The sequence below is a fragment of the Azolla caroliniana genome, unplaced genomic scaffold (genome assembly GCF_043228905.1).
Source record: "Azolla caroliniana isolate FFs.n. ecotype wild unplaced genomic scaffold, voAzoCaro1.0.p SCAF_7, whole genome shotgun sequence".
Taxonomy (NCBI): Eukaryota; Viridiplantae; Streptophyta; class Polypodiopsida; order Salviniales; family Salviniaceae; genus Azolla; species Azolla caroliniana.
Genome location: NW_028230442.1, coordinates 16,896,283 through 16,968,371, shown reverse-complemented (window position 1 = coordinate 16,968,371; position 72,089 = coordinate 16,896,283). Strand labels below are relative to the sequence as shown.

Below are 72,089 nucleotides of genomic sequence, written 5' to 3'. Positions count from 1 at the left end.
ATTACCGGGGAAAATATTTCGTTGAAATCCACACCCTTCTTCTGTTGAAACCCTTTTACGACAATTCATGCTTTGTATCTGGGTGGATTTCGGCTATCTCCTGGTTCCAACTTGTATACCCACTTATTTCAGAGTGCATTCTTCCCCTTCGGCAAATTGGTTAGTTCATATGTGTGGTTTTCATGCAAGGAATCCATCTCCTCTTGCATGGCACGTAACCACTCTCGGCTGTGGGTATCTTTCTTAGCTTCTTCGTAGCTTTCAGGCTCCCCCTCATCGGTTATCAGTACGCGTTCTTCATCCGGAAATCTTCGGGGGGCTCTTCGCTCTCTAAGGGGGTATCTTTGGCCTGTGTTTGGTATGGTTAGTTCGTCTTCAACCTCTTTGTCTGAGTCGATTTTGGTTCCTCGTTCGGCCGACTCCCCTTGCTCATTAGTCATTTCTCGATTTTGCTGAGTATTAGATAGATCGATTGGTATGGTGTCGTGAAGATCTATCACTAGGCGCGGATTGTGAGGCAGAACTGCCGGGGGACCGGAAGGATTCGAAGTTTATGCTAGTTTTAGCGAGAAAGTATTTAAGATAGATTGAGAGAGATTGATATGGCAAGAAAGAGATACTTAAATAAAGATTTAACTCTTGATTTTAGATTTGAGAGGGAAGATACATCAACAATAGGGTTAGAAGTCTCTTATTTGATCATCCAAAAATTTTACATTAATTCTTTCATCTTTTTCCTCCCCTCTTTTATAGATGCCCTCATGCATTTGAGGGTACAAGACATGCATAAAATGCATGTTTGCCATTTGGCGCTCATGTATAACATGCGGTGCATGTTAACCATGTCACTCATTTTAGCTCTCATGTATGAGAATTTACATGTAAAGTTACAATGATAAAAATATAATTCCAAGAAAATGTGTTCTGTCGCCGGTTCGGTTTTGGTTGGCCAAAACCTTTGCAAGTAGCTAGGCCACACCCATTCATCCAATAGCTTAGTTCAAGTCACCTTGAACTCTCTATGCTGCACACATAAACACAATGATAATAGCTTTTGCTCTTTCTTATATATGGTGAGATCCTTATTTATCCTGTCTATGTGGGATATCTCACAATTTTATTTTTCTCTTTGTTTGCAAACTTTCTACCAACATAAGTTGACACTTAGATGTCCGTTTCTTATGTAGTAAAGTGTATCCGAAAGCTCTTTAAGACCTCCATCTTTTTGTACTAAGATATTAAACTTACTTAAAATTAGTATCTTCACTATTATTGTTTTATATGAATCACACTCGATTTCGTACGTTTTATGTGATTTTCACACCATTGCCGAAAATCTTCACGACAACGGGTTTGATTTCGATCGAATCGTCATCTACACGATCCAACCGAGCATCGACTCGGCTCGATTCGGTGGTTGGAGAATTTTTCTCATTCTCCCAATCAATCATTGTATTCTCTTCCATGAAGACAATGTCTCGGCTCCTAATCATCTTCTTCTCGGCTAAGTCCCATAGCCGATAACCGAACTCATCATCGCCGTAACCGAGAAATATGCACGGCCGAGATTTCGAGTCTAATTTCCCCCTTTGGTCCTTTGCTAGATGCACAAAAGCAAGACAACAGAACACCCTCAAATGTCGGTACGACATGTCTTTGCTGCTCCACACTCGTTGTGGAATATCACCATCCAGGGTACTGAGGGTGATCGGTTTATCACATATGCTGTTGTTATTAGCGCCTCAACCCAAAACGTTTTCGGTAATTTTGCATGTGCAAGCATGCTTCAAACTCTCTCCATTATGGTCCCATTCATTCTCTTGGCCAACCCATTCAGCTCTGGCATTTTTGGCATGGTATACTCAAGTTGGATTCATTCTTTTCGGCAATATTCTTCGAACGGTTCACGGTACTCTCCGCCATTGTCCGCTCGGACTGCCTTCAACTTACGACCGGTTTCTCTCTTGACCCTCACTTGGAACTCTTTGAAGACGGATAGCACTTGATCCTTCGTCTTTAGCATGAAAGCCCACAACTTCCAACTATAATCGTCTATAAAGGTCACGAAATATTGTGAACCACTATGCGACTTCGTCTCCACGTAGCATACATCCATATGCACGAGTTCCAGGGGTATCTTCTTCCTCATTGGGGGCCTTGTTTGGAAGGATGTTCGATTTTTCTTACCGGCCAAGCAATCCGTGCATTTCTCAAGTTGCACATTCTTCACCTTCGGAATGAGGTTCTCCTCAGCAAGCTTCTGCATCCCCTTTTGGCTCATGTGGCACAACCTCATGTGCCATAGTTCATCGATTGTTTTGGCTGCCACATTCACTTCCCCACGACATAATCGAGCATTCATTACGTACAGTGTGTTGGTTTTCCGTGCTTGAGCCACGATTAGGCTCCCCTTGCAGAACCTCATGACACCATTCCGGATGCTACTCGTGTAGCTTTCATCATCCAGCCGACCGGCTGATATCAGGTTCAATCGAACCTCCGGAATGTGTTGAACATCTCTCAGCACAAGTCTGCAGCCAGTTGAGGTCACCAAACACATGTTTCCAATGCCGACAATTCGACATGCTTCTTCATTTCCCATCTTTACGGATCCGAGATCATTGGCCCTGTACGATGAGAAGCATTTCCGGTCAGGGGTTAGGTGAAATGACGCACCCGAATCGACCACCCATGTTGATTCATCGCCGACAAGGCTCACTTCGTTCTGCTCGCTAATGAGCAGCAACTCCTCCTCACTTGTCGCGATCGCCAAGGTGTTCCTGCTTTTCGATTTTTTTTCGGTTGCACACCATCGGCTCCCCCTTTTCCTTTCAGAAATGTCGGCAATTCTTTTGAAAGTGCACCGGCTTCCTGCAATAGAAGCACGTGGGCCTTCTTCTCAACTTTGACCTCGTCCTCGATTTGTCCCTGTTTTGGGGACTCCGATACCGGCCTCTTCCCCGGTTGTGGTCATCTTCCGTAACCAAGGCCTTCGGATCGGTTCCGGACTCTCGGTCCTTTCAGTGAGCTTCTTCACCTAGCAGGCTTGATTTTACCCTTGCTGGGGACAACTACGTTTCTTCCGGCCCGGCGTTGCCCAACGTGACAACTAACGTCTCCCAACAATCCGGGAGGGAACCAAGTAGGAGCAATGCGAGTACCTAATCCACAAGAGGTACTTCCAACGAGATGGCTTGGTGTATCAATCCCAGGAAGGCATTCATGTGCTCCGCCATACTGGAGCCGTCCTGGTACCGGAGCCTCACTAGCTTCCGGAATACCGAAACTTGATTAACAACATTCTTGTTTTGTAACATGATGCCAATCTTCTCCCAGAGTTCATGAGCCTTGCTGTCTTCATTGAAATTGTTGTACAGGCTCATGTCAATGAAGCACTGGATATATGTCGTCGTCTTCATGTGCATCACATCCCACATTGTGGCGTCAATCTTATTCGGTCTCTTGTCCTTGAACTAAACCGGCAACGAAAGATCTTTAACCACTAGCATATCCCTCATCTTTGACTTCCACACTGAGTAGTTGGATCCGGTGAGCTTGAACATGCCGCCGAACGATTCTTCCATTTCATGTGTTGTTCGCTCTGATACCACTTTGTCGAGAATCGTGACCGGCCACAACCGGTTTATCATTCAGATGTTCGGGTGTAGGGAACATAAAGTAGAATGCACTCAGGCAGAGTACGAAAACAGAAATAACACAAGAGATAGAAACACACGATCTTATCGTGAAAACCCGAAATGGGAAAACCACGGGGGTCCACAAACATTGAGAAACAGAATCACTATGCTAAGAGGAGGAGTACAAATAGAAGCTCTAAGGCAACGACGTCGAGATTTTACTTCGTCAACAGACGACTACATAATTACACACTCTCTCACTCTCACTCGCTTATCGTTACACAGTTATAGAGGCAACAACCTTCTAAGTAGCTTTTTAACATTAACTCATAATCACATTATGATTTCCCTAAGTACTTATACTAGTACACCTTTTGGGTTATTTACAAGTGTAGCCCATAAGGACATATTTAGACTATTTAGAAGTATAGTCTTCTGAGTTGGCTGTCTACACGATTTCGGATTCGGCCTCGACCGAGTTTCTCATCAACTCGGCTATTATCTTCCCATCCAGAGGGACCCGTTTCTTATCTTCCCATCTTCCCATTTAGGGTTTCCACATAAACATCGTGTGTCATCTAGTTGTTAGTTTGTTTTTTCCTTCCATTCGTTGTTTAAGACTCAATTGTGGCCAAGCGCTAATTTTCTGCACAAACTGGTATCAAAGCTAACAAGGGAATGGAAGAATCATTCGGTGGCATGTTCAAGCTCACTGGCTCCAACTACCCAGTTTGGAAGTCGAAGATGAGGGACATGCTCGTGGTAAAAGATCTCTGGCTGCCGGTACAGTTCGGGGACAAGAAACCCGACAAGATCGATGCCACGACATGGGAGGTGATGCACATGAAGACAACGACGTATATTCGGTCCTTCATCAACATGAGCTTGTATAACAACTTTAATTAAGAAAGTAAAGCTCATGTGTTCTGGGAGAAAATCGGCACTATGCTGGAGAGTAAAAACATCGTAAATCGGGTTTTGGTATTCTGGAAGCTAGTGAGACTCCGGTACCAGGACGGATCTAGCATGGCAGAGCACATGAATGCATTTCAAGGGCTCATAAATCAAACAACTTTGTTTGAAGTACCTATGGCCAATGAGGTACTTGCATTGCTCTTGCTCGGTTCCCTCCCAGATAGTTAGGAGACGCTAGTTGTCACTTTGGGGAATGCCAAGTCGGAAGGAAAGCAGTTGTCCCTAGCAAGGGTAAAATCAAGCTTGCTAGATGAAGAACCTTGCCGGAAGGACTGGGAATCTGGAACGGATCTGAAGGCCTTGGTCATGGAAGATGACCAAAACCGGGGAAGAGGCTGGTATCAAAGTCCCCAAAACTGGGACAAATCGGGGACGAGGTCGAAGTCAAGGGGAAGGCCCACTTGCTTTTACTGTGGGAAGCCGGGGCAATTCCATAAGAACTGTCAACATTTCCAGAAAGAGAAAGGGGTCAAAACCACCGATCTGAAGAAGAGTTCGGACCGGAGAGGTCCGGATCGGAAAGGAACGTCGGCGATCACGACAAGTGAAGAAGAACTGATGCTCATTGCTGAGGAGAATGAGTTAAACCTTGTTGGCGACGAGACAACGTGGGTTGTCAATTCCGGAGCATCATTCCATCTAACATCGGACGGAAATGCTTCTCATCCTACACAGCCGGAGATCACGGTTGTGTCCGGATGCAGAATGAAGGGACCTGCCGAATCATCGGCATACGAGATGTGTTGTTGATGATATCAACCGGATGCAAATTGCGACACATTCCGTAGGTTCGGTTGAACCTGATATCAGCCGGTCGGCTAGATGATGAAGGCTACATGGGTAGCATCTTGAACGGAATCATGAAATTCAGAAAAGGAAGCCTGATTGTGGCTCGAGCCTGGATGATTAACACGATGTATCTGATGCATGTCCGGATATGCCGGGAAGAAGTGAATGTAGCATCTGACACTACCAGTGAGCTGTGGCACAAGAGACTGTGTCATATGACCCAGAAGGGGATGAGAAGACCTGCCAAAGACAACCGCATTCCGAAGGTGAAAGACATGGATCTTGAGGAGTGCACCGATTTCTTGGCCGGAAAGCATAACTGAATCTCCTTCCGCTCAAGACCACCGATGAGACGGAATGCACCACTGGAGTTGGATACCCTCTCAGAGAGAGAAGAGCCCTCCGGAGATTTCCGGATGCAAAGCACGTATTGTTGACCAATGAGGGGGAGCCGGAAAGCTTCGAGGAACCTAAGAAAGACACCCACAACCACAAGTGGTTGAGTACCATGCAGGACGAGATGGATTTCCTACATGAGAACCACACATACGAACTGACGGAGTTGCTGAAAGGAAAGAGGGCACTCCTGAACAAGTGGGTGTACAAGCTGAAATCGGGAGACGCTGGAAATCCACCAAGGTACAAAGCCTGGATCATGGTGAAGGGGTTCCAGCAGAAGAAAGGAGTTGATTTCAACGAGATCTTCACCTCGGTAGTAAAGATGACATCCATCCGGACGGTATTGAGCAGAGTGGCAAGCATGGACCTCGAGGTAGAGCAACTGGACGTTAAGACGACATTCCTACATGGCGACCTCGAAGAAGAGATCTACATGCATCAACCAGAAGGATTTGAGAGGAAAGGGAAGGAGCACCTGGTATGCCGGCTAAAGAAGAGCCTATACGGATTGAAGCAAGCCCCCCAGCAATGGTACTGGAAGTTCAACTCCTTCATGACCAACCCAAGGTACCACAAGACACAAGCGGACCACTGCGTGTTTGTGAAGAAATTTGACAGAGGCGACTTCTTGATACTCCTGATTTATGTGGACGACATGTTGATTGTCGGAAGAGACCAAAACAAGATCCGAATACTGAAGAAGGCTCTGAACCGAACCTTCTCAATGAAAGACTTGGGTTTGGCAAAACAGATATTAGGGATGCACATCATCTAGGACTTGCCGAAGAAGTTGTTGTGGTTGTCACAAGAGAAGTACGTGACAAAGGTGCTTCAATGGTTCAACATGTCGGAGAAGACGGATATGATGAAGATACCATATGCCTCCGTCGTCGGGAGCTTGATGTGCGCAATGGTGTGTACCTGGCCGGATGTCATGAAGACATACATCTTGGCTTATCATGACATTCATCTTGGCGAACCAGGAATCGAACCCATAACCTCTTGGTTTACATATTGTACTTTAACCATTGTAATAACATATGTGAGATGTAATCATAATAATTATATGTTTAGTTATTACGAGATATTTAGAACATTCTAGATTATTCTAGAATGTTCTTGAATATTTCATGATTATATTTATTATTATTATTATTCATAAATATCTAAAATATTCTAGAACATTCTAGAATACTCCATAAGGGCCTATAAATAAGAGTCCATACACTCATCACAACTCATTCGGTTCAACACCAGTCTTTAGCCCTTAGCCTACTCCTTGTAATCTTCTTTCTCATAATATAATCGCATTCCCATTTCTTATCTCTCACTTATACTTTTCTCTCTCTCGCACTCTCTCCCTCTTTCACTCTCTTTCTATCACTATCGTTATCTCTACCGCTCTCGCCATCTCTATCGTTATCGTTATCTCTATCGCCATCGCTCTCTCTCTCTGCTTCCTACTCAAGAGTCACGACACCGGATATTGCATATGTTGTCGGAGTAGTTAGTCGGTTCATGAGCAATCCGGGAAGAGAGCACTGGAACGCGGTCAAGTGGATAGTCCTGTATCTGAAGGGCACCTCGAATATGTGCCTCCGGTTTGGCTCGAGATGTGCGTGTCACAAGCGCAGACAAGCACCGGGCCTCTATCCGCTAGTGGTTATGGAGGATTGACGATGGGATTTCCGCGCCTACGGGTCAGTTGAACGGGACCACCAAGGTCTTTGACCGGGGAGAACAAATCGGGTGACTTGTGTTTGTAAGGAATTGGCCATTTAGGCTTATCATCGAGTCGTCCTTTGTTGTCGAAGACGCTCCCGAACCCGACTCAATGGTGCGGTAGATTGACGTGTAGGTAGCTGAAGTAACACACTAATGTGGTTGAGAGTGTGTGAGAGAGAGAAACGAAAATTGAGGAAGTATTTAAGATAGATAGATAGATAGATGTAGACGGATTGAAATTCCAATTCTAGGTTTGAACCCTTCACTTTAATTTAGAGAAACAAGACACATCGCCAATAAGATACCTAGGTTTTCTTATTAAAATATCTTGGTTTAATCCATAGCTTGCTTGATACATAGCTTGTTTGATTCATCGATCGATTCCCACTTATATAGATGCCCCCATGCATATGTGCATGTGAGGGTGTAAGACATGCATACAATGCATGAAATGCATGCGAGGCATGATTGCCATTTGGCGCTCATGCATCACATGTGATGCATGATGACCATGTACCTCATCCAAGCTCTCATGTATGAGCATTCACATGTGAAAAACATAACGATGATTTGAAGAAATAACTTAGCCTAATGATAAGTCAGTTGTCTTCTATCTTGGAGGTGCAAGGTTCAATACTTGCACCCCTTCGCATGCTTGAAAATGCAAATAGGCTTTAGGTGTTCTCATTACATTTATATTTACAACATGCTAATGTATGAGTGTAACCATCACCCCTTTCATTCGTGTGCACATTACACCTTCTCGATTCCACGCGATTTTCACACTGTTGTCGAAAATCTTCACGACATCGGTAAACCCCAACTTAACGGTTTCACGGATTCAGATATGTCGGCTGATGCGGATACCAGTCGAGCTACATTCGGATATATCATGACTTATGCAGGGGGAGCTGTATCATGGCAATCAAGGCTGCAGAAGTCCGTTGCACTATCGAAGTACATGGCAGCTGTGCAAGCCAGCAAGGAGATAATTTGGATGAAGGATTTCATTGGAGAGGTAGGGATCCGGCAGGAGGAATTCCGGCTCTACTACGACAATCAAAGTGCCATCCACCTTGCGAATAATGCGGCCTACCATTCCTGGACGAAGCATATCCAACCAAGGTATCATTGGATCCAGGAGAAAGTAGAAGATCAAGACTTCGTGCAAACGAAGATCCACACGAAGAACGGATCGGATATGCTAACCAAGGTGCTATCAGCTGACAAACTAGACATGTGTCGGAAACGGATCGGATTAAGAGAAATCCCATGCCGGAGTGAAGGGGGAATTTGTTGGGAATTCAGTCCCTCCGGATGGTATTCGGATGACAACCGGAGAAGCCGGATCGGACGAGTTGGATGAAGGAACAAGATCCGAAAGGGTTCCAGATGAGACTCGGAAACCGGATGGATCCGGTGCCAACCGGATCCAAGGACATATGTGTAAATATGTTTCATGGTGAGCCCATCGAGGCTATATTTGTAAATAGCCCAAATGTCATATAAGTATAAATATGACTTAGGGCAATCACTTTAGTGATGATGCTGTAATAGAGTGTTGATAGAGCGTGTACACAAAGAGTGAGAGATAGAGAGAGACACTCCGATCCGACAACGGAGGCGAATATACCTCCTAGCAGTACCTGTCCAAAAAAGGTATTCGACATCAAAAGACTGTTCCTTACACATCCATGTAGAATGGAGTGGTAGAACGGATCAACCGAACAATCCAGGAGAGGGTGATGGCAATGCTCCAACAAGCCGGACTAAAACTGGAGTTCTAGGCTAAAGCATTGCAAATGACAGTATACTTTGTAAATCTATCACCGTCGAAGGTAATCAGGCTCGAAGTGCCACAGGCACTATGGTCAGGCAAACAACCGACCTACAATAGGCTCCATGTATTCGGATGTGAAGCCCGATGGAAGAATCTGAACCTCTTAGTTCGGCACTTAGGAGATCTGGACGAGCTCGAAGGCAGAAAGAGTTCTACCAACTTGGCCTCGACTATGTCAACTACATCGATGCAGGAGAACCAAGCACTTATGAAGAAGCTATGGCTGCAACAGACGTCGAAACATGGCTACAAGCCATGAAATTCGAAATGGACTCGATTCACAAGAATTAGACATGGGAGCTGGTCAAACTACAAATTGGGTTTCAAACAAGAACATGGGGTCGACTACTCCGAGATATTCTCACCAGTAGTCAAGATGACCACCCCCTCCGAGATATTCTCACACAGAAAACCTAGAGCTCGAGCAGATGGTGTCATGAACACATGACCATTATGGCGTCACCCAGACTTGAACCTCGAACCTTGTAATCCATAATTGAAAACCTCAATCATTAAGATAGCTTATTGTCATATCAAAGGATATAAGCTACTTTTTGTATTAGATTGATTATTGTAAAAACTCTAGATCATTCTAGAATGTTCTAGAATGTCCTAGAACATTCTAGGTCTAGAACATTCTAGAACATTATAGAAATCTCTAAGCTATTCTATAGGAACCTATAAATAAGGGCATACATGTATTCTCAAATCAATTCGAATCAACACTAGTCTTTAGCTCTCATTACATATCTTGTATCCATTCTCTTTCTTTCTCTATCTTAATACACTCATTCTTCTATTAGCATTTCGTTCCTTTCTTCTCGTGTTCCCTTATATCCTTCTTCTATCACTCTATCTTTTATTCTTGGTTTTGACAGTTTGATTCAAATTCCCTCACTCACTCTCTCTCTCTCTCTCTCATCCTCCTCTGTAACCATCACGAAACCATGGTTGCCATTAACTCAGAAGAATATCTCACCCTTGTTGCAGAAATGGAGAATATTAAATCCAAGTTCGCATCTCTTGAAGTAGAGAATCAACGTCTACTTGGGGATCTACAAAAGGTTACTATAGAAAAGCGGCAACAACAAGAGGAGTTCACACGACAAGTTCAACAATTAGAGTCGACAATCGTAGTGTTACAACAACAAAGGGTCGAAGGTCAAGGACTTATCAAGGAATCCAAAATCAGCCTCCCAGCTAAATTTGATGGTTCAAGGGCGCATTTCCGAGGTTTCTTGAATCAAGTATGGTTGGTGATTCAAATGCATCCCAAACGTTATCCGGCAGATGCATCACGAGTCGGGTTAGTGGGCACCTTATTGACTGGCATAACGTTCTCGTAGTTTGCTCCATTGCTAGAGACAAATTCTCCTCTACTGAATAATTTTGAGGAATTTATCAAAGAATTTAAGGCTTGTTTCGGAGATACTAATGGGGTGAGAACAATTATCCTCAAGATTCGTACACTACGTCAAGGTGATCAGCTAGGTTCGACATATGTAACCAATTTCCATCTTGTCGCAAGCAATATTCCTTGGGATGAACAAGCCCTAATGGAGTAATTCCATCCAGGCCTTTGTAGTGATGTCAAAGACTTACTTCCTACCTTCCCTAAGGATCCAAGGTCACTTACAAAAGCTATTAGTTGAGCAATACAAGGTGATAATCGCCTTTTTGAGCATCAATGTGAGTGACAACAACAAATAACAAGATCAAGATTCACACCAACTTATGCATCAGTAACGACACAATCATCCCCAAGGCAAACATATAGCCCTGCTCCAACTCCAAGGCAAACACGTAGTCCAGTCCCAATGGATAATCCTACACCCATGGACATCGATATCACTCAACGACGAGGACTGTTGTCGGACGAAGAGAAGCAACGACAGCAAGCAAACTGTCTGTGCTTATATTGCGGAGGTCTAGGACATATAGCCATTCATTGCTCCCATAGGCCGAGACATCTAGTAAATCAAATTCACTATGACAATAAAAATGAGTCCAACAAGATCTCATCGAAATCCACTCCTTTCTTCTGTTGGAAGCCCTTCACCACAATGTGAGCTTTGTATCTCAGTGGATTTCTGGCGTCTCCCGGGTTTAGCTTGTACACCCACTTGTTCCGAAGTGCTCTCTTCCCTTCCAGCAGCTCTGTCAATTCGTATATGTGGTTCTCATGCAAGGAATCCATCTCATCCGGCATGGCACTTAACCACTTGCGGTTGTGGGTGTCTTTCTTTGCTTCTTCGAAGCTTTTTGCCTCCCCTTCGTCGGTCAGTAAAACATGCTCTACATCCGGAAATCTCTGGGGGGGCCTTCTCTCTCTTAGAGGGTATCTTCGTCCTTGGTTTTCTACCACCGGTTCCACCAGCTGTTCTTCATCTAAATCCGATTCGGGGTCTTATCCGGTTCCGGTGTTCGATTCTTCTTCGGTCAGTTAGGTTTCTTTTCAGACTTCGGCCGGTTCTTCGAGTGTGATCCAGCTTCCGGCCGGATGGGTTCTTGTATCTTTCAACCGATCTCTGTCGGTCGACTCGGAGTTCATTGTCTTCTTCTGCAACTCCCAATCGGTAATGGTCTTGTCTTCCATGAAGACTATGTCTCAACTCCGGAAAACCTTCTTGTCGACCAAGTCCCACACTCGATAGCCAAACTCATCATCATTGTACCCAATTAATATGCATGGTCGGGACTTTGGATCCAATTTCTCTCTCTTGTGCTTTGCAACATGCATGTAGGCAAGACAACCAAACACCTTCAAATGCCGGTACCATACTCTTTGTGGTGTGTCTCCATCCAAGGGCGTTGAGGATGATCTATTTATCACATAGGTCACCGTCATCAGCACCTTAGCCCAAAACGTATTGGACAACTTAGCATGTGCCAGCATGCTCCAAACTCTCTCCATCATAACTCGGTTCATCCTTTCGGCCAGTCGTTCAGGTGTCTTCGGTACGGTAAATTCGAGCTGGATTCCTTTTGACCGGTAGTATTCCTTGAACTACCCACGGTACTCTCCACTGTTGTCGGCTCGAACAGCTTTCAGCTTCTAGCCAGTTTCTCTTTCCACTCTTGCATGGAACTTCTTGAAGATAATCAACACATGATCCTTCGTCTTCAGCGGGGAGACCCACATCTTCCAGCTATGGTCATCTATGAACATCACGAAGTACTACGACCCAACATGTGACTTCGCATCCACTTGGCATACATCGGTATGCCCGAGCTTCATTGGTTCTTTCTATCTTGTCGGTGGTCTGGTCCGGAAAGAGGTTCGGTTTTGCTTGCCGGCCAAGCAGTCGGTGTACCTCTCAAGATACACATCTTTCACGTCCAAAATGAGGTTGTCCTCAACAAATTTACGCATCCCTTTCTGGCTCATCTGGCACAACCACTTGTGCCACAGCTCACTAGCAATGTCGGAAGCTATGTTCACTTCCTCCCAGCATATCCAGGCATGCATCAAGTACAAGGTGTTGATCTTCTGGGCTTGGGCGATGATTAGGCTCCCTTTGCTGAACTTCATGACTTCATTCCGGATGCTACTGGTGTAGCCTTCATCATCTAGCCAACCGGTTGATATCAGGTTCATTCGAACCTACTGAACGTGTCAGACATCTTTCAACAACAGTTTGCACCCGGTTGATGTAGTCAAACACACATCTCCTATGCCGACGGTTCAACATGCACCTTCATTTCCCATCCTTACACAGTTGTGATCACCGGCTATGTACTTCTGGTCGGGGGTAAGATGGAATGACACTCTAGAGTCAACCACCCACGCCGTTTCATCGTTGAAAAGATTTAGCTCGCTCTCCTCAGTGATAAAAAACATTTCTTCTTCAGTTGTCACGATTGTTGATGTTCCTTTCTGATCCGAACTCTTCCAGTTCGGACCCTTCTTCGAGTTGGCATTGTCGACTCCCCCTTTCTCCTTCCGGAAGTGTTGGCAATTCTTCTAGAAATGCCCTGACTTCCCACAATAGAAGCCCGTGGGGCTCCCCCTTGATTTTGACCTCGTCCCCAATTTATCCCAGTTCTAGGGACTCCGATTCCGGCCACTTCCTCGTTGTGCGTCGGTTTTGGTAACCAAGGCTTTTGGGTCGAAGATCACTTCCTTGTTTTTTGACAAGCCTCTTCATCCAACAAGCTTGATTTAACCCTTGCTAGGGATAGGTGTTTCCCTTTCGGCCCGGTATTGCCCAAAGTGACAACTAATGTCTCCCAACTATCCGAAAGGGAACTGAGCAGCAACAGCTCGAGTACCTCATCAGCTAGAGGTACTTCCAACTAGGTTGTTTGATTTATAAGCCCCCAGAAGGCATTCATGTGCTCTGCCATGCTGGAGTCGTCTTGATATCTCAGTCCCACTAACTTCTGGAATACTGAGACTCAATTTACGGCATTCTTGTTCTGAAACATGATTCCTATCTTCTCCCAAAGTTCACGAGCCTTACTCTCCTTCATTGATGTTGTTGTACAAGCTCATGTCGATGAAGCATCGAATGTAGGTTGTTGTCTTCATGTGCATTACCTCCCAAGTCAGAGCATCTATCTTGTTTGGTCTTGCATCTCCGAACTATACCGGCAGCCAGAGATCTTTGACCACCAAAATGTCCCTTATCTTCAACTTCCATACTGGGTAGTTGGAGCATGTGAGCTTGAGCATGCCGCCGAATGGATCTTCCATTTTCTATTTAGTCTTGAAACCAATCTTTGATACCAGATTTGAAGAAAATAGCGCCCGGCCACAACCGAACCTCACCACGGAAATGGAAGATTGAATAGAAAATAACAACGCACTTACGTAGTCAACCGAGACGACACCGGATGTTTATGTGGAAAACCTCGAGAGGCAAAACTACGAGAGTTCTCTAGCTCCGAACAGACTCACTATAGAGAGGAAGGGTACAATAGGAGACTTAGAGGCAATGACCTCGAGCTTTATCTTCGCCAACTGGCGGTTACAACAGAAAAATGTTTTTTGTCTCTCTCTCTGCAACGGTCGTGCGCCACGCTGTCGTCGCTGCCGTCTGCGACGTCTGTCGCCGCCTGCTACCGAGCTGCAGTCCCCCCCCATCGTGCTGCTGTCGTCTGTTGCCGCGCTGCCGCCTCTGACGTCCGTCGTTGTCTACTAACGTCCGTCGCCGTCTGCTGCCGTCGGCGTGCTGGACGACCTGCTGCAGTTCATCATCATCCGTTGTAGTCGCCATTGCCGTTGCCGTGCTCTTCTCTTCCTTGTTTCTTGAGGTTGCCGAGTGTCGCGTTTCTTCTCTTGGCGGCGCATCCCTTTTAGCGTGCTCGTCGTGTGCGAAATGCCAATGTGACTACGACATAACACAAACTCGGCTAAGTCTCGAACCCATTTATTTTATCCTTTTTTTCTTTTCTTATTGACACTACAATGTCTAAACGAAAGGAACACAAGGATACACAAGACGAGGCTATAAGTAAGGAGGACTTTTTGGATATGTTTAACCGTTTAACAAAAATAGAGACGGATATGAAAAAATGGGTGAAAGACGCCGAAACCCACAAGAAAAAAGATAGAGAGGAAAAAGACACCCTCAAGGCCGAAATAGAAAAACTTAAAGAGGAAAACACAAACCTCAAACAACAACTTAATGACATCAAGGTATCCCGAGAGGACGGTGAAATATCCTCCATAGAGGATATAAAAGATGAGATCAAAAAAGTTAAAGAGGAGGTTAAAAATAACATAGAGTTAGCAAAAACAGGTTGGGTAGATGTCGTTAAAAGAAACATTAAAAAAGAAATAAAGGATGAAAATATTGTTAATACCACCCTCGAAGAGGAGAAAATGTGTCAGGCCCGACGCCTAAATGTGCGTGTCATTGGGCTCAAGGAAGGTGCATCCCCGGACGAGGATGCACAAACACTCGGGAAAATGTTAGGGTACACAACGACCCTACCTATCACCAAAGCTTGGAGGGCCGGACGCGACACAACTAGGAAGAGAGCCTTAGTTCTTCAATTTAAAGACTTAGACTCTAGAATCACTTTCTTTAAGAAGAGACCAATTCTTCGAGGATTGGGTGGGGACCCTATCTATCTCGATGAAGACCTCACCAAGATGCAAATTGAGCATCGCAAGAGTTGTATGCCAAAGGTTATGCAAGCTCGCAAAGACGGGCATCGCGCCTTTTATCGAGATGGGCGAGTGATCATAAATGATCGCACTACTAATTGACGGCGTGTGGCCCATGTGACAGAAAACACACTTAGGATGACCTTATGGAATTGTAACGGCGCACTCTGGACACACCCCGGCCGCCTAGAGGGGATATTAAAGGAATCAGATATAGTTTGCCTAGTAGAAACACACCAAAGCCCAAATAGGGGACTCCCACGAGTCGAAGGATTTCGTTGGGAGTCGGCTTTTAGACAAACCTCACGTCGATGCACTACCAGGGGATCTGGAGGTGTCGCAATATTGTTTCGGAGGGAGCTACATAATAGGATAGAAATACTGAGCACAGACCCAGAAGCTCGTTTTATGTGGGTGAAAGTCTCCACAAGCAAGGACAAGGCAGTAATTTTCGCCATTTGTTACTTCCCCCCAAAAGGCTCTCGTTATAATCTGGCTGGCGAGGCGAGATTAGTTGATGACGGAGTGCCACATGGGCCTTCCCCATATGAACCTCTATCGGATGACATAATCCGATATTCTTCCCAAGGCGAAGTATTCCTTGTAGGAGACTTTAATGCGAGAACCCAATCCCGACAATGCACAATATTTCAAATGAATAGAAACCTAGAAATGGTAAATGTCGATCCTTCAGACATAGACACCACACGTAGATCAAAGGATCAAGGTGCAGACGCCACGAGCTTTGGCCATCATTTGCTCGAACTCGGTAGTCGGCACCAAATGGTCATATATAATGGTTTAGCCAAGTGGCCAAGTTCGGAAGAGCTCACATGTTTCCCACATGGAGGAGGGGAAAGCACAGTCGATTATCTAATAGGACGCCCTGAAGCTACCCACATGATTAACTCCTTCCGAGTGGCCCCATGTCCTATTGGCGCGGACCATAGTTTCTTATACTTCGAGATAAAATGCGATATCTCTAACGTCACCAACTCTAGTCAACCACGCCATGACATCACAATACATTTCACACATGAGCTCTCTGACATATATGCTTGACATGTTCAAGCCCATCTCTCCTCCCTTGATCCCTCCCTACCTTTAGAGAGCCTTAGTACAAAACTCACACACATCCTTCATTCTGCAGCGGTTAGCAGCTTCCCATACACGAAACACTCCAATCAAGGTAAAGTAGGATCTATGCCACAAAATAGATGGTATGATGAGGATTGTAGGTGCTTACATCGACAACTTACAATATCGCAACTCAGTGGTAGTATTACCTCAGTACAAGCTCGTAAAGAAATGTGCAAGATGACACGTCGTAAGAGACGAGCATGGGAGGCATCCCAATATTGGGAACTCTACCACATGCTCATGAGTAGCGATTGTGCCACTGCATGGAAGAGATTACGGGAACCAAGACCACAAACACCCATCGAAGATCCCGAAACTTGGCACACTTATACAGAGAGACTTTACCACATCCCAAACCAACCACCCATTCCAATGTCTTCCACACCCCGACCTACTATGGGGACACTCTTCACGACCTCTAGGGTCACGAAGGTCATAAAGAAATTACAACATAGGAAGTCCATGGACCACACAGGATTGCGAGCAGAACACATCATATACGCGAGAGAGTGCCTAGCTCCCTTACTAACTCTAATCTTCAATCGTGCCTTTGTAGAGGGTTTTCCATCACAATGGACCATGAACACAGTGGCCCCCATACATAAGGGGGGGGACCCCATGGACCCAAATACTTATAGGACCATTATGATAGGTCATACCCTTGCTAAATTATATGGTGCAGTAATGGAGGCAGAGCTTAGCGAGTATATGGAGACCTTAAATCTTCGTGCACCTGAACAGGCCGGCTTTAGACGAGCCTTCTCCACTATTGACCATATCTTCACACTTAGATGCTTAATTGACCAGACTAAGGCTCGCAAGAAGAAACTATATTGTTGTTTTGTGGACTTCCGCAAAGCCTTTGACACGGTCCCTAGAGAGCGGTTGTTTGATAGGCTTAAGAGCTTGAGGATACCAGATGACATGGTTTGGGCCATCTACGCACTATATGAACAAGTGTCCGGGTGTGTTCGATGCCCAGGCGGCATATCCGATAGTTTCACTAGCACTATTGGTGTAAAACAAGGTTGCCCCTTATCTCCGACTCTTTTTGGGATCTACATTGATGAGATCACAGATTTTATTGCTCGTAAGGGAGGCAATGGAGTAGTCCTTGGAGATACGCAGGTGCATATCTTGCTCTATGCAGATGACATAGTTTTGCTCTCTGAATCCGAACACGACCTACAAAGGCACCTTAATGCCTTAGATGACTTTTGCACACAACGAGGATTGGTAGTGAATCTAGGGAAAACTAAAGTCCTTATCTTCCACACGTCGGCCCAAGTTAGAGCTAAGTGTCACCTAACTATCTCCCATAGCCCAGTTGAGGTGGTTGGATCATATGTCTATCTCGGAGTCACTTTCAGTGCCCGCTCAGGTAAATTTTCGATGACACAAGCAGCGAAGGATAGACTTACAAGAGGACATGCATCCCTCTCACTCCTCGAGAGACAATGCCACCAAGCATACTTCCAAGAGCCACGAACTAAAGGGTGGCTCTTTGACTCATTAGTGACTCCCTCTCTCATGTATGCATCAGCGGTTTGGGCCCCAGGACTACCATCTTTCATGTGGACGCAATTAGAGAGACCATTGGTGATGATGTTATCACGCCAACTCCGAAGCAAATCGTCGGTCCCACATGACATTATTAGGGCTGAGTTCACTCTACCCCCTATGTTAGTAGAAGCACTTTTTCAACTGGTAGTCTTTATACACAGGATACATAACCAACCACTTGATAGAATATCCCACCAAGCCTTTAAGGCTTCTCGAGCACTGTATGAGTCCGGCTATACTAGCTCATGGTATGGCATGATGGTGAGTTGGCTTCTTGCCAACGGTCTAGACATTACTAACCTCCCCCCCCTTAAGTACGACCACACGAATGATAACACTTTACTCTCTCATGAGGACCGTAATAAAGTAATACGCCAAGAAATATGGCAAATTTATACCCGGTATAAATGGATCACCCCACTAGAGCCACTCCCATCTAAAATGTCGTACTATAAGGAACACTTTATGCACTTCTCTGAGTTAGGTTTTATCACGCGCCCAAAATATCTAGATGTATTCTTACCACATGCACTAAGGGTTGCCATTGGTCAACTTAGAATATCATCTCACCAACTTGAGATTGAGAATGGACGTACTAATGGAGTCCCTAGGGAGGAAAGGATATGTAGGTTATGCCACATAGAGATAGAGGATGAGTACCATTTTACATGCAAATGCCCCACCTATGCCGAGATAAGGGCAAAATACCAAGACATACTTGGTTCCTCTCCCACCCTCCCTAAACTATTAGATACACTAGATATAAAGAAATTAGGTAGATACATCTTAGAATTGAAACACCACAGAGAGAACAAATTACAAAACGTTGATAATAATGTTGCTAATGTTTACCAACATATAACAAATGAAGTTTTTCAGGAACAGGGGGAGACAATGAATGTCGACACACCTGCACCACTCGGACTTCTCCTTGATGAAGCAGAAAATCAAAGAAGAACCAAACGCCCTCGGATGCCGGGTTTCAAAGCAACTCGACGAGATGTAGAAGCAATAAAGAAAATAAGGGAACGTGAACTACACTGCCTAAAAGCCATGGCTAGGGCACTCTATGCATCGGGACATGGGTCACACCCACACCAAAAACTTTTGACCTCCCACTTCTTTTTGAGAGACTTGGGTGGAAATGAGATTAGGCTTGGTGCAAAGTTTTTGTACACTACTAGAACTTTCTTAGCTTAAGCTATTTTCTTTTATTTTTAGTTTTGATGATTGGATAAACACTCATTTTTTGTTGTAACCTATTTGTCTCATGGGCCAAATTTGGCCTTAGAAGACGTTAATATATCTTTCTTTCTTCTTCTTTCTTTCTCTCTCTCTTTGTGTACAACACTACAACAACAACTAACATCACAACTATCCTTTTGCCCTAGTTATATTTATATTCATATAACTTACGGGCTATTTACAAATGTGTCCTCAACGGCCCATCGGAAACGGGTCGGAAACATATTTACAAGTCTTTCTCCCTTCACAGTTCATACTGGATACATTCGGACCCCTTCCGGGTCCATCCAATCTGGTTTTTGGAAATCCTTCCGGATCCATCCGATCTGGTTTCCTCCTCTAGATCGACTGGTCCCCATCCGGACGGACCGATATCTCAACATTTATCCTTAGGGAGAAAAGAACCAAGCTGGCACCCCACGCAACAAAATGCATATTTCTCGGTTATGGAACCGATCCAGGGAATTCGGATACCGATTATGGGACCCAAAGAACTGGAAACTGATCCGAAGTAGTGACGTAGTTTTCAATGAAGACTCGATTCTCTCTGAGCGGAACCAGCAAAAACGTCTTTTTCGAAGTCAATAGAGACAATGAAGAAAGATTGACCAACCAGGCTGAATCGAAGATTCGACAAACAGTCAAAATCGATCGAGCCGACACCACGCCTGCCGACTCCAAATCGACAAGAGGTCCACTAGTCGAAATTGATTCGACTACGAGATTGACAAGAGCCGACAACGACAAAGTCAAAATCACCAAGGGAAAGGCTACCTTGTCAATCAATCCCGAAACAAGGGAGGAGGATTTGACATCGCTGAAATTGTATAATTACAGGGGTGAGTCATTCTGAAGGACTCCTAAAGGTGGTTCACGCAATACCGATCGGCCAACTCAACCGATTGAAGAAATCGAACCGACAAAGTCGGCACCTAGGAGATCCCCACGAGTCAAAAGGCCGACAGATTTCTATTCACCGGTCCTCGACTACGTAAACTACACGGACACTAGTGAACCGAGCTCCTACGAAGAAGTCATACGCCAGACGCTGACACATGGCTACAAGCCATGAAATCCAAGATGGACCCAATTAAAGAGAACAACACATGGGAGTTGGTTGAACTATCACTTGGAAAGAAGTTGTTGCCATACAAATGGGTTTACAGATACAAATATGTATCCGACTCAGAGAACCCCAAATATAAAGCTCGGCTCGTCGCAGAGGGATTCAAACAAGAATACAAGGTTGACTATGATGAGATATTCTCTCTGGTAGTCAAGATGACCACCTTTCGGCTGCTACTCATGGTCGTGGTTACAAAGGATGTAGAGCTTGAGCAGTTGGACATCAAGACAACTTTCCTACATGAAGACTTGGAAGAAGACATCTATATGTCTCAACCGGTACGCTTCTCGGCGATGGGGAAGGAAGGCCACCTCGTATGTCGATTGAAGAAAAGCCTTTATGGCTTAAAACAAGTGTTGAGGATGTGGTTAGCAATGGGCCCGGCTCGGTTTCGGTTCGGTTCGGTTTCTTGGCCTTGAAACCAAACCAAACTGTTTAAATTTTTTGAAGCCATTTAAACTAAACTGTTTAGAGTTGAACCGTTAAACCAAACCATTTAAAGAATAGGAGGAACCAAACTATTTACGAAAAATTTAGAACCAAACCAAACTGGTTTATCATAAATCAAAACCAAACCAAACCATTTTTTATTGATATTAATCATCATACTTATTATAAATTTGTGTGAGAAAATCATCATAAATTTATTCATCATACTTATCATAAATTTTGGCATCATATTGATCATAAATTTGATCATTATACTTATCATAAATTTGATCATCATACTTATCATATTTAATCATCATAAATGAAAAGGAGAATCTACATATAATGCATATAAAATTTAATAAGTCAAAACTAGAGTTTAAAATTAAAAGTTTAAAGTTTATGAGTATATTTTAACCTATAAACCTTTAAACCAAACCACATAAACAGAAATCGATAAACTGATAAACTGATAAATTTAAAACCGTACCGAAACCAATTAGTAACATTTGAAACCAAACCAAACCGTTTATTTATCTTCGAACCTATAAACTGTTAAGCTAGGGTTTATCAGTTCGGTTCGGTTTGAGCCGAAATCGGGCCCATTGCTATATGTGGTACCAGAAGTAGCAATCAGCAATGGTTCGGTTCGATTTGAGAGGGTCCAAACCGAACCGGTTTGGAACCAAACCATTTAAATTTTTTGAAACCTGAACCTAACCGAACCGAACCGTGAAACCGTTAAACCGAACCGTAAAACATGTTTCAAGCCGTTAAACCATTAAACCGTAAAAACCACGGTTTCGTGGTTCAGTTTCGGTTTTCAACATAGGTCAAATTTTTTATTTTTTAAAATTTATAATATTTCATTTTTTAAAATTTTTTAGATGTTCCTAAAATGTGAGAATAAGGTGTAAAAATGAAAAGATTGTTTAAAAACAATTTTTAAATTTTTTAGAAATTTTTTTAATAACAATTTTAAAAAATAAAAAATAAAAACCGTTTAAACCGCGGTTTTTTACTGTTGAAACCAAACCGTTGAAACCGTTAAGCCATTAAACTGTGGTTTCACGGTTCGGTTCAAACCGAACCGTTGCTTATTGTTAACCAGAAGTTAGACTCCTACATTTGACATCTTGGCTACAACCGGTCTAACTCTGACCCATGTCTATATACTCGGCAACTGGCCAACAAGTCCCGGATCTATCTAATCCTATATGTTGACGACATGATGATTGCAGGAAGCAATCAAGCCAAAATCGGAAAGCTAAAGCGGAGCCTTCACGACAAGTTTGCAATGAAGTAACTCAAACAAGCCCGACACATATTGAGCATGAGGATCGGGCGAAATCGGAATACAAAGACTCTCCTCCGACTCAGCCAGTCCGACTACATTCGAAAGGTGTTGAGGCACTTCAACTTGGTGAACGTGAAGCGAACACCAACACTACTTCCAACATCGATCTAACTATCGGATAGAGACTCTCCTTTGGTGGATAAGGAGAGAGAGCTCAATGGAAAGATACCCTACGCATCGACTATAGGAAGTATCATGTACGCGATGGTGGCAGTGCCATATCATGGAGGTCAGAGCTTCAAGAGTGCACGGCTCTGTCTACCACAAAAGCCGAGTACATAGTGTCGGGAATCAATCCCAGATATACATGGATCTTTCCCATGAGGATGAAGAGCGAAGTGTTTTCACACTTCCAAAAATTCAAAAGCGAAGTCGAAAAGACAACCAGCCGCCATGTATGATGTCTTCGATCAGACAAAGGGAAGGACTACTTCTCCGATGCGTTCACGGCATACCTTCAACAAGAAGGAATTCGGTGAGAATTCACTTGCCAACACACACCGCAACAGAACGATGTAACCGAACGCAAGAATCAGCACATCCTCGAAGTAGCACAGGCCAAGCTAAACAAGAAGCATATGCCCAAGTCATATTGGGCAAAAGCAGCAAATACTATGGAAAGAAACCAGATCTATCCCATGTAAGGATATTCGGCTCAATTGCATACGTGCACATTCCCGACGAGAAGTGGCAAAAGCTTGAGCCAAAATTGGAGAAGTGCATCATTGTGGGGTACTTGTTAGAGAAAAAGGGGTACAAGTGCTATAATCCATCTACCCGGAAAGTTCGAGTGAGTGGGGACGTCGTTTTCAATGAGTCGACATCCTGGTACAAACTAGAGACGACTCCGACTCCAACCCCAATCAACCCAAACTTGGCCAACCAAGAGATAGAAGATGAAGGTCAACTAAGGCATATGTTCGAAGAAATTCCGATCACAACCAAGCTCAGTGGGCCACAAGAGCCCCCGATTGACCAGAGCACATCTCGGCCTAGTCTGAAGATGGACAAAGGCAAGGCAAAAATGCCAGAATATGAAGACGATCAATTCGACGGCAATGAATCGACTCACTCATTCAACAATGAGTTCGGTGTCTTTGATATACCTATCATGTGGACACCTGGTGTAAAGAAAGTCATTGTCATGGCAAACAAAAAACTCTGTCGCTCCACTCGTGAGAAGAATCTTGTTAGCTGATTCAGCTACAACGACTATATGGCATACCATTATGCCTTTATGATGAAGGTGGCGACAGTTCGTGAACCGGAAAAAAATTCCGAGGCAGCCAAGGATCTACGATGGGTCGAAGCAATGAACTAGGAGATGGGGGCACTATGCAAGAACGAGACATGGGATCGCATTCCCCACTCACCACACAAAAAGGAGATCGATTGCAGATCGATTTACAATGTGAAGTATAATGTTGATGACTTTGTCAACCGCTACAAAGCTCAACTTGTCGCAAAAGGCTATGCAGAAACGCACGGTGTTGACTATGAAGAGACCTTTGCCCCAATAGCAAAGATGACGACTGTTCGAACCATGATTGCACTAGCAGTGGTGAAAGGATGACATCTCCATCAAATGGACGTCAAGAACTCCTTTCTTCAAAGCGACTTAGAAGAGGAGGTGTACATGGTACAACCACCCGGCTTCGAATCAAGCACCCATCCGAAATCAGTTTGCTGACTAAAGAAGCCACTCTACGGGCTTAAGCAAGCACCACATGCTTGGCACTCGAAGATAACACAGTATCTTCATCGAATCGGCTTCCGAATGTCGAAATCTGACAACTTCCTCTACATAAGAAGCAATTCTGGAAGTCCGATTGTCCTCATCCTATATGTAGGTGATCTAGTCATTGGAGGTGAAAGTCTAGTCGACATCAACAAGGTGAAGTCCCTCCTCTCCAACAAATTCGAGATGACGGACATGAAGGAGCTCCATTACTTCCTTGGCATCGATGTAATTCGGACTCCAGCCGGCATTATGATCTCTCAACGACACTACATCCTTAACTTGTTATACATGTTTGGGATGATTGAGTGTAAACCTGTGGAAACCCCTCTTGATCAAAATCTCAAACTTGATGTCGACTCCGACACAAAAGAGTGTGAGCGGACTCTGTATCAACAAATGATCAGGCGCCTCATCTACCTCACGATCACTTGACCCGACCTCAGCTACCCGATTGGTCTCCTCAACCAATTCATGTAAAAACCACGAGACATTCACTTGGATTGCGCTAAGCGAGTATTACGATACGTGAGTGGCACAATGGATTCTGGTATTCTCTACGAATCGGCCTTGCCATTTCGACTTGAAGGGTACACACAAGACGATTAGGTTGGCTACAAACTGATCGATGATCAACCTTTGGTTTCGTATTCTCCCTTGGAAGTGAAGCCATCTCCTAGAGTAGCAAGATGCAACCGACCATCGCTCTTTCGAGCACAGAGGCCGAATACAGGGGCGTGACGGTGGCTGCATGTGAAGCCATATGGCTCAAGAGGATATTGAAGGATCTTGGCATTCCCATCAAAGATCTGATTCCCCTTTACTACGACAACATGAGCAATATTTATTGGGCTCGGAACTCGGTGTTCCACGCAAGCACGAAGCATATCGAAGTGCATTATCACTTCATTCGAGGGCACGTTCGGGCTGGAGATGTCGACCTTCAGCACATCAACACGAATCTATAGGCGGCCAACATCTTCACCAAAGCCCTAGGAGCCGACAAGCTTTGGCAATTCATGTCAGACCTTGGATTGACGATCCCTGACTTGCCAAGCTTGAGGGGGAGTACAAGAGAGAACTAGATACCTTCTGAACCGGGTACCAGCCGAAGTGGACATAAACCGAAAGGAGCCGACCCAAGTTAAGCTTGAGGGGGCGTGTTGAGAATCAAGCTCAACCTAGTCTAGTGTGTGAACGCACCCTTGAGAGTGTATGAACACTCAAAGGTCAAAAGTCACACCACTACTCTCTACACATTAACTATATGTCATAGAATCATATTCTATGACATATAGCTAATGAGTTTCCACATTCCCCATGACCGATGAGCTTCGGTAGTTAATGAAGAGAGAGGGTGACTATATAAAGCACTCTCCTCCTATTTTGTAATGCATCGGTTAACCTCTTTTGTAATATACATATTCTTGAGTATTCTATTTTCTATCTATCTTGTGTCTCTCTCCTCTCCTATTCTCAAACAAACACACATCTCTAACCTATTCCGCTACACTAAATCATACCACGATTCTTTACACATATACACTAAGCATCCGAACACCCTTAGGTGTCGGTAGGAGACTTCCTTTCCTGTCCACACCCGTTGTGGGACATCACCTCTCAATGGTACTGAGGGAGATCTATTGATAAGATAAACAACCATATACATCGCCTCAACCCAGTATGATTTTGGCAGCTTAGCGTGCGACAACATGCTCCTTACTCTCTCCATAATCGTTTGATTCATCCTCTCTACAAGCCTGTTCAACTCAGGGGTCGGCTGCCACATTTTCTTCCGACTTGCACAGTCAAGCATTCATCATCTACAATGTGCCCTCTTTCTATGCTAGGGCCACTATGAGGTTTCGTCTGCTGAACTTCCACTTGCCGTTTCAAAAACTACCATTGTAGCCTTCGTCATCTATTCTTCTAGTCGATATCAAATTCAATCTGTATCGGGGACATGTCGAACTTCCCTCAAAGTCAATCGACAAATTGTCGACATCATCAAGCTTACACATCTTATGTTGGCTATCTTGCACACCCCGTTATCTCCCATCTTTACATAGCCATGATCATCGGTTGTGTAAGTCGAAAAACATTCTCTTGACGGAGTTATATGGAAAGATGCACCTAAGTCTGAGTCGATTACCCAAATGCATTCTTCACTTGCAAGATTTTTCCTTGGGTGCTCACAAATGAACATGGTCTCCTTTGCACTTGTAGCTGCGGTTGATGTGCCCTTTTCATCAAAGACCTTTCTGGGTTCAACATTATTACCGACACTCTTGTCCTTGTTGAGGTGTCAGCAGTCCTTCTGAAAGTGTCAAGGTTTTCCACAGTAAAAACATATTAACTTACCTGTGGACTTGGATCTAGCTTGGGACTTTTCCCTTCTTTGTGGACTTCTTTGTTTGTCCCTTCCTCTCATGGTATATTGAGTCAAGTTTGACTCCGACTGGGACAGGACACCCTTGTCCTTCTTGTCTCCTCGTTCAAGATGCTTGTCTTTACCGCTTGTAGAGACAAGTTCTCTTCTTGACACGAAGTGTTGAGAGTCACCACCAGATTCTCCTAGCTATCCGGTTGGGTACACAATAGTAGGATGCAGTAGTAGGATGCCTTGCATTGCATCCTCAAGGGGAAACTTGGTTGCAGCAAGGTGGTTCACATACCCCATGAATGTGCTTACATGATCCACTATGCTTTCTCTGTCCATGTATTTCAACCTCACAATCTATCTCATCAAAGATTTTTTGTTGAGGGTGTTCTTCCTGTCATATAGGCCTAACAACTCCTGCCACATCTCATAGGAATTTGTGTCGTTAACGACATGCTGAACGACACTTACATCGACACACTGTCTGATGGTGGCCACCGCCATTCTATTAAAAAGTTTCCATTCAGACTCTAATACCCCTGTGGGTATTTTTGCTCGGTCGATGGGCTCATACAGGTCTTTAACTATAAGAAGTTCTTCCATCTTTATCTTCCAGTCTGCATAGTTCTGAGAGTTTAGAACTATCATACCTGGGAAGCCACTCACACCTCCTTCCATCTTTGCACCTGTCGCTCTCATACCAATTTGTCGGGAATCAATCATAGATAACAAGAGACTAGAATACAACACTCTCGGTACAGAGCGTATCAGCCACGCAGGGCTCTTGGCGTCTAAGCTCACTCAGTTATGGCGCCACTCACTATCTCTCACACACTCTCTCTGTCTACACAACACTTTGTTATGTTCTTCACTTTTGTTCCACATTACCTAAAGCTTTGCCCTAAGTGTATTTATACTTATACACCTTATGGACTATTCACAAATGTAGCCACTACTACTATTATTCCTATTATTATAGTAACAGTCAATCAACCGACTGATCGACTAGCTGATTCGACTAGCCGACTCTTGTGTTGATTGTCCAATTAGCCCGACTAGCCGGCCTTGTCGTCGACCATTCGGTCGTGCCTTCGACTTCGATCACTTATACAATGTTGTCGACTCTCCATGTCGTCTCTCTCAAACAATTCTCCTTGTCATCGACTGACGGCTCTCAGCCCAACTAATCGACTACTCCGTGTCTTTGACGGTCGGCTCTCAGCCCGAACAGTCAACTACTCCCACAGGTGGGACATATGCCTAACACATAGTAGCATCGGAGACAGCGAAGGAAGCAATCTAGCTACACCGACTGACTATCAACTTCTCGGCAACAAGCTGAATCAACTGACAAATACCAACCATCTAATACAACTCACAGAGCGCAATACACCTCATCAATAATCTTCTCTATCATGCAAAGACAAAGGACATTGAGGTACGGTATCATCATATCTAGGAGCTAATATCTGAGAAAAAGCTCGAAGTTCAGAAGACCAACACCGAGGTGAACATCATTGATTCCCTAACGAAGCCACTCCCAGATCAATGCTTTGGAGCACGGAGGACAAAGATGGGACTACGACAAGTGACCAAGAAAAAGAAAGTCGAGCACAAAGCAGGAAGGTAAGTCAAAACTAACCCAATCAGACGAGTTGAAGAAGCAAAGTCTACAAAGTCGGAAATCTAAGAGAACAAAGATGTTGCAATGAGCAAGGACACCGACTGGAGAAGAGACGATCGAGGGATGAACAAGTAGGAAGACTGACCGAGGATCCAACGGAGAACATAAGAGTGAGCACGAATGGAGAACAGATGATTGGGTAGAGGCCGAGAATCGGAATCGGATATGAGCCGACCCAAACAAACGAGCCGACTCTGGTGGAAAGTTGACCTATATAGTTGAGCCGACCGATTTCGACAAGCTGACCCCAATTTGGACAATTAGCCGCATTAAGCTAAAAATCGACTTTACCTCTGCAACTTAGGTCACATGCCGACAACCTAGCTTGTATATCTGTACCTGTAGATTAGACATGTAATCTAGGTTTATGGGGGAGATAACCCCAATCATTTGTATACATAAGAAAGAGTATTCCTTTTATGGGGGAGTTTGTTGGCATAAAAGGCTGACTCCTTCCACTTTGTATCCATACAAGTGTGAACACGTCCAAATAGTTAGGGCTTGAGTATATAAACTCTAAGCTAACGTTGTAACGAATAATGATCGATCATCTTGAGTCTTGTAGAGAGAGTTACAGAATAACAAAGAACCTCCATTGAAGCTCAAACTATGTCTATCTTCTTCTTCTTCTTCTTCTTATTGCTACATATCTATGTCGTTTGATGTGCATAGATCAACAGGTCCTCACACACATACTTCCGAGCATATATCTAAACATACAATAACAAAAGGTAGTCCATGAATGTGTGCCACCTTGCATCTCTCTATGGAAGACATGCATATAAGTTGTGTTGTGACCACTCTTTTAACATTAAAGACTAACTATACAATATAGTAACAAACAAGAGCTATTAGATGTTCATGTCTCATATCACACTGGTCATGAAATCATCCTTCCCTTTATCGCCCACTTTTAGCTTGAGTGTTTTTGTGGGGATAACAATGATGAAAATCTTGGACTACATTTGATGCGTTGCAAAGGTGGTTGGATGGTTCCCAAGAGGCTGGATAAAGGATATTAACCCTTCCATGATACTAGATTTTAAAGTTTTCTATGCATCAATTGGGAAGCTAGGATCTTCTCTACCTCAAACTCCTCCCCATCTTGAAGCAAGACTAAAGTGGGTGCAATGAGTGCACGCGGGAATAAAAGATGTGCGGCAAGGCTACAAAAACGTTGTATGAAACACATATGTTGAAGTGTGTGAAACACATTAAAACACAGATGCCCTTTTAATTATTTTTTAAAAAGGTTCTATGTATTTTTGTGTGTGAAAAGAAACAAATATATATGATCTTTTTTTTTGGGAGAAGTAGAAAAATGGGAAGAAGAGAGGCATTGCAGCAAAGCTGAGAACTACACACACAACAAGCTTGGTGCTCTAATCCTCATTCTTCTAACTCCACTAATCAGTGTGTGATCTACGCGCCTTCAACTCCGACCCATGGCCTTCATCATCCTAGTTTCTTCTCTCTCGTGTTTGTAAATGTAGTTGTTATTCCTTTGTTGTGTAGTCCCCACTTTGTTGGTAGTGTTACTTTCTACATAGCTCTACTTCACTTTAGTGTATCTAGTGGTAGAGCTTGTATCTTTGTTGTACTCTCATTGTTCATAGTGGATTGTTTTGGACTTTGTCTTGTGGTTGTTCCTCTCACTGTGGTTTTCTCCACGTTAAATCTTGTGTCATCTATCCTATATCAGCTTGTGCATCTTGTGTTTTTTCTTTGATCATTGCTCATTAATATTCGAGCTTAAACAAGACGATTGTTACCTATCAAATGGTACGAGAGCCAAGGTTGTGTTTCTTGCTCAATTATAAATGGAGGCAAACACATAAACAATGGTCATTTTAAATGGCACAAACTATAAAAAATGTAAAGGTAAAATAAGCAATTTGCGTTTTGTCAAAAATTTGCATTTACTTGTGTTTACATTAGATAAACTTGAAAAGAGAAGTGATGAGGAGTGGTCATTTGCGAACCAACAAGTGTTTGATTCCATTCGTCAATGGGTAGGAGATCATGTCTTGAATGATATTATGAATGAAACAAATGAAAAGACATTATGGAACAAATTGGAAACCTTATATGCTTCTAGAACTGGTAACAATAAGTTGTTTTTACTTAAACAAGTGATGCATTTGACCTATAAAGACAATAACTCCATTTTTTATCATTTGAATGAATTTTAAAGTTGTTTTGATCAATTGTCTAGCATGGATATGTAATTTGAAGAAGTTCTGGCTCTATGGTTGCCAAACACTCTTCCTAATTCTTGGGAAATTTTTAGAATTTCTCTAACTAATGCAACTCCTAACATAAATGATAATGGAAACAACAAAGGTAGAAGTAGGCGTAAGTCAAGGTCTAAATATAAAGAGTTAGATTGTCATTTTTGAGGTAAAATAGGTAACATAAAGAAATATTGCTTCTGGCCACACACACCACAATTCATCAAGGCTTTAGAACCTTACATAGTCCTTCTCTTAGCCTATTTTCCTTGTCCACTAACATTGGTCACTTTGGTAAGATTCTATCCACACACTTCCAAACTTCATTGTGTAGTTTATAACTCCAAATAGAAATATCAAACCATGGTGCAACCAATGTCAAAAACTGTTTGTGTCCTCCCTTAGCTTCATCACTCGCAAAATCAAGTCCTCCTTTCAATTGTTTCAGCTTCCATTCCTAAAACTCTTGTTCAATTGCACTAAACTTCGGTAGCACACAATCTATTTCAATCAACTCAATGTTCATATGGGAACATTGGTGTCCTTTTCGTCTTCACACCCCTACTCTATTGTTGTATCTTTGGATCTAGATTCAACCTCATTTGCTCTTGCACACTTGGGAAAGGCAAACATTCTATTTGTTTGTCTTTTGTTTAAGTTGGAACACTTGTCTTATACCTTCGTGCTTGTTGCTACTTCTCTAATCAAGGTGACTCTAATCTACTTGATTAACTAGACTTGTGGTGACTCTAATCTCTCAAAATGGAGCCCTCAAAACAAGTAACAACATCAAAAGTTTCTACATTAACGTCAGCCCTTGTTGCAATTGATTCATACCCTGTGGTCTCAACAATATCAACAAAATCAAACATAATCACATTGAAAAAGTAACAAAAAACTTACAAAACAAGAATATGATAAAACAACAAACTTTCTTGATTATTTCTTGACAATATCCATTACATTAAGGGGATTAAGTACAAAAACCAATAATGGTTTTACTTGTACAAACACAACTTATACATTAATCTCCGACAGAAAGAAAAGTCCTCAACATATCTAATCCACTAAAATAAAAGTCTAGCCCCTTCAATAAGTAATTGGTCTTTTAGCCGATGGAGCCACATTCTTATGCCTTATGTTAGATATTGGTTCCTCCTTTACTATGAGTATATTAAGCAAATTTGGCTCAATGATAAGCTAGAAGTAGAATTGTGTTAGATTATTTGTCATGACCCTGCATAACTTTGAATCTACAAGACAATACTCATCTTTCAAAACCACTAGTCTTGCTACAATTATTTTATTCAAACAAAGGATTTAGAAATAATTTTGGTTATCATCACTATATGATAAGAGCAACCCAAGACAATAACAATACGAGGAACAATAAATAGACAAAATTGAAAGGAGGGATGTTTTTAACGTAGATCACATCTATATGACAGCAAATGCGATTAAAAAGTCCATTGGCCTAGAGCTAGACTAAAGTTCTTAGGTTAAATAACAAAAACTTAGAGAAAACAATTAGACCATTTTGTTCAAATGAAGAGAAGTAGAAAATCATGCAAATGGAAAGAATATAAGTGAACCACATGGAACCTTGCACAAATCCATGATTGAATTTTAAACAACACTACAAGAAAATGATAAAAAAAACACATAATTGAAACAATAATCAAGCAACAATAAAGAAATTTTGCAAAGACAACAAAGAAATACACTTTATCAAAACATAGAGGAAATCTTAATAGTATGATCATGATTAAGACAAATGATGTCAAGAACTACGATAAAAGAGCACAAATCACGTTGAAGCATTAAAACAATTGGTAAAACAGTGCAGCTTAAAAAATATGCCAACAAGTCACTTTACCAAGGGGTGAAGGAAATATTTGGGTGGAGCCATTGCAAGAATAAGTATTGAAATACATGTAACAATAGCATGATAATTACATTTTCCAACAGCGGAACCTAAAACGGCTTCTGGTTGTCCAAGTATCAACCATTTGTTACATCCATCAAGGCATAAACAAAAGAACATGGGAGAGAGATCTTAACATCCATGGAGACCGATTGTGATATCTGAGACAGGTTCACACCCATGAAGACAATCGAGCTTGGGTTCTCTCAATTTTATAAAAAGGCTTTTATAGAAAGGAGAGCCCAAGAGAGAAAATGAGTTTTTCCAATGATAAATCATAGAATCATTGATTCTTTGAAAATCTGATAATCACTATAAATAACTAGCACTAATTAAGAGGGCAAAAAAGATAACATGTAAGCATTGGGAAAAAGCTATCAAAACTTCCCAGAACAATGTAATGCATTCGTACGGCTCGGCCCCTTTGAGTGGGTCGAAGTGCCAAAATGAATCCTATGGAGAAGCCAATCTAATCAAATGTAACAAAGAACCAGATGATTGCAATTACATAGAGGTTGTCACCAAAAACCCACTTTGCCTTTAATTATTCCATAGATCTTAGAATTCATCAACTTCATTTAAACCGTTCAACCTAACATAAGCATCAAGTGAAGGATCCCGACCGAGAAATTCTCTCAGTATTTGAAGAGCATCTTTTGTTGCACCTGGTGCTAATACCTGTATGGTTGCAATGTATACTTAATCAGAAACATGCATAACGCTGAGCAACAAAATGCATAATGCATTGCCTATTGCAATGTTACACTTATTTATCACAAATACACTCCTTCAAAGAGTCGAGGGAGAATAATGGAAACATTAAACTCACATTGTAATCCAAGTTCAACACTTCATTACAGCACTGTAAGTATTTGTACATTGATGAATTACAGCACTGTAAGCTAATGCGCTACATTATGATGGTGCACTGGATAGCCTAATGTGTACCAGATAGGTTTTGCATAGCTGGGTTTGAATTCTTTACATATTTGAGTACATGAGCTAATAGGCTAGGTTATATGATATTGCACTGGATTACCTATTGCATACTGGTTTTGATATCTTTACAAATTGGTCATTTGTAGCCCTACCTAGTGGGCCTTCATTGAGATACTACAAAGAATCTTTGCACAACCAATGCATTTGTACATTGACAAGTTACAGTACCATGAGCCAATGCATTACATTATGGATCATTAAAACTCCAGTCACCTCTGTTATTTTATATGGATTATCGTCGTGGTCTGGATTTCCCTTTTAAGTTTCCATAGCAGTAGAATATCTCATGTTCATACTGAACAATGAATTCAAGTTTAGAGTTGCAAGGGCTTAGTTTAGTATAGATGAGTTCCTAGATTTTTCTAGCAGCATTACACTTGCATATGCACGCCGTACTAGTAGCATCAAGGGAATTCTCATTGCATGCATTTCATAAAAGATTTCAGATCTTTAGATTCAGCCATGACCTTGATATACTGGAGATTTGCATATTAAAAGAGAATCTCCCCTTGTGTTTAATCCATCCACTCTAACATCAACAGATTTTGAGCATCCTGATGTGCTAGTGAGCAAGCTTGAGGAGACATCTTATCCTAGAGGATTGTGTACACAAGAACACATAATGTTCCACCTATCATGTGTCATCATATTTCCTTTTTAGTGTTCATTATCATTTGCTGGTTACCTAGAACAATTACTTGCATTGATGAATTGTCTAATGGTTGAATTCAGAGTGTAGTTGAACATCCTTGCTTTGTTTCTATGTTTTTCACCCTGAAATGTATATATGATCTTTTTCTTATTGTCTATGATATTATTAAAAAATTTAAAAGTTTATTATATCTTCAGAAAGAACATAATTGTGTGCAGACCTTGTTTCTATATTCCAGGCCCGCAATATTGTTCATCATATTTCCTTTGAACCTTGCCTCAAACATATCCGCTGCGAAAACCTAATTGAAGCAGAGTGACAGTTGAGTTATTTCAAGCTAACCATGAACCCTACTTGCAGATAGGCTCAGAAATCTTCTGCAACCAAAACAATACCTCACTCCATAGGTAACTGTAGCAAACTGCATCACAGCCACCAGAAATGAAATGCAATGTGGATGCTGCAATATTTGTGCCTTCTATATTTGGAATTCCCAGAACAACCTTCAATAAAATAATCACTTATTATCAAGGTAAATTAAACTCAGATGCAGTAAAACAATAATACATATGAAAGATTTTCCTAACTCGTAAATTGATTGATTAGCAAATTAACAAAGATATTAAACAAATGGTATCACATATCAGCAAAACTTGCATTGAGAAGGTTGATGCAATCCTAGTATATTGCATTCATTAAAATAAATTAGAAGGCTACTTATGCACGGGATGTGATGACACTTTTAATATTTTTATCAATCTGACTCTGATTCCAGCTTGCAATATTGTTGGCATAGATTGACATATTTGCATTCGTGGGAGTTACCATACGAATACATACGAATACGCATAAGAATACATGAAAAAATATTCGTTAAAAAAACAGAAAAAAAAGAGTTCCTACTTTTTAGTTTCTAATATATATATCATATAACAAAGAGACTTTCACATTAAATATGGGATATTTAACTTGACATTAAAAAGGAGGCTTACACTAAATAATATTTTTATATAATAAATGGAAAACTTAAAAGTTAAAAGTATTTGTTTTATTTTTAATCAATATAAAATAATAATAAATAATAAATAAAAGGTTCATTAATTTCCCACTTTACTCTCCCACAAAAATTGATATTTTTATCTGTTATTAAAAGGGAACCTCATAATAATAATATTTTTATAATATATATAAAACTTAAATGTATTTGTTTTATTTTTTAATAAAACAAAAAATAAATAAATAAATGTAAATAAATTAACTAAATAAAAGGTTCCCATAAATTTCATATTTTTATTTCACATTAAAAAGGGGAACTCACACTAATAATATTTTTATAATATTTATCAAACTTAGATGTATATGTTTTAATTTTTAATAAAACAAAAAATAAATAAAATATATGTAAATAAATAGAATAAATAAAAGGTTCTCACAAAATTTTATATTTTTATCTCACGTTAAAAAGGGGACCTCACACTCATAATATTCTTATAATAGATGAAAAACATTAAAGTATTTGTTTTATTTTTAATAAATAAATAAATAATAAATAATAAATAAAAGGTTTATTAATTCCCCACTTTTTACTCTCTTGACATTAAAAAGGGAACCTTAGACTAATAATATTTTTATATATAATATATAAAATTATTTTTTAAAATAATAAATAAATAAACGAATGGTTCTGTAATATTCTTGGGGTAATTTTGTATTCTCGAATTTTACGAATATTACAGATGTCGAATATTACGAATTTCACGCATGGGTCAATCTATGATTGTTGGTAATGAGAACCCTAATACATAAATGCATAATTTCTGAGCATCCTATCAATCTCATTGAAACATTGAGTATAGCAAACACTTCATGAACCTACTATGGGTGCATAAACATTTGGTGCATGCCATTATATAGAAATAAAAGGCATAATGTCATATTCTGGAATGTTTCTCGTTAATCTATCTGAGGTGATTTCTCTAGAAAGCAAGGATACGCTATTCCAGTGACATGCAAGAAGATGTCCCTAAATTATAAGTTGGTTCAACAAAATGAAAAATGTCCACATATTCTCAAATCAGCAAAGCTTCCTTTCTGACTTTGCATCATCTTCTCTGTTAGCCATTTCACCATGTCTATCCACAAACCTTTATAACGGTATTTTGTTGCTCATCTATTCTCTTCCCATCTTTGCCTCTTCACCTCCTTTTAGTTTCCTTTCTAGCTTTTTCTACTTCCCAAAATCTCCCCAGTTCTACTCTCCAATATCAAGATTAGGTAGAACAAATATTAGACATTTAGTTTTTATGTTCCATTTAGATTTGACAAATGTACTTACTCCAAAATCATTAAGATGGACTCAGAGTTCTACTATATCTCCGATCTTTTTTCCGTCACGATGACAAATGGCAAAGTAGTTATCGTTGATTTCTAGTAGACTGTATTGATAAAAATCTGATCAAGCATGCTGCCACTTGTTATCATGGCCACCAAAGATTAAAGGATTGTAATGTTGTATTTTGTATGCCTGCACTATAAAGTTTTAATATGAGGTTGTAGAATCCTCACAGATGTGGGGTTGTGGAGTCCAGAGATGCAACACGCTAGCCCATATATTGTACATCTGCAATACATAGAAGGGCACCAAATGAGGGGCAGTTTGATAAGACATCTCTGGAATTACCCAGCTGTGTGGTTTCCCCAACAAAGTCCATCTACAGCTATTCAAAGAACTACCCATTTTCTCAGAGTTCCAAAGCCCAGCTGGCCTTTGGGACTATCAAGAAAGCATACACCTGGATCCCGATTTTCCTCTATCCGAATAAGATCAAGCCTTTTATTGTGGACGCAGACACATGCAACTCTTGCCCCTGCCATTGTCCAATTTTTGCCCTCAGCACTATCTTATCCTAGTCTGATGATCTGGGGCTCCTGTATTCTCTCACGGCAATAGCAATTTGCCGTGCACATAGGCTCCGGCCCCATGGACCACGACCTCGACACCCTTGTCATCGACAGATAAAAGCCATTATCACCCGCCATCGTAGGTGCTTCCCTCGCTTCAGAGACATTTCCATTCTGGATCAACTTATGCTAGAGATCTTTCGAAGACAAAAGCTACAATATACCTAACTTGAGAATCTCACATGTGCCAAAAACCAAATTCCCTCGTTTCTTCTCTTTTCATCTTATTTACTTTTATATTTACTGAGTAATATTTATTTTATTTTGATTTGTTCTCAAAGACGACACAACACTGAAGATGCAATCTCTTATTTGGTCTTATAGGCCATTTTGCCCTCTTAAAAGACGTTAATATATCTTTCTTTCTTTCTTTCTTTCACATTCTATTCCCAAACACTCACCCCTACAAAGATCAACTACCCAATGTATGATAAGGTACTTCATCTCAAACCCTATCCTCCATCGGAATCCAACCAAACCTTTCATCACAGAATCAGACACATCTGATTTTTCCCCTTGGCATCATCTTATCCCAGCCTGATGATAATGAAATGCATTCCTCAGACAATCAATTCCCCAATTTATGATAAGGAACTTGCCACTATAATCATCATGTTTGAGCAGTAGCATCCTTGCCTTGTGGTGCCCAACACCGTGTGAAGGAATTGACTGTTACGTAAATCTTTCCTGTGAACTACAACTTTGAAATCTTGTTCCAACTGAGCATTGAGCAATGCAAAACAGTACCCCATTTTATCTTTAGCAGATCAACACCAATATTCGGATGTGTAATTATCTGCTTGATACTCAACTCATTTCATCTAGTTCCTTTGTTCTCTCTTGTCCATCCTAATGTCTCCTTGGTCTTCAATCATTTCTTCTCTCAAGTTGTTGGGTTGTACCTAGATCCATTCTCCAAATCCTTAAATACAGATCATCACCTGAATTTTTTCATCTGAATCCTCCTCTTCTATTTTCAAAGATCCGAGACTCCAACAATGTTGGGTACATTGTGTTTGGATACTTATTTAATGTTATATATTTAATCATTAAGTTCTAGTCTCGATATTTATGGTATATTTAATATAAAATATCACAATGTGGTATATTGTAAAATGATTGTATATTAATATATTAATTAGCTAAAAATTATAATTTATATTTTATGTGCCAATTTAAGTTTTATAAATTTTAAAAAAAAGTCTATATATTTTTAAATGATAATTCAAATATAGTTAAAGTAATAGTTTACTTAAGTATGTATAACTAATATTCTAGAAAAAAATAAAAGACTACTGCATTTACTAAAATGGTGTTGCTCAAATAGAAAACTAGTTTCTATGTGCATGTATGCAACTGAAAGTATGGATATCGTTGATATAGAATATGGAAAATCATTACGAAAATATTAGATAATAAACACAATCAAAGAATTAAGCACAAACACTCTCACATCATATTTTGGCCTCTTGCAGATATTAGTGTACCTATTGTCATATTTCATTCCAGCCAATAAAGTATATAAAGAAAATTACCTCAGGAAAGAGATCCTTAATGACTTGTTCAATGCTAACTTTGTCCTCGGTATGTATGATTTGGTCCAATATACCTATCAAGTTAGATAAGTTGAGAGCAGAAATTAAAGACTAACTGAGATATTAACTTGAGTTTAGTTTAAACAACGAGTTTCTATGGATATGAAAAGTACATGCCTAAATAACTATTTTTAATTAATTTCACTAAATGAACCTATAAAAAGATGATTCCTGAGTGTCCTCAGAGCAAGAAATGATCTCCTTTTTTCTTTCAAAACTTTGAGCATGCTATCAGGGATGCCTGTGTCTGGATCCTGCAATTTGGAAAAAACAGTTAATATTTTTTAATTATAACCAAAATCAGAGAATTTGCTGGAATTTAATGACCTTGTAAGAACAACTCATCAGCTTCAACGAGTCTCTTTCATAGCACCTGTTAAAACAGAATGTAATGATTAACCAAAAACATAAACAAAAATTGAACATGCATATGTGAATGAAATTTTACCAGTTCTCAAGCATATGACTAGGAGTTTCTAAAAAGTCTGTTTCAACCAGAAGGCCAGAGAACCTCGCAAAAGATGCTCGGCTGCATATATGATGCATCTATAACAATACTAAAATCATAGGTTAGACTGATATAAAGACCAACATGATCCAACAAACTTCAACCACCCAAAAGTGTACATGCATTGAAGACGTTTTCTGAACAAGATCAAAGAGTATACCAGATGTCCAAACTCATGGAAGTATAAGACTAATTCTGAATGTTTGAGCAGTGTCGGAGTATCAGAACCAGACTTAGTAAGGTTCATTAGCAGTGCAGCAACAGGTAGCTATATAACGCATTTACCAAAATGAGAGAATCAGGCAAAAGAATAGCTTTGATCAACAGGTACTTACAGCTGTTAAATTTTGGAACTATACCTACCTGTCGTTTCCCATTCGCAAGGTCACAGGAAGGTTGAAGGGGAACAACGCATGGATGGCTGTATTTACCATCGCTGTTAGCAGGAAACAAAAACAATTATAATATGCATAAATATCAACTCTTTTACTTCCAGTTTTCATAAAGAACCATTTTTACCGAGAAAAAGCATCCAAATAAAAGAAGCCCATAACCTCCTTGCTCTCTAAATCAACAACAGAAAATTCTCGAACTTCTTCATGCCAAACATTCTTTTTCTCAAGTTCGAGAAACTTGAGACCTGTTAAGGACAAATGAATAATATATGAGAAAACACGTTTTACTCAAATATACTATAAAATATCATTCTAATGAGAAAACTCATTTTACTCAAATACACTATAAAATACCATTCTAATGAGAAAACACATTTTACTCAAATATACTATAAAATACCATTCTAATTTTTAGAGGACAATTATATTGTGAACCTACTGCTGGTCTTCCTAATCGTACTTATTGAGGATAGAATAAGCCAACCATCTACTCAATCAGGTGATATGCATTAAAAGTAACTACTTCGAACTTCAAGAAATAACTTTTACTTAAACATATTATAAAACGTCAAGGGATAAATAGATACAAAACCCTCCCACCGACACGATAACTTATGTTTGAAGATGTTACTTCTATCCTACCATTTGTATATGAAAGCAATGAGAATAGGCAAAGGCATTGCAGAGTGCTGAATGTGACCACAACCAAGATGTACCACATATTCAAAGGGTAATTACTGGGATTTCTTATTCAGACAGATATTTCTAGAAAAGGCATTTTCGAAATCGCTTATTCAGACAGGTAACTAGATTCTTGCTAGAAAAGGCATTTTACAGATTATTTGTTCAGATTGGTAACATTCATTTTTGCATTTTATTTTACAAGGTATATATCTCAAGCACTATTTAGCAGAAAAAGTAGGCTTGAAGGTGAGAAGGATTTTAGAGGATCATAAAAGAAAACTGAACATTATATTGCAGCTGGAAAACTCAACATTATATTGTAGGCTCATTTTTTCCAATCTATGTGGAAGAGGCATGGAAGCGAAAGCAAAGGCTAACAAATATGCGAAAAAACACTGAAATCCAGGGTGCTACAGAAGGCTGGCAAAGACAAGTGTGGTTATCCTAGATTGGTAACTCAAACCAGGTGAACATGCCACAAGCCTATAATACAAAAGACAAAAAGGATGCGCACAAAGATGGGGTTCAGGGGGATTCGTGAAGGTTCAAATTCTAGGGTATAGGCTGTGAAAAAAACAGCCTTCATCCATACACTAATTAATCACCTATATCATAGAGGCTTTATCATCCCCTCGGTAGTTATTTTTCGGGCAAAATTAGATTCTAGAAAATTGCCTCTTTGAATATTATACATCAAAAGTGTTCCTTACAGTAGTGTGTCCTATTGACTCCAAATGGACAATGATGGCCTTTTTCTTTTTAAGATAATATGTCGTGGACAAAATCCAAGAGGTAATGGTCATTGTACGTATAGAGCAGGTCTGGGGGCAGATGGCGATATCTTTTCAAAAGAGGCAGTGATATCTTTTCAAAAGAGGCAGTGACATATATGGTGCTTTTTTGTTTAAACCTCTAATGAGCATAGGTGGCAGAGGTGATCATTTTATTTGAATCCTTCATATCTGCCTCTCTATCTGCAATTGGTGTGATAACATATAGATCCGTCCAACTATCTGAAATATGGGTATCCATGTGGCTGGGGTGAAAGCATAGGTTGGTGGAAGTCGCAAAATGCTTTCACAGCTCAGGTTCCCACCCTCAAGTCTCAAGTCAGTCAGTTCATGGCCTTCTTCAGCTTCCAGAATGATATATAACATGAACTAGAAAAAATACAAAGTTATCAATGACAAGGACCTCCATGCCACTTTTAAAAAGAAGAAGTGTATGTGGTCCATAAGATATCTGATGACGGTTCCTGAACACAGCAACTCCAGAGTTTAACCAGTTATAAGATTGATCACAGCAAGTTTTAAGAGTGAGGAATAGATAAATGGAAGCAAAAAAGTGAGCCTTTCATTAATTACCAAGAAGATGACCATATATTTTTAGTAAACCAGTGGTGACAACTTCAAATGGAAAATATTGATCCAGATTATTCATGTTAAAATTCAGCAATCTTCTTTCTGCTTTTCGAATATAATACAGGATGTCTTCCACTCCAAATGCCGGATCTCCCTCTTCCTCTTCCTACACAAAAGTTTAGAATTATAGAATTAAGAAATTCACTCTTGCAATGCTAATCGGTGAAAAATAAGATGCCAACCTTCAAATCTTGCAAGAGTTTTAACTCCTGATTGGCACGTGGTAAGATATGTCGCAACATTTGATCATGAAACTCCTTCACCTGAAAATTAGTCCATCAAACTCCAAGCCTGAGTTCTAATCTTGCATTTCTCAGGCATTGCATTCTTTCCGATTCCCACGTGACAAACTCATTTATACAAAAGACTGGGGCAAATTTGTTTTTTAAAATACCTAACCATATGCCAGTACTACACACAAACTGATGTTCTGAAAGACCATCTAGCGCAGACTACACACAAACTACTCTAAGAAAATGTTGTATCAGATATCCAAGTTAAATGTGCATATATATCTAGAATGAGTTGTAACTTGTGTTCTGTTACTTGTGATGGTATCAAAGGACATATACTGTAAACTTCTTGTAGTTTCAGGTCGAATATATCTGCGACTATTGTTGCACTTTATACATCACCATCAAGAATAGCTGCAATAATCTTACTTGTAGAGATACCTAGAAGAAGAAAAAAAGAGGATAGATGGAGAATCAAAGTGTGTACCCACCTTTTCAGGATTTCTTGTCATGCGTACTTCCAAGCAATATTCAGCCCAGTTTCTATAACCAAGAAGCATAGCAAATTTTCTTCTCAGATCCAACTGCATAACATAAGATTTTAGGTCAGTATATCCTGACAGATGCCAGTAAATACTTACCATTTTCCTAATTATACCGCATCATGCAAATATAACAAAGCATTTCTCAAGGGAAAAATGATATCAACTTACAAGTTCCAGCCTTGCAATCATAATGTCGGGAAACTGAGAATTGATTTAGAAATTTTATTTTATATGAAAATCAAATATACCACTTTTTCTAGAATAGGAATATTCTCTTTCATGCACCTCCGATAACGAGAAGTAGCCACAGCAGACCTTGTTGCCCTTACCTGCATCATATGCATACTACATTATAGAGTTGCAGTTTGTTGTTATAGGTCAAGTAGTAATGCACTTAAAATTGGGCAAATACAACAAAAACTTGAAATTGGTGACGTGCAAATAGCTGGAATATGCTGCAAAGTTTACCATCAAATAGGTGGCACACAACCCTTTTCCAGGCAGGCATATGTTTTTTATAGCATGCATTATATCTCTCCCGTGGAAACCTCAATCTGAGGTGAAAATCCAAAAAAAATGATGGCATGAAATAGCCCACAGGTCACCATACCTGCATACCTTTTGAGACATGCCAAGAATGTATTGATTGTTCGAGTAAAAACCAAAAAGTTATTAGTTGATTTGCAGGTGGAAAGATGGCATAGCAGCAATATTAAACAGATTTGTTTGAGTCCACAAAACTTATATAGATTAACCTTTTCTTTACATAGTTAAATTCAATTTTACTTCTATACAATTATATTAGAAAACTTCAGAAAATTTCTAAAAATTAGCCTTTTCTTTACCAGGTTGAATTCAATTGATGTTATACAATCATATAAGAAAATGCATGCATTACCTTGCAATGTTCCATGATTGGGAGGTAGTGACATGGTTTTAACGTTACTGTCAACTTGCAACCATCTCCTGCATTTAACCCCTGCCTTGAGGAATTATAACATTAGGATAGGACAAGGAGAACACTCGCATATTAAGCATTGCCATGCACGTATCAAACAATCACCTTAATAAAATTTGGATGCATCCCGGCAAGCTCTTCAGCAGTAAACTGAAGTGTTGTCTCATCCTCATTCAAGTTGTTCTGGAACACATTGCAGAGTTCTCTTATTCTAGTTTTCAACCTCTCTGCTTCATCTTTTAATTCTGGCCTTAGATTCAACCCTTGTCTTTCAAAATCTCTTATCTGATAAACATAGCAACCATAAATTGCTACATTCAGTCTTTTCGGAGACCTAGGATGTTCAGAATATCTTTTTACGACCATTATGTTTCTTGAAAATAGACCAAGATACCCCATGCATGAAAAAAAATCTAATACTCTTTTTTCTATGAATATGTGAAAATTATTAAAACTCACCAGATACTAATAACCTCAATTCAATCAAGTATTAGAATAAGTTTTTCGGCAAAATACAGTATCACTTTAAATCATACTTACAACTTTTCTCTAACTATATTTGACTCAAAATGCAAGCTCTAGTTCATTAGAAGATATTAAAGGATCATTGACCCTCACATCAAACTTTTGATACATACACCAATATAAAATTATTGTCAATCTATCACTGTCATTCAAATGATTAATCTCAGTTTTAAGTCTATACATGCAAAGGTATTTACACTATACGCAGTCTATAAAGACTCAATTGCACTGCAGGGTAGACTGCAGTCTGTGGACTCCCTACATGCATTGATCAAATTTCTAATACGATGAATATTGTAAGGTTTTCACCTTTGAAAGATATAGCCTGCCCTTGTGTATTAAAATAACGAGAATATTTTTGAATCTCCACCACACCAACCTCAATGTGTATCATGTGTATATGTGAACCCTCTAAAATGCTCTAAAAACCCTTGGTACACTATATAGCCTATAGGGTAGACTGGAGTCTTCAGCCTGCCTAAATGCATTGATCACATTTTTAACATGACAAACATTTTCTTTGAAAGATGTGAACTGTCCTTGTATATTATAGTATCTCCATTGTCATCAACTTGATGTACTGTAGGAGTGATGGATTATAATGCATGTTCAGCAAATTTAAGAAATTACCATTAAACATAAGCAGCTCGGCACATTAAATTTAGCCAGGAAATTTCCAAAAAAGCATAGCTACAATCAATTTTGAAAGTTGACTGACAATTTTGTTTCCCAGTAGCCCAAATTTGCCTTCACCAATACACAGCACTTCCGTTTCCTTGTGTCAATGGTTGAAAGAATACAAGTGTACATTGAACTTGTAATTGCATCCAAAGAAGAATGAAAGGTCTCATGTGACACATCTCAGTATCATCTTTTTATATTTCCTGTACATGCACGCACTAAAATTGTCATTACATCCAAATTTGGATGTATATGAAGAGAAAAACAAAAAATAGGTGCAATGGAATCAATAGAATTAGATAGAGCTGCCTATAATACATCCAATGCAAGCAACAAGAAGCATCATTAAGTCATTTACCTTCAAGGCTGCAAATACTATGCATTCTAAACTAAAATAACATTTCTGAGCACTCTCTCAAAGACATCACGTAATAAATACTAGGCATTCCAGCACTGAGTGTAGGATATGCGGATTTCAGTTAAATATCTTACCAAATAGCAAACATAACGGTCAGCTTCAGGCTGCAAGTTACTATTTTTTTGACTAAAAGCTTTAACCACCCGGTATACATCGACTCGAGCACTGCAACATTCAGAATGAGTCTTATAGTCTATACACAACTAATCATTTGAATTCCATTCAAGAAAGCAAATAAACCACACACCACTAAGTTTACCTTTCATGTCTATTGTTCACTTATCATGTACAAGACTCTGAAAGTGATGCCATGCAAATGAAACACTCCTATAAATTTGACGGAGCCACACAAGATCCAAGATCAGTGACACATAGCATGTATGGATGAAATTGGTGGTTTCATGGGAAAAAGATGACGAGTAGATAAAAGGTTTAGTAATAATATGATAATATTTTTAATTATCAATGCTGTGCATGAAGTCAAAACGTCCCTTGTTTTGAATGTGGTGCTGAATTTGCTTTTTATGAAAGAGTAAATATAAGGGCATGAAATTCACCACTTAGGCCTCGAGCCATGGCAAGCATGCATGGATGTATGTGAAGTGAATATGTTGAAAGTGTGCCTCTATATTGTGTGAATGCAAATAGTTTGAGGGTGTACCTAAAATATTGGGAATGGTAAAATGTTGGTTTATTCTTCTTGCATGCATACATTGATATACTCAAATAACAAAACTAAACTGTTTTGTGAGCATATGAAACATGATCTTATCTTCTACCTGCACTTCACTTTGTAAGCATCGAGCATACTCTCTGCATCTTTGCTAGCTTGCTGAACCTCCTTAGAACTAGATACCAGCCTGGGAAACTTGCAACTTTGTATCAATGCAAACTCCTCTGCTTCTAGACTTGCCAATGGAGCGATAACATTGTCATAACTAACCTGATAAATTAGGTACTCCATGTTTCACACAGTAGTAAAATATGGAAGTATTCATAAAACTAATAAATGATACCTTTGACCATCACATTAACCTTAGAAATAATTCAAATGAAAAGTTTGCACAAATATAAAAAAGGATTCACTCGTGGTGTATAAGAGCTTTAAGAACACCCACTAAAATAGTTTTCCAAATTGTTTGTCCCAGTCTTCCTTCATTCATCACTGAATTCACTTTAAGCTTGGTTATAATTACACTACTAGCTCAATTCCTTGACATATATCTGTCTTCACATGATATGGTTTGACAATTGAAAGGAAGATTTCCTATATTGCAAACAATGACCCATACATTTATAAGGCATTTATTAGTTTTAGTGTAAGAAATGTTCTAAATGCCCATGTTCAAGTCTCAGAAGCTCAATGAGAACATTGGCTAAACTATAAAACCCAGCATTACAATAATCTTTTTCCATTGTCTAAACTGGCAAAAACTTGAATGCTCATATGTAAAACTAGATTTGTATGAATTGTATGCCAATAAAAACCTATTTGAAGTCAATAATACAAACAAGTATGACCACTAGCATGTATTCCCATCAATTATTAAAATTTATTTTCCTGAGCTTAATCATACGAATACCTTCTCTAGAGGCACAGATGCTACTGAGTCATGAACCTTCTGAGACCTACTAATCAATTCCTCAGCAAGCTTTAATATTTTCGCGGAGTCTAGATTGATAATAAACTTGAAATCGGAAGAATTACCTGTCATAATATCAAATGAAAAGAATAGGCATAGATTCATAATAATATCAAAGATGTCAGTTTCTGTATGTATATATAAGGAGATTTCACTTTTCCCAATGTTCTAACTCATGCATTCACAACCAATAACTTCACTTCACATTAAGTAAAATATAAAGGTAAAGAGGGATGTTTGACGGATCAGCTATTGAGAGATGAGGTTCAGCAAACAGGACTGTAGTAGAGATGAGAGTAGAGACACGCAGATCTTTGGTGTACCCAACCATCTTGATTGGTACACAACAAAAAAAAAGGTTATTATATTAGTTAACCTTACAAAGAAAGTGGTGTGTTCACATTACAAAAAAAAGGTGTCCTATCCAGGTGAACAATGTGTTCACATATACGAATAATTACCTAATTTGTGAACTACGGGCCTTTACACCTAACAACCTCCCACTTAAAGGTTCAATGTGAACATTCAAGTAACTCCCACTAACTGTATGCAATGCTCATGTTGAGCTTTGCCAAGACTTTTAGTGAGAATATCTGCACGATTATCCTGTGTTTTGATCTTGGTCAATGTGACTAGACCATCCTCCAAAACTTGTCTGAAAAAGTGATGTCGCACATCAATGTGTCTGGTGCGCGAATGAAACATGGCATTCTTAGCCAGATACACATCACTCTGGCTATCACATCCTAACACAAGAGTACTAACAGCCATGCCAAGATCTTCACCAAGTCTGCTGAGCCATATAGCTTCCTTTGAAGCTTCTGTAGCTGAAATATATTCAGCTTCAGTAGTACTCAGTGCTACAATCTTTTGCAATTTGGAGCACCAAGACACTGCTCCACCAGCAACTGTAAATATATACCCGCTAGTAGACTTACGTGTATCCAAGTCACCTGCCATGTCTGCATCACAATATCCCTCCAAATTTAATGCACCCTTCCCATACCGTAAACATTCTCTCTGTGTACCTTTAAGATACCTGAAAACACACTCGACAGCCTCCCAATGTGCTTTCCCGGGATTAGACATATAGCGACTAACAACTCCCACTGCATAAGCAATATCTGGACGAGTAGCTACCATAGCATACATTAGAGAACCACATGCTGATGCATAAGGAATTCCCTTCATAGCATTGATTTCCATCTCATCCTTTGGACAATCAGCCTTGCTGAGTTTAAGATATGACGGCAAAGGAACTCCAAGGGACTTTGCTTCTAACATATTAAATCTGTTAAGCACTTTTTCAATGTACTTTTCTTGTGACAAAAACAACAATTTGTCTTTTCTGTTTCTACTGATTCTCATGCCCAAAATATGCTCTGCATTTCCCAAATCTTTCATAGAGAAAACCAATTTCAGTTGATCTTTTAGAGCATCAAGACTAGTCTTTCTTTTCCCAGCTAGCAACATATCATCCACATATAGAACAAGTATGATAGGACTGTCATCGATATCCTTTTTCGTGTATAAACAATGATCTGCATAGCTACAATCAAAGCCTTGAGAAAGCATAAAAGTATCAAACTTCTTATACCACTATTGTGGTGCTTGTTTTAGGCCATACAAGCTACGTTTTAGTTTGCATACCAAATGCTCCTTGTCAGAGACTACAAAACCCTCAGGTTGTTTCATGTAGATCTCTTCATCAATATCACCATGCAAAAAAGCGGTCTTTACATCCATTTGGTACAACTCCAAATTAAGCATTGCAGTGAGAGCAAATAGCACACGAAGTGTGGTCATCTTCACAACAGGAGAGAACACCTCTTGGAAGTCAATACCTTCCTTCTGTGCATAACCCTTGGCAACTAATCTTGCCTTGTATTTTGGTTTCCCTTCAATTTCCTTTACCTTATAAACCCACTTATTTGGAAGAGCTTTCCTTCCTTGAGGTAAGGACACAAGATCCCATGTATCATTTGCATATAAAGATTTTATTTCTTCTTGCATTGCAAGCTCCCACTTACTGCTAAGTTCACATGACATTGCCTCCTTATAAGTAAGAGGTTCACCCTCATCTGACAGCATGACATAATGCAAAGAGGGGTCATATCTATATACCTGCCTCCTTGAACGATTAGACCTACGTACCCAATGATCAGTATTTTCTGGGATTGGTTCTAAATCTGGAGGAAAATCATTTTCAGCACTTTCTGGCTGTTGCAAACCATGTCCAGCATGTTGTTCGACATCTATATTTTGTTCTTCAGTACCTTCATCTCGTTGACCAATATCTTCATGAGCATCTCTTTGCTGTCCAACTTCTTCTGGCTCAAAGATAACCGGTCGATCATCATATTCAACCTTTGGTATAGCATCATGAGGTTTATTTTCATATTTTCTGGATGGCTGTAATTGCTGAAATGTAACGCTCTTAGAGTTCCTAACAGAGGAACAAGCATTTTTCAGCAATTTTTCTTCATTAAAAACAACATCCCGGCTGCGTACAATTTTTCTGGACTGAGGTAACCAAATCCTATAGCCCATTTCACCTTCATCACCATAGCCCATAAAAATGCCCATGGTGGACTTAGCATCGAGCTTATTTCTCAGCTCACTTCTAATGTGTACAAACGCATCACAACCGAAAATTCGTAAATGGTCATATGAAGCTGGTTTGCCAGACCAAACCTCCTCAGGGATTCCATTTTTTAAGGACTTGTTGGGAGAACGATTACATATATGAACCGCGGTTTTTAATGCTTCTCCCCAAAATTCATGAGGGAGATTAGCTGTGGACAGCATGCATCGTACTCGCTCACACAAGGTCCTATTATACCTTTCTACCACTCCATTTGATGAAGCGTTATATGGAGCTATAAGCTCTCTTTTAATACCATATAAGTCACAATAAGACTTAAATTCTGCAGATGTAAACTCACCCCCATTATCTGTTCTGAGACATTTCAGTTTTGTCCCTTTTTGAGTAGTCACAAATGCATGAAAAGATTTAAATGCATCAAATGCATCACCTTTTCTTTTCATCAAGTACACCCAAATCTTCCTAGAATAATCATCGATAAAGGAAATAAAATATGCAGCACCGCCCAAGGATTTTACAGGCATGCTACATACATCAGAATGCACCAAATCTAGCACATTTGGTTTACGAGAGATACCAGAATAATAAGAATTTCTCACTTGTTTGCCAAATAGACAATCATTACAAAAAACCAGCTTTGATCCTTTAACATCAAATCTTTTTAAAGCAAAAAGGACTTCAAGTCCTTTTTGGCTCATATGTACTAATCTCTTATGTCAAAGCTCTAAACGAGAGTCGAATTCAGCAATAGCAAGAAACTTTCCAGGTAAAGCTTTACATTGCAAACAGTACAGAGTGCCCTTTTTGCAACCTTTCACAATAACCATAGATCCTTTCTTTAGTTTCCATAATCCACCACGGAATTATGTGGTGTAACCATGCAAATCCATCTGTCCTACAAATAGCAAACTTTTCTTAATGCCAGGTACATACCTAACATCTTTGAGCACAAGCTCTTGACCATTATCCAAAGACAAGTGTATGGTTCCAATACCATCAATATTGCAAGCACTATTGTTACCAAGATAAACTTTTCCATAACTACCTGCATCAAATGTGGTAAAGCACTCCAAACATGGAGTAACATGAAAGGAAGCCCCAGAGTCTACTATCCATGTCTGTGTCAATCCATCATCGATTGACAATAAAGCATCAATAACATGTGTTCTGGTGATTTGCATCTCTTGAACATGAGCTATAAAGGCATCACCTGTAATACAAAGTACATCACCATCTTCACCAGATAGGTCTTCAATGATAACATTTGAAGCCATATTAGCTTTCTCTGTTGTATTAAACTTATCCTCTTTGTTTTTCTTCTCTCCCACATTCTTCTTCCTTTCTAGTTCCATCTTCCAATATCTACAATCAGGTTTCTTATGACCTTTACGGCCACAATGATAGCATGTGATATCTTATTGTTTTCCTTTCCCTCTACTCTTACTTCTATTTCTTTGTCCTACATTTGGGTTCCTCTTATCATATATCCCCCCCTAATATTGTATGTTGAACCACTACCTTCTCCGCTAGATTGTCTTCTAATCTCTTCATGGAGAATAGAGCCCCGCACACTATCGAAGGTCAAGGTGGGGCTATTAGATAGTGAAACAACTAATGTTTCCCACAAATCCGGTAAAGTCATAAGTAGGAAGATAGCTTTGAGCTTGTCATCAAAAGCTGGTAATCCTGAATCTTGTAGTTGGGAGAGAGTACCTGTGAATAACGATAGATGCTCTGTTGCACCTTTACAACTCATCAAGCCTCATACTGACAAGTTTTCTCATCAAATGCACTTGATTCACAGGAGTAGTATTCTCGTAAGTTTTCTTAAGTTTCTCCCAAACTTGATGGGCAGTAGTCAAGCCCTTTATATCTACAAGAATTTCATCAGAAACAGCCATTTTAATATATGTAATGGCTTTCTTATTCAAAGTGTTCCAAGCATCATTTTCCATGCTCTCTGGTTTCTTTTCTACGAGAGCATCTTCACAATCTCTTAGAAAGAGGATGCCCAGCATACGCTCTTTCCACAATTCAAAACCTTTTCCATCAAATCTCTTGATTTCAAAGAGGTTTTTAACTTCAGCTGAAGTGGAGGCCATTGCTCCCAAGATTTATGACAGATGCCTTCACAAATTGAGCAGAATACCAATAGGAAAGGGTTTGACAGATTTTTTATTTTTTAAATCTGTGTTTTCTGTTGATTCTGAATCTAAAGAAAAACAGCAAAGCAGAGGAAAGAGATTTGGCTCTGATACCAGTTAAAGGTAAAGAGGGATGTTTGACAGATCAGCTATTGAGAGATGACGTTCAGCAAACAGGATTGTAGTAGAGATGAGAGTAGAGACACGCAAATCTTTAGTGTACCCAACCGCCTTGATTGGTACACAAGAAAAAAAGGTTATTATATTAGTTAACCTTACAAAGAAAGTGGTGTGTTCACATTACAAAAGGAGGTGTCCTGTCCAGGTGAACAATGTGTTCACATATACAAATAATTACCTAATTTGTGAACTACGGGCCTTTACACCTAACATATTTTACTATTTTTCTACTCCCTATTTCCTACTCACTTCTTTATTGCTTCGCTCGGCCCTACCCATTATTATTTCACCTCGTAACCGTTTTCCGTCCTTTTTACACTTGGTCGTCCGAACCGGCCAACATTGTTTTTCAGTAGGACGAGCGCTTCCCATCTGAGTATTCATGATGTTCGACTTGTTTGGAGCGAGTTTTCTTCTTCTTCTTCTCTGAGATATAAACTGTGCAAGATCGCTGCTACAGCAATCAGCCGGTTCTTCGTGAACGACGGCATACACAACACTCATGGATGGGCTTGGATCAAGCTACCAATCGCTCTAATACCATGTAAAGAATCAAGTGTGATTTTGTGGAACGGAATAGATGTGTGTGTGTGTGTGTGTATTGGAGAGAGAGAGAGAGAGAGAGAACACACAGTATATAGGAAATATTAAAATTGTATTAACAAGAACAATGCCAACAAATACAAAGAGAAGGTGTTTATGTGGTCACCTTCTCTCTATATTCTCTTACTAGAACTGCCTCTTGAGGAAGAGGTAGAGACTTAACTACCTACTAAATATGTGTCATAGGACTTAACTTTTATGACACTTAGTTATGATACAAGGAAGTGGGATGTTCACACACTTGGGTATTCCTGAGGTGTGTTCCCACACTAGGGAAGTTAAGTTTGATTCTCAACATAGGCACACCATACTTCTTGTTGAACGATTGAGGTGATTGATCTGATTCGTCACCCATTCTCATGCTCTTGGCCTCTTGCTCAATTATCTTGCCCTTTTTTTCTTTTTGCTGGTGTAGCACCAAGGTGACACCACATCAAAGGTTTCTACATGCCGTGCAAGACTCTAATTGCTAGACGACACCTCAGGTCTGGTCAGCTTGAATGAGGACAAACTCTCTACCAGTTCTCTACCCATAATGGTCGCCGGTCTCTCTTCTTCTTCACTCTCAGAATCTCCATCAGATCCATTTGTTTCGATCACGGTGGGGGTCACCGATGCCAGGCCATACCATGATGTTGCTTCATCAAATATCACATCTTGGCTTATTCAGGATCGTAAGCATCGAGCATGAGACGAATTGCGGGATCATAAGCATTTAATCTTGCAATTCATTTCATTTTCCACCCAATTCTTTAACTTAAGAAAGTGAGAGAAGACCTCACTTTTTTATTTCATCGAGCATATCCAAGTATGCCACAAATAACCGTCAATGAAGGTAACGAAGTACCTACACCCACCAATTGTCTCGTTCTGAGTCAGGCCCCATACATCCAAGTGGATGATGTCGAGCAGGCCTTTACTCACATTCCTTTCACTCGGGAATGGATGCCTATGTTGCTTGCCTAGCTAAGACGCCTCACATACATTATCAAGATTTTTCAAAGTAAATTGTGGCAATCCGTGCACAACTCCTTTTGTTTGCATCGATCGGAGTTTACCGAGGTTTACATGGCCAACCCTTTTGTGCCACAACTCAACATCAGACTCAGTCTTGAGTCCCTTTGCATACATTGTTGTGTTCACCTCAATCGCATCAAGCATAAACATGCGACCTTCTCTTCTTGCATGAGCGATAAGCTGGCCCTTATCCTCGATGAAGCAACCTTCCTGGTTGAATCGTACTTGCATTCCTTGCAAATTTGGTCAACCGAGAACAAATTCTTTGTGAGAGACAATGTGCACATTTGCAATTCCAAGAGCCACAAACTAAGTTGTGGTTATTTGATACACTTGTCATACCAACTCTTCTCTATGGAGTAGAAACATGGGAATCGAGTCTTAACAAGGCAAATCACTGGAAAGATTTAGAGAGACCTTTAGTGTTAATGATGCCCGCATGATAAGGAGCAAAGCATCGGTGCCCCATGACATAATCCGGGCAGATATTGGAGCAACACCTATAATCACCACGGCATTGTTCCGATCAATGACATGTATCCAACATCTTTGAGAGCTCCCTAAACAAAGGTACCCTAAGTTGGCACTTATGTCATTAAGACAACTAGCTGAAAATGGAGACATTCATTGTTGGTATGCTGAAATGTAGCAATGGTTCGAGTCACATGGCATAAGTATAAATGCACTACCCTCATTCCAATATAGCTTGGACTCTCCCCATCTAAATATGACCAAAGTGGAAAAGAATAGAGTGACCCGAACTGATAATATTAACTTGGAAAACAAGATAACATGGATCAGCCCCAAAATATCACTTGGTACGAAGATGGGCCAGTGTGATATGGACATACATCTATCCTATGTGTTGTGCAGTGTGATACGGCAGCTGTGATCTTTGTCACATCAGTTAGAGATTGAGGTAAGCAGATATACACAAATACCTCTAGAAGAAAAAATTTGCCAATTGTGTCATCTAGGAGTGGAACCCGAAGAACGCTATGTTTGTCACTATAGTGCCTTTTATGAAATCAGAGGGAGGTACCATGGCCTCTTTAAACAATGCTTTGGCCCGCTACGCAAGGTAATGGAATATGAGGGCCAACGGTGCCTAGGACTTTTTTTGCTAGAACTCAAGAGACATAGGGAAAAGTTGTTGGAGGACAATAATACAGCCACACAAGCTCATCCACAAAAAACAATCACAACTTTCTTTAGCCCATCACTCCTACTAATGCTACAAGTCAATCAAGGGATACACAAATGGGCTCCTAACCAGGACATAACAAAGGGGTTACATCAGGCAATAGAAATTTGTCGTGCACATAAGCCCCAGCCCCATGGACCACGACCTCTACACCTTTGTCATTGATAGATAAAGACCAGTATCTTCCACCATCACAAGTGCTTCCCTCACTTCGCAGACCTCTCCATTTTGGATCGACCTATACTAGAGATCTTTCGAAGACAAAAGTTATAATACATCTAACTTGGGAATCTCACATGTGCCAAAAACCAGATTTTTTTGTCTCTTTTTATCTTATTTACTTTTATATTTACTGAGGTTTTATTATGATTTGTTGCTCTCAAAGACTAGACAATACTTAAGATGTAATCTCTTGTTTGGTTTTATAGGCCATAATGGCCTCTTAAAAGACATTAATATTTCTTTCTTTCTTTCTTTACTAGGATTAGCCATGCATAGCGTTCAAACAAACATACATCCACTAGATATAGTCCTCTTATGTTGATGTATGGTTTTCAGCCAATTGCCCTAGTAGATGTCACGATTCATTGTGATATATTAGACAGTACACGCAATTTTTTGCAGGACATGAACCAATGTTGCATATTGCCAAGGAAAATGTTACGACAACTCAAGATCACGCCCGATTTTATGCTAATCAGAATAGACGTCCCCATACATTTACTATTGGTTAAAAAGTTTTTTTGCGTGACCCTACTGACTCTACTCTACGTCATTGTCTACAGGCAAGTGCACTAAGTTAGCCCTGTTAGGTGTAAAGGCCCGTAGTTCACAAATTAGGTAATTATTCTTATATGTGAACACATTGTTCACCTGAACAGGACACCTCCTATTGTAATGTGAACACACCTCTTTCTTTGTAGGGTTAACTAATATAATAACCTTTTTTTCTTGTGAACCAATCAAGGCGGTTGGGTACACCCAAAAAAAAAAATCTGTGACTCTACTCTCTGTTTGTTGAACATCATCCTTCAATAGCTGCTCCCTCAAACATCCCTCTTTACCTTTAACTGGCATTAGAGCCAAATCTCTTTCCTCTGCTTTGCTGTTTTTTCTAAATTCAGAATCAGCAGAAAACACCTCAGTTTTTCTTTCAATTCTTTCAAACCCTTTCCTATCAGTATTCTAACCAATTTCTGAAGAAATCTGTCATAAATCTTGGGAGCAATGGCCTCCACTTCAACTGAAGTGAAAAACTTCTTTGAAATCAAGAGATTTGATGGAAAAGGTTTCGAATTGTGGAAAGAGCATATGTTGGGCATCCTCTTTCTAAGAGATTGTGAAGATGCTCTCGTAGAAAAGAAACCAGAGAGCATGGAAAATGATGCTTGGAACACTCTGAATAAGAAAGCCATTACATATATTAAAATGGTTGTTTCTGATGAGATTCTTGTAGATATAAAGGGCTTGATTACTGCTCATCAAGTCTAGGAGAAACTTAAGACAACTTACGAGAATACTACTCCTGTGAATCAGGTGCATTTGATGAGAAAACTTGTCAGTATGAGGCTTGATGAGTCAAAAGGTGAAACAAAGCATCTATCGTTATTCACAAGTACTCTATCCCAACTACATGATTCAAGATTACCAGTTTTTTATGACAAGCTCAAAGCAATCTTCTTACTTATGACAATGACTTTACCCGATACTTGGGAAACATTAGTTATTTCGCTGTCTAATAGCCCCAACTTGACCTTCGATGGTGTGCGGGGCTCTATTCTCAATGAAGAGATTAGAAGACAATCTAGCGGAGAAGGTAGTAGTTCAGCATACAATATTAAGGGGAGATATAATAACAGGAACCCAAATGTAGGACAAAGAAATAGAAGTAAGAGTAGAGGGAAAGGAAAACAACAAGATATCACATGCTATCAAGGTGGTCGTAAAGGTCATAAGAAACCTGATTGTAGATATTGGAAGATGGAACTAGAAAGGAAGAAGAATGTAGGAGAGAAGAAAATGTTGGAGGGTGGCAGCTCCAGACCTGCACTCTCTTTCATATTTATTATCTTTGTACTACATTCTCTCTTTTCTTAGATTCTTCTCTCTCTAGAATCTGCAACTCTTTAAATGCCTTCTCTCTCTAGAATCTGCAATGCTTTAAATGCCTTTTCTCTCTTCTACCTTTTCCAAGATATTCCCTTTTATTCCTAGTTTTTTGTAGCTGTTTGGTAGTACAAGAGTCACTTAACTACCAAACAGCCATTTCACCCACATTCCCCAATTTTGTATAAATAGGCCATACCAGCCTCTTTTGTATAGTTTTTCATTTTCTTTTTTGCTGCTTAAAACAAGCTCTATTCCTTGGCTGTGTCTCTACTCTTTGCAACCATTTTTTCTACTGCTGTGCCTATTTTGTTTTAAGTCTTCCGCTGCTGCTATTAACAGCTTTTCTCACATGGTATCAGAGCAGTGAGGTCTCCATATCCTCAGCCTGATTTTCTTTTTGCCAAAGAGCACACAGACCTATCTTCTTTTATCCCTCCCTCCCAACCCTACAGAGGAGGCTCTTCTGTTTTCTTTTCCCCTTATCTGAGCCTCACCTAGCATCTAGGGAGAAGTAGAAAGACCCTGAGTATCTACTTACAACTGCTGTAAATTGTCCAGCTGTAGCTCAAGAGGAGGATATCCATGGCCTCACATGCCACCATTGTTTCATCAACCATTCCCCAACTCCCCAAAGAATCCATCTTGGATGGGAACAATTACTTGGATTGGGAGCTACAAATAAAGACCTTGCTACAATACCATCGTTTATGGAATGTAGTCAATGGTAGTGACAAGAAACCACCAGTAACTTCATCCTCTTCAACCAAATCAGTTGCTGGCTCATCTAACGCTGAGATTGAAGCTTGGCTAGATAAGGATTCTCGTGCTCATGCTTTCCTCATGTTTAATATTAAACCGAGCATCGCTCGTCAATTTCAAGATAAAGATGACGAGACAGCCAATGAACTATGGACAGCCATCAAAAGGAGGTATCATCAAGCTAATCATGCTCAAATGATAGCTATTGAAAGCCAACTAGCAAATCTCAAGATTCATGACACTCCCAACATCATGGATCAAATAACGGAATTTGTCACTCTCCAAAAGGAACTAGTTTCTTTGGGAAGCAAGTCCACTAAAGTTGAGTTTGTGCATCGTCTAATGATAAAGTTGCCTGAGTCATTCTCAGCCTTTTGTGACACCATTTCTCTTCTTCCCAACACACCTGACATGAATACATTTCTTGGTATGCTACAAGATAGGGCAACAAGGAAGAAAAGTGCTCAAACTTCCAATGAGACGCTTCTACATGCGACAAGTAAAGGCAAGTGGAAGCAAAATGGTAACTCCTACAACAAACCCAATCCAAGACCGCCAAACAACCCAGCTTACAAGGAGCTCACTTGTCATTATTGTGGCTACAAAGGTCACATTCAGCCAGATTGTCGGAAAAAGAAAAGGGACAATGCTAAGAACTCTTCTTCTACCAGAAATCAACCTACACCGAAATCCAACTCGGCCCACTCAGCCAAAGAAACAGTTTTCCTTGGCATTGAGGAACATACTTCACATTTGGCTGGACCAACTACTTCAACCATCGATGAGTGGTTAGTAGATAGTGGTGCCACTTCACACATGACCTATGACAAATCCATTTTGCATGATGTGAAGCCTAGCTCTTCCCAAATCTCTATAGGAGATGCCTCAAGCATTGAGGCTTCATGTGTGGGTAATGTGTTTCTTGACAATTCTTCAAGTGAAGAACCTGTCGTTCTTCAAGATGTGCTACATGTGCCTCGCATCTCTACCAACCTACTTTCGGTTTACAAAATCACCAAGCAAGGTTATGGAGTCTACTTTGATAGCTCAGGTTTGGAAGTGATTGACACCAACAGCCTACAAATTGTAGCTAGTGGCACACAAGAAGGGGGTTTATATCACCTAAAAAGCTCCCATAGCCCCTTGGAAAACTCCAAATCTCATCTTCTTCATCTTCTTCAAGGCTCTCATGCCTTGGTGGCACAAGAAGATCCCACGTTGTGGCATGCTAGGTTTGGTCATCTCAACTATGATTCTCTTCAAAAGCTCTCCTCCCAACTAGTTGAGGGTCTTCCTATTTTCAAATCTCCCAATACCCCATGTGTTGCTTGTCTTCATGGCAAGCAACATCGAGAGCCTTTCCCTCATGAAGCCACTCATCGAGCAACATCTATCTTGGAGTTAGTGCACATGGATCTTTGTGGTCCCATGAAAACCACTACTCTTGGTGGTGCACACTACTTCATGCTTATAATTGATGACTTCTCTCGCAAGGTTTGGGTTTATTTTCTTGTAGAAAAATCCCAAGCCTTCGCAAAATTTCAAGAATGGGTAGCTCTCGTGGAGAACGAGACATCGAAGAAAGTTCGAAAGATCAGGTTGGACAATGGTGGAGAGTTTATCTCCAAAGCTTTCCACCATTTCTGCTCTCAACGAGGCATTGCTCAACAATTTTCTACACCCAATACTCCTCAACAAAATGGAGTCGTGGAAAGGAAGAACCGGACAGTCCAAGAGATGGCTCGTACGATGCTATCTCAATCTGATCTTCCTCTCTCATTTTGGGGTGAAGCTGTCAACACAGCAGTCTACATCATCAACTGCTGCCCAACAAAAGCAGTTGCTAGAATGACGCCTGAAGAAGCATTTACAGGTGTAAAGCCCTCAGTATCTCATTTTAAAGTCTTTGGTTGTGATGCTTATGTTCACATTTCAGATCATAAAAGGACGAAATTTGAGTCCAAAACCAAGAAATGCAAATTTCTTGGTTACAGCACACAATCTAAAGCATACAGGTTATGGGATTGAGAGTCAAAGTCCCTAGTCATATCTAGGGATGTTCATTTTGTGGAGTCTCAGCCGGATGACTCTAGGATTTTACCTAAGTTCATGGTTGAAATCCAAGCTCCTCCGGAATCTCCTATTTTAGACGAAGATGTCTCATCTTCAAGCCCCCCATCTCCTCCTACTCAATCTCTAACTTCGCTAACAATTCAAACCTCTCCCTCAACTCCACTTGTTTCCACTCCCTCTACAAACCAGCTTCCACCACTTCCCAAGTGGCTTCAAGCCACCATTCGTGATTCTCATCTCTCCGATGCTGAACTTCATGAGTATACATCTGGTTCTCGAACACGTAAGTCACAACGGCCTCTTCACTCATGCAATTTTGCCTTATTGTGCACTGTTGTGCAATCAAAAGAACCCACAACAGCAAAAGAGGCCCTTGTTCTTCCAAAGTGGAAAGCAGCAATGGAAGTTGAACTTGATTCCATTGAGCGGAATCATACATGGGAGCTGGTCCCACGGCCTCCACATCGACAAGTCATTGGATTGAAATGGATTTTCAAGACCAAATACCATGCTGATGGTACTTTGGATAAGCACAAGGCACGTTTAGTGGCAAAAGGCTACTCACAAGTTGAAGGAGTGGATTATGAGGAAACTTTTGCTCCAACAGCAAGGTACACATCTATCCGATGTGCGCTTGCACTTGCTGCTCACAACAAATGGGCCATTTTTCAAATGGATGTCAAGTCAGCCTTCCTTAACGGTGACTTGAAAGAGGAGGTTTATGTTGAACAGCCTCCAGGTTTCGAGATTTTAGAGCAGAAAAACACGGTCTACAGGTTACACAAAGCCTTGTATGGCTTAAAGCAAGCTCCCAAAGCTTGGCATGACAAAATTGATAGCTTCTTTCTCTCTTTTGGGTTTCAGAACTGTTATGTTGACAACAATCTCTCTCTCTCTCTCTCTCTCTCTCTCTCTCTCTCTCTCTATATATATATATATATATATATATATATATATTTCCCACTTCCAAGGCATGCCATTAATCAGCTCCTCGGTCGACTCAATGTTTGATGGCCGTTCTAGAGCTGAGAGGAGGTGTTGGAGGGTGGCAGCTCCAGACCTGCACTCTCTTTCATATTTATTATCTTTGTACTACATTCTCTCTTTTCTTAGATTCTTCTCTCTCTAGAATCTGCAACTCTTTAAATGCCTTCTCTCTCTAGAATCTGCAATGCTTTAAATGCCTTTTCTCTCTTCTACCTTTTCCAAGATATTCCCTTTTATTCCTAGTTTTTTGTAGTTGTTTGGTAGTACAAGAGTCACTTAACTACCAAACATCCATTTCACCCACATTCCCCAATTTTGTATAAATAGGCTATACCAGCCTCTTTTGTATAGTTTTTCATTTTCTTTTTTGCTGCTTAAAACAAGCTCTATTCCTTGGCTGTGTCTCTACTCTTTGTAACCATTTTTTCTACTGCTGTTTAACAGCCTTCTCACAGCTTGGCTGTGCCTATTTTGTTTTAAGTCTTCCGCTGCTGCTATTAACAGCTTTTCTCACAGAAAAATAAAGATGATAATTTTAATACAATAGAGAAATCTAATATGGCTTCAAATGTTATCATTGAAGACCTATCTGGTGAAGACGGTGATGTACTTTGTATTACAGGCGATGCCTTCATAGCTCATGTTCAAGACATGCAAATCACCAAAACACATGTTATTGATGCTTTATTGTCAATCGATGATGGATTGACACAGACATGGATAGTAGACTCTAGGGCTTCTTTTCATGTTACTCCATGTTTGGAGTGCTTTACCACATTTGATGCAGGTAGTTATGGAAAAGTTTATCTTGGTAACAATAGTGCTTGCAATATTGATGGTATTGGAACCATACACTTGTCTTTGGATAATGGTCAAGAGCTTGTGCTCAAAGATGTTAGGTATGTACCTGGCATTAAGAAAAGTTTGCTATCTGTAGGACAGATGGATTTGCATGGTTACACCACATTATTCGGTGGTGGATTATGGAAACTAAAGAAAGGATCGTTTCTTGCTATTGCTGAATTTGACTCTCGTTTAGAGCTTTGGCATAAGAGATTAGGACATATGAGCCAAAAAGGACTTGAGGTCCTTTCTACCCTAAAAAAACTTGACGATAAAGGATGAAAGCTGGTTTTTTATAATGATTGTCTATTTGGCAAACAAGTGAGAAATTCTTATTATTCTAGTGCCTCTCGTAAACCAAATGTGCTAGATTTGGTGCATTCTGATGTATGTAGCATGCCTGTAAAATCTTCGGGTAGTGTTGCATATTTTATTTCCTTTATCGATGATTATTCTAGGAAGATTTGGGTGTACTTGATGAAAAAAAAAGGTGATGCATTTGTGACTACCCAAAAAGGGACAAAAGGTTTTGGAGGATGTTGTAGTCACATTGATCAAGATCAAAACACAAGATAATCCTACAAATATTTTCACAATCTTGGCAAAGCTCAACATGAGCATTGTATATAGTTAGTGGGAGTTACTTGAATATTCACATCGGACCTTTAAGTGGCAGGTTGTTAGGTGTAAAGGCCCGTAGTTCACAAATTAGGTAATTATTTGTATATGTTCACCTGGACAGGACACCTCTTTCTTTGTAGGGTTAACTAATATAATAACCTTTTTTTCTTGTGTACCAATCAAGGCAATTGGGTACACCCAAAAAAAAAATCCGTATCTCTAGTCTCTGTTTGTTGAATATCATCCCTCAATAGCTGCTCCCTCAAACATCCATCTTTACCTTTAAGCCCCACGATACGGTGGCCCCTTTGAAATCCTTAAGCAAGTTGGTTAATCAACTTATCACCTTGCCTTACCCCATAATGTTGGTATTCATCCTGTTTTTCACATTAGTTGTCTAAAACCATTTTTAGGTTCTGGTGATAACATCATTACAATTCAGGATCTTGTAACATTAGAGGATTTTTCTTACAAACCTCATGTTCCTAAACGAATTCTTGATTCTCGTACTAAACTTTTACGTTCTAAAGAGATTCGGCTATTCAAGATCAAATAGATGGATAAACCTATTGATGATGCCACATGGGTACGCAAGAATACTCTTAAGGCACAATTTCCTCACTTTATATGGCAAGAGTGCAATCTTTTGAAGTAGAGGTGTATATTGTGGACACATAACGTAGGTGAGGGTAGGTCACTAATATTTACATAAGCGAAGGGTATGTTCACTAATGTTAGAAAGGGACTAATGTGATTGGATAGAAGGAATGATAGGTGCATGCACTATCATGATCTTAATAACCAATGAATGGAGAGTTTTTTAGAAAGGCACATCTATTCAAGGGGCCTAGGAAGAGGTACACATATCGCGAGGATCGTGTTCTCTTCCAAAGTATTAGTTATCCTAATACCCGGCGGTATGGGACGTGGGTGGTAGGTTGGCTATGTCTTGATCATAGCTCAGGGGTGGTCGGGTGGAACAGGTTCTTCTATCCAATATATTTACCTTATTTTACTTATTTCGGTCTATTCATTAGTAATAGACTCTTAACAGCTTGGCATGTAGTTGTAGTGGCACATTAAATTCCTCTGCATCAACCATATGAGCAATTGTTGGTCTAACAACAACCATGGCATGTGTGAGTGATCCACAATCTGATGCATGCGGAAAACCTCTCATATACTAGCTACATCATTATCTTTTAGCAATCATTCTTCGTAAACTTGGCATGTAGTTGTAGTGGCACACTAAACTCCTTTGCATCAACCATATTTAACCTTCTAATACATTTTTAAAGTATTTGTCTTGACACAAATAGAGCAATCACTACTTCCCAGCTCTTTTAGTCTTCATGACCAAAATGTGCTCAGCGTTACCAAGATCTTTCATAGAAAATGCAGATATCAACGGCTGTTTTAGAGCATTTGATGTGCTCTTTTCCTTCCCAGCATGCAACATATTATCAACATACAATACAGAAGGTTGTCATCAAATTTCTTCTTGGTGTACAAACGAGGATCTGCATACTGCCATTTCAAACCTTGTGAAAACATAATGGAGTCCAACTTCTTATATCATTGTCTAGGGCTTGTTTCAGCACATAAAGACATCTATTCAGCTTGCAATTTTCTTTGTCTGGAATAGCAAAACCTTTTGGTTGCTTCATCTAATAGAGCCCTAAATCAAGATCGATTGCACACACGAGGAAAATGGGAACTTTTAATCTCAAGCAAGGGCACACATGATTATATCTGCCTCTTCTTTGTTTTCATTGGGAGACAAGGTGGGAAGGAATGGATTTCCTACCTTTGGGAAGCTCAACCGAATCACAAGTATCATTTGCATGCAAGTATTTTATTTCTTCTTGCATTGCCAGCTCCAACTCACTTTTGTGCACATAGATATTGCTTCTTTAAAAGTTAGAGACTCACCCCCCATTACTCGGCATGATATACTGCAAGGAAGGATAAAATCTTTGTGCATAACTCTCGGGCAAGTCGACCAGATCCCTACTATCATTTGCATGCAAGGGTTTTATCTCTTCTTGCATTGCCAGCTCCAACTCGCTTTTGTGCACATAGATATTGCTTCTTTAAAAGTTAGAGACTCAACCCCCCATTACTCGGCATGATATACTGCAAGGACGGATAAAATCTTTGTGTATAACTCTCGGACAAGTCGACCAGATCCCTACTATCATTTGTATGCAAGGATTTTATCTCTTCTTGCATTGCCACCTCCCACTTGCCTTTGTGCTCACAAAATATTGTTTCTTTAAAAGCAAGCAACTCACCCTCATCAGTCAGCATGGTATACTGTAAGGAAAGATAAATTCTTGGGCATACCTCCTAACTCATGTAGACTTTTTTACCCACTGTTCCACATTCTCAGGCATAGGTTTTACACAAAGAGGAATCACAAAATCATCATATTGGGATTGTTGTCCATCATTCACAACCCTGATTTCAGTACATTCTACAGGTTGCTCATTGTCATTACGGGCATTTAATAGCTGTCCAACATCTTCTGGCATGACTACCACAGGCTTAATGTTATTTGCAGCCCTATGTGGTGCATTCCTAAGACCTGTTTTCAGTAGTTATGGTGGCTATACATGCTGAAATTTGACCCTCTTACTATCATCTTCTGAGGCAGCATTATCTTTGAGCAGCTTTGCCTCATTAAAACATTGTGGTTGCCTACTACCTTCTTAAACTAAAATAACCAAATTTTGTAGCCCATTTCACCTTCATCGCGCTATCCCATGAAAATGTCTGTCATCAAATCAGCATGAAGATTATTTTGCAAATCTTGCCAAAGATGCAGAAGTAGCCATGTGAGTCAGGCTTGCCAAATCAAAACCTCTTTAGAGATGCCATTTTTTAGTGTAATGTGAGGAGATCAATTGCACATATGAACTACAATTTTTATATCCTCTCCCCAAAACTCTTAAGGGAAGGTGTGGACAGAATGCATCTCACTTTCTCATACAATGTTCAATTATAATGTTTGGCCACACCATTAGAAGACGACCTAGATGGGGCTGTTAATTCCCACATTATAGCATGAGAATCACAAAATTTCTGAAATACAGAATATGAACTCCCTGCCATTGTCTTTATGCAGACATTTCAATTTTCTACCTGTCTAGGTAGTCAAAAATGCATGAAATTTCTAACACGCAGAAAAGGTATTAGTTTTATTTTCCAATAAGTAAATATAAATTTATCTGCAGAAATCTTTAACAAAAGAAACAAAGCACCTCCCATAGACTCGCTAAACATGCTACGTACATCAAAATGAACAAGGTTAAAAAATTTCTCCTTGCAAGACATACCAGAGTACATGATAACAAATGCTGGATAAAAAAGACAGTGGAGAGAGAAATCTTAGGAGGAGAGAATATCTACAGGTTCTAGGACTTTCTAAATTCTAGAATTTTGTATCTAATCTCTAGAATCTTAATATTTGGGATGTCATAATGATTCTGGTTAGTGACTCAATTTTCTTTTTCCAGTATATTTTTATCAAGTCAAATGGCATAATAAATAAACCATTTAATGCTCGCTATTATTGTGATCAAATGTAGTCTTTCTTAACGTTACTGTTTTTTATCATATTCTCCAACAATAAAAGAAATATACTGTATATGTGTGACATATTACACTGTATAATAGCCTTGTTTCTGATTAGAAACTCTAACTTCACATTGAAATCCTAACCTCGCAGAGAGTACATGATATCAGAGTGTCGGCATATATCGAGGTTTCTCGTAGACTCATTGAGATCATGTAAGTGATCAAGATTTCACATGTTTCTTTCTATTTTTGCTTAATGTTCTCCGAGGCGACTAATTGAACCAACCCTAATAACTTCACACGGAGAAAACATGAAGTTACCTCTTCTGAGGAACCGAAAGATTCGAATGAAGATATTGCTAGCGAGGACAGCACCAACGGCAAGTCCTGTTATCTGAAAAGCCATCTTCTGCTGGTGATGAAGACGGTGATGGCGACGGTGATGAAGCTGATCTTTTTTTGTCGCCATAGCTCGATCCCTCTGTGTGTGTGTGTGTGTTCCTTCTTATGAAACCATAGAGAAGAAGCTATTTTCTTCTTCTTCTTCTTCTTCTTCTTCTTTATTCAAATGGAACCATTTCAAGTTTGTGAAGAGAGAAAAGATGGGGTTTGGGTTTTTCCATTTACCTGAGGTCAAGGTCAAGTCTCTATGACCTTCACCTCTCTCTGGTCAAGATTGGGTCCCTCTGTCAAGTCAAATTCAGGTCGATGTGCCATGTATGATCAACTTATATCTACAGTGCATGGTCAGCTAAGATCTACCGTGCATGGTCAACTGAGTTCTCACCTTCCTTCATCTCGTTCGAGTAAATAAGCGATTTGGGTCTCTCTTGCTGAGGAAGTTTATGGGTTTCTCTAGCAAGCCAACTGTGGGTTCTCACTTTTCTTCGTCTCTCTCATGTAAATATCAGCTCTCTCTTTTATGTCAAGGAATCAAGTAACATTTCTCAAATTTACGATGTTATACTCTCTAGCAAGCCAATGGTGGGTTCTCACTTTTCTTTGTCTCTCTCATGTAATTTTGTAAATATCGGCTCTCTCTTTTATGTCACTGAATCAAGTAATATTTCTCAAAATTACAACATTATATGGATATTCAAACACGTGACCTTGTAAGAACATGGACTAAGTTCAACCCATTAGGATATTCATAATGTAAGATAAACTTATCGTTTTAATTATGGATTACATCATGTATGCCAAGTGTCCTTCATGCATTTGCTTATTCATCAACAATCCCATCACTCTTTGTTTAAGAGCTTGATGGTTCCACTTGAATAGCACATACATGCAGGTATTTTCTCGACATCTTTGATGGAGGGTTTAGTGGGGGGGTTGATGTCTTGGTGCGGCATGTGCAAGGGGAGAAAAGTAGATAAAGATTAAGGTTAGCAATAGGTGAAGATTCAAATATTCTCATAGAAGAAGTGGCGAGACAAAATTAAACTCAAATGGTAAGAGCTAACTACTTGAACGATAAGGCCAAGATGTATGAGATGAGGTTCAAGATCAAGTTACTATGGTAACACAAAGGTGTTTTAAAAACCATGGGGGTGACAAATTAATGTATTTCCCTAATCTCTATATCGATTTTTTCATGGCGTCATGAGTAGTTTATACATGAAAAAAATGTTAACAATAAACTATGTTTCTGTGCCCACATATGTGGTTTCGACTCTTTAAATCCTATTATGAGGACCCCGAAGTGCACTTAAACCTCAAGTCTAAACATGTGTTATAGTCATATGTATCAACGATGTTGTATGGTCTTGGTCATATTTGAACTCGGGACCTCGAGAACAAATGCATTAAACTCTTGAGCCAACCAAGTAGGTATCTCTTCTTGAATTTTAATGTTTCATGCATATAAGAGATATGCAAGGCATTTGCCCATATATGTTTTTTTAAAAGAAACATATATGTCAAGAGTCCTTATTTCCCCCTCGTTTACCACAAACTTTGTTGGTACGTTACCTAACCTCAAGTCTCATAATTACGATGGCATACACCAATGCAACCTAATGGTCAAGCCAAATGAGCCCTCTTTTCATAGTAGGCCCACGTGGCCCATCACATGGTTACGTCATTACGAATGCCTCTCATAAGAATGATCTCATGGTGGCATCATATCCGTGTAACGAGGGAGGGATGTTGGATATGTGTATCATAGGAGCAACCTCACATGAAGTGGGTTAACCCCTAAGTACTCAACACCATTGTGGCTATGATTGTTTCATTACGTAACGAAATATCGAAGTGACCGATGGGGATGTCAACAAAAAATTGTTGAAAAAGGGATGGTGAAAACGTCATTCTCACAAAAAGTGAGGACGGCCACCAAGATCCTTTTCCCGACAAGGACAACATTCGATAGAAATCACGTAATATCAAATATACACATATGTTTACTTATCACATATATACGATCAAATACGTATACACGTGCCCACGTATGCATACATTAAACAAATCGTTACATCAAATAGCCAGAAATGATGTAATCGAGATACGTAATCGAGGCATATACCCTCTATACACACGAAACATCAAAAAATAAGGGTTCATCGTGATACGCAATTGAGGTATTAACCTCTTACGCATACGAGACCAAACACATATCATTTACAACGAAATTGAGGTATTGACCTCATACTCATACGTAACATATGTATGTGAGCGTAATGCGCAATTGAGGTATTAACCTCGTGCGCATATGACACTAATCACATATTCAATATATGTCAAATGAGGTATTGACCTCATACACATATGTAAACGTTTTATACAACCAATTAATTACCACTACAACATCATTAAATTAATGAAAACAATTACATATAGACTATACACATGATTAGATGGGAGAAGAAAAAATAATAATAATAAGGAAAGAGTTACTAAAGTTCCTTTGTTGATCGTTGTCTGGATCAAGGCCGATTGCACATCGATCAATCACCATCAATCAACAAGACAAAAGACAACAAAAGAAACATTAGAACATGGGCTCTGAAACCAACTATTAGAGACATGAACTAATGTAAGCATAAAATAAGGATAAAAGATAGAAGGAGAGAGAGAAAGAAGGGTGTCGATCCACCCGACCAACCCGAGCGAAGGGATCGAGACGAACTTGAGCCTCGATCGACATCCCATACCACCGTCATGGCGTCGAGTCATACCTAGTGTTGGCATGCTCGCTACAAGAGTTGACCCACCACGAGACAGAGTCTCGACGTAGTCAACCAGATGATCCAATGAGGGTAGTTAGGCCTCTTGTTTATAGTGATACCCAAGGCCCCCAGGCAAGTTCACACTTGGCCTAATGGGTTGTCTTCAATCCCGAGTATTCAAAGTAATCCTCCCCTTCTTTACACTCTCGTTTAACCCTCACATGTATCCACGTGTATAGAATACTACGGTAAATTCTCACCACGGGATATTATATGGTCATGACGTAACAACCGACCCCTATTGTGGAACGAGACCTTAAAATCGTCAAAGGGAAAAACACTTGGACAGAGCACGCCTATATCATGGGCTATATTGTATTGTGTAGGGATTCATTCAGAGTGGCAGATTGGATGCGGCTGTCTGGCAATAATCGTGATAAATTATATGAAGACATGGGAAAGTTTAGAAATGGCAAGAAGATGCTTGACCTAGTCAATACAATTGTCTATTCAATTCCTATCAGTAATGGGGAAGAGGGTGAATGGTCCAAACAATGTGATGATATGGGGAAAATTATCAATGTTAGGGGTCTAGGAAAGAATGGGAAGATAGTCCAGTTGGGATCAACAGATGAAAGTGCATGTTGGTGCTCGATTATAATTGTGGCACGAGACGGCAAGAAATGGAAGATGAATCCACAAGTCGATGAGGTTGAGGAGGAATGGATCTTGTACGTGGTTGAAGGCAAGTCACTCGAGTTCTTAGAATGGGATCTTGTTGAATATAAGTGGAAGGGAGAAGAAGATAAATCAATAGGTTTCTTTGAATACTTGACGTGCTTGGGGAGAAAGTTATGTTGGCATCGTGAGAAGTGTGCCAACAAATGGGCCCATGTAGTTGTTGATTTAGTCTTCGTGGATAGAACCAGGAGCAAGATATGGAACTCATCCCTCCCCGAGCAGGTCAAAGTGTTTTTCTGGTTAATCACCCATCGAGTTGTTCCAACGGGAGAGTGGGTTGAGAAAAGAGGTGGCATGAGTAGTTGCAAGGCCTGCAATGCGAGCTTGGAGGACATCACACATTGTTTGTGGAGCTGCCCACGAGCCCAAGAAGTTTAGTCGAGGAGCTTAAGAATCTTGGCTCGATTCAGGGTTGAGGTTCATGTATCAAGCGCAACAGTCACTTGGTTGGCCACTGAATCGGCAATGTGGTTTAAAGGGTGGAATGGAAATGGTCATTCTTTAAAGGTGATGCAAGGAACTGTACAACCAACGCAAGGAGGTTCATTCTACATACAGGAACGCTACGTGGACATATGGTTATTAGTGATCGGCCTTACGGTTTGGCAAGTGTGGGTATCTAGGTGCAAGGAGACTTTCTCAAGTAAGCGAACCCCATCGGTTGAGAGTTTAATGATGATTTGGTTTAATCTTATTTCCACGTTACGAGGAGAGTTTGAAAGCCTTGAAGGGCCCTCAGACGCAAGTGAAGAAGCTAGAGCTCGGTTCGTTTTGAAATGGAGCAGTTCTCCGATGCTGCAGATGGTGGATGGCAAAGCGAAGTGGAATTATCAACCACCACGATGGTTGTTCCCTCCGAGTGTACCTAACATATAGATGGGTGTTGCCATGAGAAGAGAGTGGATGATGTCTATGTTGAATTCGGGTTGTACGAGGCTCACATGGAGGGTATGCGGTCAACTAATGCTATGCTCATCGAATGATGTGGTGTTTTGGAGTTTTTTTTGTTGTTTCCTTTACACATGTTGTTTTCTTTTCGACATGCAAGTTGGCTTGTAAGATATGAATTGTATATTATCCTATGTACATTGCCTTAACTAATGGAAGTAGTTTTTTGTTGGAGAAAATAAAATAAAATCCCAAACTTTAAGCCATACTTAATTCTCATTGATTTGAAAAACATGTAGTATTGTTATGAATCCCTACATATAGATTTATTGTTTTAAAAAACTCTCCAAATTGCTTTTATTTCTAAATAATACCTTCACATGCCCACCACTTAAGAATTTACTCCCAAAAAGTATGTCTTTACAATCACTTATTTCACAACTCAAACATAGAGAACAAACGTCATTGAATGCAATTGAAAACAATACCAATGCTCCCAACCGAAGGCAACACTAATAAAGGAAACCTTTTAATCCCATTGAAGCATCCCAAAAACCATTTCATTAATTATAGATGCACTTGTAAATTTGATATTTATAATAGATAATTAGAGAGATGACAAACTCACTAACTAAATTAGATATCATATTCAAATGTCCACTAAGAAGGGTGAGCACATATATGTGTGCACAATTTTCACATAGAGAGTTTTTACTACATAGTTTGAATCCCCCTTCTAAGTTCTTAGGAAGGAGTCATATACAACACGATATTTGATTTGTTTCCATTGGTCAAAATTAGTCTCATCTTGGACAATAAAACATCTATTCTATGACAACCAATTCGCCCATGGATGCCAGAAATATATTTATTGTCGATGCAAATAACACAAAGGAAGGTATCCCCCCTCATGACAAGTACATATGTGTATAAAACATGGTGTTAAGTTGTTATTGATGGAGTGCCTTTTTATGTATGGCTAACAACCAATTGAAAAAGGAATACAATATTAATATACTCTATGCATTTACATAAATTAGAGAGCCTTTCAAAATATACCCCTATATTAGGTGTAACATCAAAAGCATCCATCATAGTGGAAAAATTGCTACCTACTAGTATGAAGGGGTATATTAACAAGTAATTGATAAGGCATGGCTACACAATTTGTTTTGTTGTAGCCCACATATTGAAATTGGACAATCGGGTTATTGTAAACCCCTTGGTCCAAAGTTATCCCATAGTGGCATGGTTAGAAAAAGTTGAAGGTTTTATTTCCTATAACTTTTCAAGGAGAGAGGATTTACTCATTTTCTAATCATTGGCTTTAAGTGGTAAAATAATGAATGCATTGAAATTTGTACTTCACTGTTTACGGAATCAACACAATGAAAGTTATACTCCACAATTTACTAATCTTAAGTGGTAAAATAATCAACACATTGAAATTTATACTTCATTTCATACAAGCATGTGCACATTTAATACGCTATATATATGCCAAATGGTATGTTGGGCATGGTTGTGCATGTGATGTGTAGGAATGCAAGCATCTTTGTACATGCATAACGATTTCCCTTTTTTGTTTGTTTTGTATGTTTGTCGAGGACTTCTAAGGACATGAGCGACAAATTTGACCATCTCTTCCTCGTACTATTAAAGCCGTGTATATATTCACGCTTTAATCGAGAAGGGTGCATGTCCATTACTTAAAACATGAGTGAAAATCTTCGATACATTCAATCTCTATCTAAATATATAGAAAACATGCATATTACTTGAAGATGTTCAATATATTTCGGAAAAGATGTACCGTCCAATACATTGTCGTTTCTTATGAATTTCTTTGGCTATATCCTTAACATCACATTTTTGTTAAACATTCACTTGTGTCGCCCAAATTGCAACATCATATTATGAGAAATTAGAATCAATGTATGTATATATAGCACGCACTTTTATGGGCACTTGTAGAGCACCCCGTTTTACAACACCATGTTGATTTAATCTTTAAAATCCACACCTAATTTTACATGTTGCTTCATTAAGT

General features: G+C 39.9%; 1 protein-coding gene across 1 annotated transcript; it reads right to left on the bottom strand.

Moving 5' to 3' along the window:
- Nucleotides 1–32,649: 32,649 nt before the first annotated feature.
- On the bottom strand, nucleotides 32,650–65,749 carry LOC147862087 (Zincin-like metalloproteases family protein). The gene is made up of 20 exons (XM_087322460.1): nucleotides 65,562–65,749; nucleotides 46,457–46,581; nucleotides 45,653–45,816; nucleotides 44,948–45,038; nucleotides 43,355–43,534; nucleotides 43,190–43,270; nucleotides 42,540–42,620; nucleotides 42,238–42,330; nucleotides 41,696–41,776; nucleotides 41,457–41,619; nucleotides 39,533–39,653; nucleotides 39,377–39,449; nucleotides 39,174–39,281; nucleotides 38,954–39,051; nucleotides 38,833–38,878; nucleotides 38,660–38,759; nucleotides 38,446–38,519; nucleotides 34,345–34,452; nucleotides 34,170–34,250; nucleotides 32,650–32,976 (listed from the first exon to the last, which is right to left on the bottom strand). The coding sequence occupies exons 1-20, from the start codon at nucleotides 65,707–65,709 to the stop codon at nucleotides 32,857–32,859; spliced, it is 2,136 nt and encodes a 711-aa protein (XP_087178586.1). The 5' UTR covers nucleotides 65,710–65,749; the 3' UTR covers nucleotides 32,650–32,856.
- Between the last annotated feature and the right edge of the window lie 6,340 nt (nucleotides 65,750–72,089).

Excerpts from the sequence above, each read along its gene's own strand:
- LOC147862087 (XM_087322460.1), bottom strand. The coding sequence starts at position 65,709 with ATGGCGACAAAAAAAGATCAGCTTCATCACCGTCGCCATCACCGTCTT. Across the intron at positions 39,052-39,173 it reads TCCATGAGTTTGGACATCTG|ATGCATCATATATGCAGCCG; the intron begins GTATACTCTTTG and ends GTATTGTTATAG. Across the intron at positions 34,453-38,445 it reads TTAAGGATCTCTTTCCTGAG|GTTGTTCTGGGAATTCCAAA; the intron begins GTAATTTTCTTT and ends ATTTTATTGAAG.